This window comes from Benincasa hispida, chromosome 3, assembly GCF_027475165.1.
Source record: "Benincasa hispida cultivar pf3 chromosome 3, pf3_genome.v1.1, whole genome shotgun sequence".
In the NCBI taxonomy this organism is placed as follows: domain Eukaryota; kingdom Viridiplantae; phylum Streptophyta; class Magnoliopsida; order Cucurbitales; family Cucurbitaceae; genus Benincasa; species Benincasa hispida.
In genome coordinates this window covers 62720875-62792963 of record NC_143480.1, presented here as the reverse complement: position 1 = coordinate 62792963, position 72089 = coordinate 62720875, and the positions used below count along the sequence as shown (strand labels likewise).

At 36.5% G+C, this 72089-nt stretch overlaps 3 protein-coding genes across 3 annotated transcripts; all 3 read right to left on the bottom strand.

Annotated features, from left to right (window-relative positions):
* Window positions 1-16417: 16417 nt before the first annotated feature.
* Window positions 16418-17788, bottom strand: LOC120072908 (uncharacterized). Its single transcript, XM_090312497.1, has 2 exons — window positions 17523-17788; window positions 16418-17187 (listed from the first exon to the last, which is right to left on the bottom strand). The coding sequence occupies exons 1-2, from the start codon at window positions 17670-17672 to the stop codon at window positions 16546-16548; spliced, it is 792 nt and encodes a 263-aa protein (XP_090168623.1). The 5' UTR covers window positions 17673-17788; the 3' UTR covers window positions 16418-16545.
* Window positions 17789-40677: 22889 nt separating this feature from the next.
* Window positions 40678-45196, bottom strand: LOC120073639 (uncharacterized). Its single transcript, XM_090312008.1, has 10 exons — window positions 45048-45196; window positions 44867-44967; window positions 44045-44433; window positions 43712-43828; window positions 42066-42393; window positions 41889-41958; window positions 41292-41381; window positions 41006-41175; window positions 40801-40954; window positions 40678-40717 (listed from the first exon to the last, which is right to left on the bottom strand). Exons 1-10 carry the CDS (start codon window positions 45194-45196, stop codon window positions 40678-40680), a joined length of 1608 nt encoding a protein of 535 aa, XP_090168134.1.
* Window positions 45197-67092: 21896 nt separating this feature from the next.
* On the bottom strand, window positions 67093-68514 carry LOC120073966 (uncharacterized). The gene is made up of 2 exons (XM_039026896.2): window positions 68208-68514; window positions 67093-67862 (listed from the first exon to the last, which is right to left on the bottom strand). Exons 1-2 carry the CDS (start codon window positions 68355-68357, stop codon window positions 67221-67223), a joined length of 792 nt encoding a protein of 263 aa, XP_038882824.1. The 5' UTR covers window positions 68358-68514; the 3' UTR covers window positions 67093-67220.
* Between the last annotated feature and the right edge of the window lie 3575 nt (window positions 68515-72089).

Sequence of the window (72089 nt, the reverse complement as noted above, 5' to 3'; positions counted from 1 at the left end):
ATGAATGAAATTCGCATGGTATTGACAAGCCCCGCACCTCTTTGCGTATTCCATCGAATCTTGGATCATCCCTGGCCAGTAGTAACCCATCTTTTTCAGCTGAAACTGTAACTTTAGTTGAGACTGATGCGCGCCGCATACGCCTAAATGCGCTTCCTCCAAAGCCTTTGTTGATTCCTCTTTTCCAAGGTGAAGAAGCTTTGACTCAAATAACTCATATTTCTATTTGTTTATAACTAACATTTGTAACGGTCAGCTGGTATATCTTCATAAATACCATTGATTTCAATTTAGATTTACAAAGTTATCATCATTTTCTTAGTTTTTCTGCAAACATCAAATTTGTAAGCAATCTTCATTAAGAAAAAAGAATTCAGATCTTCTCGTGGATGTAGGCATTCTTGCCGAACCACGTAAACGTTGTGTCTCTTTCCTTTTCTCTTATCTTTCTTGTTCAATCGAGTAATTCTTTACCGCAAATCGTGCGCCAATCGTTTACATTTCAAATCACATCGAGTAACAAAATTATCGAGTCAATCGTGCATCGATTCATCACTATCGAGTAGCTCCGAGTACATTGTTTTTACCTTCGAGTTGCACCGAGTATCGTTCAAGAACCGTCGAGTACAATCGTGTATTAACTCTGTAGTCATCAAGTTGCATTGAAGATTAAATAGAGACTAGTTAGATGAAGAAGGAAATTCTGATCAAGAATCGAGTAGCAAACAATCAAGCATCGAGTTCCAAGTATCGAGGATTTGGCATAATTATTCTGAGCCATTTCTTCATCTCTCTAACGTTGATCTTGAGTATTTGGGACTTGTGAAGGGTCATTAGTCCAACATAATGCATCAGAGAAAAAGCCCTTCTAGGGAGCAACGGTATAAAACCCATTTTTAATAAATGAAGTGTGTAGCCCTCCTTCGAATCTCGATTTTATGTCGGGGGTTGTCCGGAAGCCTTCCATGCTCAAGGTAATATGAAATGGGTTGTTGCCAGTCTTCCTCATCAATTAAGCAGATTGATATCGCGTTCATTTCTTCATATGCGATCTCGATCGGAAGTATAACCCACCTCCGACAAAGCGATATACTTAGAGACACATCGCCTAGAACCGTCAAGGCAGTAGTCAAGTTCATCAAAGCGTTCGCCTTCTTATTTTCTATCCTCGGGACGTACTCCAATGTGACGCTTTCGAATTTCTCCATTAACTGTCTGGCAAAAATGAAGTAGGGCTTCAAGTCATCATGCTTCACATTATACTAGAGTAAGAGTTGATTGATTATCAACTTTGAGTCACCAAAAATCTCTATGTACGATATCCAATCTCCAAATCCATTTGAAGGCCAATTATCAAGGCTTGGTATTCGGTGACATTATTCGAGCACAATTCAGCAAGCGCAAAGCTATGAGGCAGCATGTGTTTCTCTGGTAAAATGAGGACGATGCATGCCCCTGCACCACTTCTCCGGGTCGCACCATCGAAGAACATGATCCAAGACCCTGCGATTTCTATGAAGAGAACTTCGTCATCGGGCAAGTCTTCACTTAACTTTCAATCTGATGAAATTGACCGCCAAGAAGTCAACCAACGCTTTGTTAGAGTTAGAAAACATGCAGCGAAAGAAAAATGGATCATTATGCATTCTAATTCATTAATTTTAGCTTTGAATTAAGCATGCTCCATAAACTATGAAGAGGGTTTTAAGACATACCTTTGAAGAAACACTTGAATCACGATTCCAGCTGCAAATCTTCTCCAAATCAGCTTATGAACCACCACAAGACCTTTCCTACTATCCTCTAGGTGCCTTGGATTGAGTTGTGGGACTCAAAATAAGCTTGAATTAAGGAGAGAAGGAGAGGAGAGGTTTCTGGTTTATAAACTTGTGAAGAACACTTATCCAAGATAGATTTTCAGTCAAAATTAACCCTTTTGCATGCTCAATTCTATTTAGATTCTTCAGGATATATAGTAAGATCATCATACAAGAAGAATTGTTGTATGAATTGTAGCTCATGCTTGAATTTGGCTGAGAATTGTGAAATGGATTGTGAGCAAGCTTCTTGGAAAATTAGTGGAAAAATCTAACTTTTTGGATTTTTTTCAAATTTCCAATTTTCTTTTCTTTTTTAATTCAATTTTGATTTTCAAAATCAATTTTTAGAATCATTTTTTTTTTCAAAAATGAATATTTTATTATTAATTTTACAAAATTAATTCAATAATTAATTTATCTAATAAAATTAATAATAAATAATTAATTAAACAATTTAACTAATTCTAATTAATTTAATATCAAATATTAAATTAATTTATCATCATTTCCACTATCATGAATCCCTATTCATGAATTTAATATTTAAATCATATTTAAATATTAATTGATTCTCCAATTTCGTTTAATTCCAAAATTAAATGCGTAGTTATATCACATATAATTACTAATTTCCTTAATTCTAATTTGATCGTTTCAAATCCACTTATCACGACACTCTAAGGCTAATCCATTTGTGAGCTAGTAGGGGGACCTTGTGGACCTACAGATCATGGGCTCCAATGATCCGAGATTAATTGGCTAAATATCTTTACATCGAATTAACCCTCATTCGTTAACTACTGGGTCACTCCATTAAAGTCCAGAGTTGCACTCCCCTCACTGCATATATATTGTGTCGACTCAATATAACAATGATTAATAATTTAACCCTTCACATGTTGTTCGCAATAATGGTTGGGTTAAATGACTGTTTTACCCCCGAGATTACCTTTTGTTCCTTAAGTCCCACTGATCCTCTAATGAACAATTGGTTTGTGATCTGATCATCAAACCGAGTCCCTCTCGGGCCAATGAGAGGGTGGGGCTCCTTGTTCAAGACCTGAAGTCGGCATTTAAGGGAACAACCTCTCTACTATCCCTAAAAGCGGGTAGGAGTGAATTCCATCTTGTACCCTATGTCCCCAACTATCTACGCAGTCATACCCCTGAAATGGGAGGTTTATTGAGCCGGCACTGTTGAGTCAACCCTCACCTATGCAAATCTAAGGATAATCTCGAATAAACTGAAGTTCATAGTTAGCTCAGGATTTAGATTAAGTTACTTAGATCATTGCTTTGAAATAGTCAATATTAAACAGTAAACAACGTTATAAAGTAAAATGACTTATTTCGTGGTCCGATCTTGTGCAAACTCATTGCACAAGATGCCCCCACTCTTCATGTCATTACATGTACGAATCAGGATCACTTCGTCTGTAGCACTTTACAACTCTTTGTAACAACTATAGAGTATGCCGGATCCAATAGTGTTACCAGAATAAGGCACCCAATCTTATTCATATACTATAGACCATTTTGACTATTTACTCGAACTTGATCCAATTTTATGTCTCACATAAAGTTCAAGTACTCATTTAATAGTCATGGATCTTTTAGTTTATTGGATTTATTTCTAAAACGAAATAAACAATTCATATATTCAATAACAACTTTATTGAATTTTCAAAATAAGTTTAATTGTTTACAAACCACGAGTTTTAGGACATAAAACCCAACAAACTCCCACTTAGACTAAAACTCCAGTGGTAACATATAATACTGAGTTTTTTAGTTTTACGGAGAAATACAATAAACTAGGGCATCATATACCCATGGGTATTTCTCCCACTTTCCCAAGGTTATATACGTCGTAGTCCTAGTCTTACTAGGAGATTCTCAAACACTTTAGCCGAGAGAATCGCTGTAAACATATTAGTATACAATGGATTTCTTATTAAACTATATGGGGAATGCATCTTATTTTCACAACACTTGTTTCTCAATAATAGCTAGGAAGTCATACATTCCTCCCACTACATCGAGGTACTCTCAACTCTTTGAGTAAGATGCATTTGACCTGTTTGAACAACCTTTTGTTTACAGTGTCAGTTTTTAATCAATAACTCTTTATTGATATATGCAAACTTTTATGGAAACAAATAATACATGATGATCTCATATATTTTTCCAGAAAATATGGTATTTGTCAACACAAACACTTAATTTTTGTTTACATGGAAAAATTCTTCTTTTGGCTTGTCTATAGATAGGCATGCCTTTCGAACAATATTCCAACACTTAAGGGTTCGATATTAACACTTATATCGATCTTTTTAGGTTTTTGAACTATGTAAACAACTTTTACATATCATAAATAGATTTTATGAGTTCTCTATATCTCATATGGATTTTCATGTACTAAGTGTAGAAAGTTTCTATCAAATAGTCCTAGAAATCTCAAACTTTCTATACTTATTACTTTGATCCGATCGAAGTATTTCGGTTTTATTTTACCTAATGAGTTTTGTATACTTTGAACTTTTCAAGTGTTCTAAACTTATCACTTAGGTTAAATAACTATTTGCATTTATTGATTTATAGCCGTTTTAAATATCTAAATATTTGCAAATGGTTTTTAACTAGGTTGGTTCTAAAGAAGTTGCTTTGCAATAGAACAAACATCACTTTTACTAATGAACATTTCATTTACAACAAAAAGTTTATACAATTTGTTCTTTATAACAAGACAAAATAACTTCTATTACAATAACAAAAGTAGATAAAATCATCTTCTGACAGCAACTGCAACATCTCCCACTGGTCAACTAAAGTATAGCAAGCAATCCTTAGGAACTAGTTTTCCTGTTTTGCTTTCTCTACTCTTTTCTCTGCAAGGTATTGAGGGCAGTTTCTCTTCCAGTGCTCTTCTTCGTTGTAGTGGAAAATTTTTCCTTTGTCTGCAGCATTAGCGTTGCCCCTTCTACCAGTGGGTTTTTTTCTTCCCTTTCCCCTTGTTCTTCTTGACTGGAATATTCTTACTATGTGAAGAATAAGCAATATCAAGCTTTTTGGAGGACGTTCCTCTCTTCTTAGCGGAAGTAACATTTACTTCCGGTTCCAGTCCCTTAGCTCTCATCATGGTCTAGTAAGCCTGTAGCTCATTGAGTAGAGTAGTCAAGTTATATTCTATTTTATTCATGAGCGCGTTCGTACAGAACTGCAGAAAACTCTTTGGAAGAGATTCTAGAATAAAACCAACTTGACTCTTCTCGTCAACAACAACCCCATTTACTTCTGCCACATTCAAATGGACCATCATGTCCAAGAAATCTTCTCTAACAGAGACCCCTTCTTTCATACGAAAGTTGTAAACGTATTTGATAGCATCATGCTTCAGGGAGAAAGATGGTTGTCCAAACATCCCACGGAGAGATTCTATAATCTCTTTGACAGTACCCATACTCTCGTGTTTGTTCGCCAAGACATCAGATATGTTGGCAAGAATATAGGCACGAGTTTTGTCATTAGCCCTGATCCATCTGTCGTATGCATCCCAAATATTTCGGTTTTTATTAGAGCCAGGAATAGAAGGACAAACCTCTGTTAAAATGAATTGTAGATCATCTATCACCAATATAGAATTCGTGTTTATTTTCCAGGTGGCATAATTTCCCCCCCAATAAGTTTATCAGATGCCAACAATTGTGTTAATGAACTCATCATTCTAAAAAATATAAACAAATTTTATCAGTGAATTGCATTTTAAACCCAATCAAGTTTTAGCAAAGTAATAATGTACCCAAGATTGTTTTTTCATGATACTACAACAAGATATTCTTGACTAAATAGTATCCCCAGAATAACTCATATTTCGATAGTCATTTAGCTACCGTTTTTTGTTAGAAATTACTAACACTTTAGTAATTCTGCAAGTATAACCCTCTATTTTTAGACCTCAAAAGTTGGCCCCAACGATGCTCCCGAATTGGAAAGTTAAAGTTGAAATAAACTTTAGAAATCCTATTCATTTCTGGAGTTTGAGTTGTTCTGAATCCTATGTTAAAACCCTTCGAGTGGATAGTCGTCGTTAAAACGACTAGCGAGGCCGACTTAAAGATGACAAGCAAGCGCAACATAGGAATCTCACGATCCAAACAAACAGAAGAGACCGCAAGATATGTTGACACATATCTTTTACCCACTTATTTTGAACTACTTCCCTCATTCACTTTGTTCTTGACCTCATGATAAACACTTTCCAAATAGAGGTCACTCCCAGGGTGACAGGAAGCGTTGCACGGATCTCACGATCGAAATTTTTTAGGGATGTGAGAATTTAAATATATCGTATATTTGATTTTCCATTGAACATCTTCCCCTCATTCACGTTGATATTGATTCACGCAAACACTTTCCGAATGGTTCCTCCATTGTGCCCAGATTCACCTCTTTGAGTTCGTCCACCGTGGATTAACCACCATCCTCCAGACCTAGTGGATATCTTCCACTCCCTCTTCGATCATATCATCCTCGGACTCTTTGGTGATGGTAATGTGGTGACATGAAATTTCACCATTCTTCTACTCAAAACTTCCATTTTGTGGGTTAGTGAAGACAACATCGCGCCTCTTCACCTTCAGTGAACCTTTTCTTGTGTTTAGACTAACGAAGGTCTTTCTCTTCATTCGTGAAGGGACGATACTACGAATCTCTCTGCAACTTCTTGCCTCATAAGATGATTTCTCATCTGATGGCCTTTCAATATCCTTATGGCTGAGGCGTCATCAAATTGACGCACAAGATATTGGCTCCCTCTTTCTTATGGCTATATTGGAGACGACACTTCGAGCTTTTACCTCACCGTTTATCTCACTAGAGACATATCTGCTAAAGTGTTCCTCAACGCCCTCGTTTTTAAGGTTATAAAAAATGGGTGCTCGAGGTTTTTCTTTACTTCCCTTCGAAACTGCACCTAATCTTTCGAAAGTTGATGGTCGCGTCACCACCGGAGATTGACAAACGATTTCCTCTTCTCCTTTGTAAGGCAAAGTCAACCTTCAAAAGGCTGAGTGCCGGGAGATCCAAGGGCCATGTATAGACTTTCTCTCTCTTCTTCTATCATGTTCAATCTCTCAAAGACGAAAGCGCACGCGACAGGCAATCTGATACGGTCGAAGGCTGAGGCTATTTTATCCTTGCCTTCTTTTTCTTCTATATCATCGACTTCTTTTGCAGTTATATTATTGTTGTTGACCACCTTTTCCTTCGCCCTTCTAATTATGAAAATTGGCTCTGAAGAATTATATCCAAGCCCTTTTCTAGATGCAGGTATAGTGTGCCCTTCCTGCAAAAGCTTCTTCTGGGTTGAGGAAAGCTCAGGTCGTTCATAAATGCTCAAACTCTTAAATTTAGTGTCAGTTGTGAAGTCATTGTTGGAACGTACCAATGCACAGCAGAAGTGACCAGGGTCCTTAAGCACTCTAATTCATTAATTTTGGCAGAAATAAAAGCATGCTTCAGCAGAAATAAATAGGTTTCATGACATACCTTTGAAGAACTTCCTCTAAGCTTGAATCCAGCTGCAAATCTCCTCTGAATCTTATTGTAGACCACCCCGAGATCTTCCCTACTATTCTCTTGGTGCTTTAGATTGAGTAGTGGGACTCAAAATAAGCTTGAATTAAGGGAATTTGGAGATTAACTCACAGCAGCAACCCAACGTGAAGAACACCCTTTTCTACGAATTTTTCAGAGAAATTCTATTAGTTGCATTCCCTTCAAAGCATTCCAATCTCTTCAATATATTGTAAACATTCATGCAAAGAGATTTGTGTCATAAGATGCAGCTCATGCTTGGAGTTTAATGAAGCTTGAAGTGGGTTGTTAGTGAGCTACTTGGAAGAAGACAATGGAAAAAGCCATTTTTTCATTTTGTGATTTTTTCTTCTTTTTCAATTTATCAAATATTGATTTCATAAATCAATTATTTTATTAAAATTTAAAATATTATTAATTTTACAAAATTAATTTCATAAATTAATTTTCTAAATAAATTTAATAAATAATTTTTAAACAATTTAAATAATTCTAATTAATTTAATATCAAATATTAAATTAATTTTACACAATTCCATCTTCAAATATTTAAATCATATTTAAATATTATTTCTCCAATTTCATTTAATTCTAATTTGAACACTTCAAATTAACTTATCACGCTATTTTAAAGCTAATCCATTTACGAGCTAGTAGGGGGATCCGCGGATCTACAGATCATGGGCTCAACGATCCAAGATTAATCGGCTAAACTCATTAAACCGATCTAACCCTCATTCGTTAACTAATGGGTAATTCCACTATAGCTTATAGTTGAACTCCCCTCACTGTAGATATATTATGTCCACTCGATATAAGCATGATTAGTAAGTTATCCCTTCACATGTTGCTCGTAATAATGGCTAGGTCGAATCTTTGTTTTACCCCCGAAACTACCTCTTGTTCTTTAAGCCCCACTGATTCCCTAATGAACAATTGATTTGTGATCCAATCAACAAATCGAATCTCTCTCAAGCCAATGAGAGGGTGAAGCCTCTTGTTCAAGACCCAGAACCAACACTTAAAGGGAACAACCTCTCTACTATCCTTAATTGGGTAGGAGTGAATTCCATCTTGCACCCTATGTCCCCAGCTATTCATCCGGTCTTAACCCTAAAATGGTAAGCTTATTAAGTAGAGGCAGTTGGTCTACTCTCACCGTTTGTAGATCAAAGGATAATCCCGAACAAATAGGAGTTCATAGTTAGCTAAGGATTAAGGTCATGTTACCTAGGTCATCACTTTGAAATAGTCAGTCTTAAATAGTAAACAGTGTTATAAAGTAAGAGTGACTGGTCTGATTTTGCCCAAAATTCATTTTCACAGGACACCCTCACTTCTCATGTCTCAACATGCATGAATTAGGATCACTTCGTATGTAGCACTTTACAACTCTTTGTAACAACTACAGAGTAGGCCGCAACCAATAGTGTTACTAGAATAAGACACCCAACCTTATTCATATACTATAGATCATTTTGACTATTTACTCGAACCTGATCCACTTGTATGTCTCCGCATAAAGTTTATGTACTCATGTAATAGTCAAGGGACTTTGGTTTATTGGATTTCTAAAAAAACAATATATTCAATAACAACTTTATCGATTTTTCAGAATAAGTTCTATTGTTTACTAACCACGAGTTTAGGGCATAAAACCCAACAATCATACCTCGCTTTTGTCAGCAATTTGTAAGCTTTAGGATTGAACCTGTCATTTGTTCGTGTTTCGGGCAAATTTACCTTCGTCAAGTCTCCCTTAGGTTCATTGATTTCCTGCTTCATTATCAAAATGAGCGGTGTAACGAAACTTTCTTTTAGGATTTCAATATCCTGGACCTTCAAGCCTTTTGAGCACTCCATAAAAGATAATTCACCCTTCTTGCACCTTGACAAAGGAACATAGTGCAAGATCAGAGAACTTAGAGCCTTTTCATCCTTTAAAGCTGGTGTCCTTGTAATGCTAGTGGATATTTCATTTCCTTTTGAGCTAGAGGCTTGTGCCTCATCACCTCTTTCCCTCCTTGCATCGGCCTGTGATTTTGACTAGGATTCACCTCCATCCCTTATTAACGAAGTCTCTGTGGGCATTGTCTCACCAATACTCTCATTCTTCAAATAAAATTTCGCATCTGCGAAGTGAGACTCAACTTCTGAAAATGGATTAGAACCTATTTTAACCTTCTTATCCCATCTTGATAGAACTTGAAACATTGACGCAACGTCGATGTTATCACACCATTTTCATGAATCCAAGGACATCCAAGCAGTAGTTTATAGCTTGTCTTCGAGTCTATGACATGAAACAATGCGTCGGCCTTTAGGTCACCAATAAGGAGTTCTAAGCGTATCATGCCCATCGCTCTTTGTTGGCTTGATTCCCTTGAATTACCAACTTGCTATTTGACCATTCCTTCATAAGGATGCCCAATTGTTTCATAGTCGTCTTAGTCATTATATTGACGGCTGATCCATTGTTGATGAGAATTCAACCAACTTTCTATTCTCGAATGTATCTCGAGATGTACAAAGGCCTATTCAACTTTGATCCCAACAGTAGATATTCATCTAAGAAACTTATAGACGTACAACACGAAGCATACACATGCACTGTAGAGGTTGGTACACCATATGCGTTGGATTCTAACAATGCGTCGATGAGGGTCGTCTTGGCTACTTGAGGGAGTGGCAATAGGTCATTTATGCTGAACGATGGTAAGTCTTTTGATTCTTCCATCGTTTTCGAGGAGTATCCTCTTCTTCTATCGTGCTAACAACATGACATGCAACAACCTGCCATTTTCCTCAAACCGCGACCATAGAAGTCCTCTGGAAGGAAATCTGCTAATGTCACTTGTCGCCTGGGTTGAGGGAAATCCTCATTTTCGTCCTTAACAAGCTTAGGGTTCCAAGCCTTATTTTTTCTTTTCCTTTTTTGAGTCTTGATCCTTCTTTTACAACTCTAATAGAAGCACGAATTTTCTTGGGCAGGACTCGACTTTCTCTTCTTTTGGTGCGTTACAAGAATCCAGCCTTCGTCATTGTCACTATCAATGTGTTCTTCTCTGTTTCGAAAACCTATGACTTGGATCTCTTGCTGAAACCATACAACAACAGGTTCGAGGGTCTCAAATTGGACCAAACTCTCTCTTTCATAATAACAATAATCAATGTTGGAGTGCTCGGAGTTACTGCCACCGCGACATGATTTGTTTGAGCAACCTTGTCTAGGTCTAGTTTAATCTTTCTCTCCCGAGTCAATTTTAGGATCAGCTCCTTTAGCACGAAGCATTTTTCGACCGGGCGGCTAATGACCCTGTGAGACTTGCAGTAGTTAGGATCGTCTATTGTAACGGCATAAGGTATACAATACAATGATGTGATGCAAGAATGAAATGCGAGATACAAGTCGATAAACTTGTTGACATACATTCTATCCTAAGCTACAAGTCCATGTTCTCGTACAATGTATTCTAATCTTATGCCATAAAACGCATAGATGAATGATGGTTTGAACTGCTTTATGTGATACTACTTCTAGATATGCGTTAATAATGAATGTTCTTGTAGTATGTTGTGTGTTGTCACAAGTTTCCTTGCATTGGAACCAAGTATAATTCCACCGCAAGTTTCTCGGTGTGATCCGAGGTCGAACATAGGGACTGTTTGAGGTTATTGCGTTATATTTTTTATATATGCGACCAGGGATTTTTCAATTTATCAAAGTTATGTGTACTGGTATTTAAAATGCGATAAAGTAAAGGTAAGCGATAAAAATGCGATAATAAGGTAAATTGCAGTAAAAGTAAAGTGCGATAAAATAAACCTAAGCTATGATGATACAAGATACAGGTTGCATGATACAAGATACCGAGGTTGAGACTGACTGTGAAGAATATACAAAGATCGTGTTATGCGGTGGCAAGTCTTATGTGTGAAGCAGAAAGAGAAAGGATAATTAATACAAACATCGCAAGTCGCTTAATTGCTTAAAGATATAAGTATGGTTCCACTTTTCCCTTGGCGTACACCTCTCGGTGATCGGCCGCGTTCCTACATCTCTGTGGTGAAATAGAGACGAATGTAGTGAACGCAAGGTCGCTTCCATCTCTGGAAGTACTACTAAGTTAACGCATTCTTCTAACCTTCTCTCGACAGATCAGAATGACATCTTTACTTCTGCTCTCACAGGTGAAGATGTCGTCTAGCATGCCTTAGCTAAACATATTCATCTCTTTAGCACAGATTAAGTTACTTGTTTAATTCATATTAATCACTAAGGAATTAAGAAAACTTCATGGAGAAAATGACTAATGGAGGAACGGAAATAGACAGAAAAGTGGAAATGGAAATTATCAAGACATTCAATAATACTATTTAACGTCTGATACATGATTGTAAATGAAGAGATTAAGACAATGAAGTACAATTGATGAAATAGAGTTAGAAACAAATACAAATAAGTGCCAACATCTTGGCACATATCTGGAATGGAAAATCGCTTGCCAGCATCAATGGAGTGAATAGATGGATGAGCTTCCCTCTCAAGCTTGCTCAACTGGTAGAAGGGATCTAAGCACGGAGATTCTCGGTGGGGATTTGGCAAAATTGCACTGAGACTCACCTCTTGGCTTTGTCTCTTCTTTTCTCGGATCTTCTCCAATCAGCACTTAGATCAGCTCTCTCTCAATAGCCTCGTATCAATTACCCCGTATCAAGTATATCTTTTTAGTGAATTTTGTGAGGGTATTTATAGGCAAAAAGCTTTGACTCTCTGACTTGAGGTCCCCACTGTATTGTTATGGAAATTCTGAAAATGGTGGAAGAATTATTCCTTCTGTTATGTAATCAGACCGTCAAATATGCACAATGGTTAGTTGTACACGTGTCGCAATCCTCCGCCTTTGCATTGCTCATTTGCATCTTTCGATCTTGTGTCTGTATGAGGTGTTGTTTTTATTACCGCATGCGGTTGAAGTTCAGCACTGGATCGACTGTTGCATTGTGCTGTCATTGCGTTGATCGTCTATTCATTGTTGATTGACGGGCGCAATGCGATGGAGATGCGTTGTTCAGTTTCTCTCTCTGAACCTTGATCGCAAGCGGTAACTTGGTTTCCTGCAAAATAGAATAGAAATGTCCTTTCTACCATCTTGATGGTGTTAGTGGGTGTATTTGCGATAATTTATATTTATTGTATTTCTTGGCTAATTTTCATACAATCGACGCATATTTTCTCTCTTTTGGCCGCAATATCTGAATAAGGCAGCATAAATAACTTGTATTTCTACAAGTTATCATCTATCTTTCCTGCTTGTTCTGGTCGTTTACATTTCGATAGCTGGATATTTTAATTTTCTAGCAGTTGCTCAAGCATATCTACAACATTGGAGTTAGGAAACGGATAAACTTTTTCCTACCTCTCTTTCAAAGTCAGGTGACATCTTTCGCCTCCATTGTTTTTCTTTTCAATTTTCTTCTCCTTTCCTTTTGAAGAAAACTTTAGCGGGGTCGCATTAACGACCATTGATTCCTTCACGACACCTTTCACCTTCTTCTTAGAGCCCTTTATCTCTTTCTTATCCTTCTTCATCTCAGGGATCAGGAAATCCTTTGTTCCCCTACAGGCGATGCTCAACTTTATAACATGGGTGTGAGTTGTGAATTCTTCAAACGTACGAGGCTTTATACCGTGCAAAATATAGAGAAGTCCCCAGTGCATACCTTGGGTGCACATTTCTACAGCAGACGATTCGATGAGTTGGTCTTTGCAATCCAGACTCAAAGCTCTCCATCGGTTGATGTCGTCGATGACTGGCTCCCCTTTCCATTGCTTAGCATTTGTTAGCTTCATCATACTGACAGTGCGTCTGGTGCTATAAAAACGGTTCAAGAATTCCCTTTCAAGCTACTTTCAATTGTCAATCGCCTCAAACTCTAGGTCAGTGTACCAGTGGAAAGCATTTCCTTTGAGGGTTCTGATAAACTGCTTGACTAGCAGATCTCCCCTAGTTTCCGCGTTTTCGCATGTCTCCACAAAGTGAGCAATGTGTTGCTTTGGGTTTCCTTTTTCGTCGAATTGCTGGAACTTCGAGGGTTGATATCAAGAAAGCATTCTCAAGCTGTCAATTCTCTAGGTGTACGGCTTGAAATACATAAAAGAGGTCTGAAACAAGCCTTTATACTGAGCCCTTATGGAGGTCATGATTATAGCCTATAGTTGTTGGATTGATAAAGAGGCAACAGAAACTGATTATTGGAGAAATCACATCTTGGTATGGTTCCCTTTTTTTACTTGCTGGAGGCGGATTTAGAGTTGTCAAACAAGGGATTCCCCTTGATGACAATCATGCCTTTAGGAGATTTTGTCATTTATCTCAGGATGTTGTGCGTGATGACGGAACCTTGCTTTTGCTCCTGCATCACCTCCTTTGAACGACTGCAGGTGATAGGTCCCATGTAAGAGTCGCTTGCGGAGGACGCTCTAGATGCGAATTTCTTAGATGCCATTGATTCGCTTGAATGTTGAGAGAGAAATGAGAGGTAGAGAGGTCCCACTAAACGTGCCAATTTTTTCCCGCGAGATTTCTAGACAAACTTGTTTCGTAGAGTTGAACTTGAGTTTGTTGGTGTAGATGTTGATTTGATGCATTGTGGTTCGATCTCTAACACTTGATCCCCTGATTCTCTCTCAATTAAATGTGTGTGCTTAACTCGAAGAAGTGAAGCGCATGACGTTCTTGAAGTCAAAATCTTGGAAGAGTCTTTGTGTCTTTAGGAGACTTTGTCTTCAAGGAAGTGTGCAGCTTCAAGAGTTTAAGAGTCTTCTTATTGTTAGTGAATTCTCTCTGGGCTCTCTGGAATGTAGAATTGTTGACCTCTACAAATGAAGAGCACTCCTCGATTTATAGAGTTCTCTAGTGGGCCTCATGGGCTTGGGTTTGGTTAGTCCTTGGGTCTGATTAGTTGAACTTGGGCTTGGTTGGTCCATGGGTCTATCCTTTGGGCCCAATTAGTTGGATTTGGGCTTGATTTCACATTTGGGTCAAATTCAGCCCATTTTTGGGCTTAGTTGAACTTTAACCCAAATAATAATATCAAACTGGGTCAAATTAATCTTATCTGATTCAACAGTCATGATGAAACCACGTGGCGTTATCAGAGTTTGTCTTCACTTACAGTTTGGGACACATGTCAACTGCTAATTGGTCCCAAATTTGATGATTTGGAATTTCGTCATGCATGACATGGAAATTTGTGATTGGTCCAAAATTTCTCATTCAACAGGATCTAATTAACAAATTAAGTCTCTAAATCTTCAATTTTGACTTTTTCTAAAGGTTGAAACCTAACTATTGCAGTGAACTCTATTACAACGGTTACTAAAAATGTTACAATTTAAATGTTGCAATACTATATTCGTAGCAACTTGTAAATATGACTTTAGCAAACCGTTCAATTAAATAGGTATATATATCACCAAAAGTTAAGAAACGTTATAAAAAAAATATTGCAGTACATATAAATGGCATCGGTTTAATTATGTATTGCTAAAAATCGCTGCCATTGTAAAAACCTTTGCAGTATTTGTCAATCTGTTGCAAAAAACTTGTTGCTAAACCTGTTTTCTTGTAGTGTTATATCAAACATAGGAACTAAATTCTAAATTTTAAAATCCCGTGGACTAACTTTTAACTTTATCTAAATCATAACTTCTTTTATAACTTGTAAAAAATTTAGTATGCTCTTTTATAACTTCAAACTTCTTGTTACGCTCATTAAATTATTCATGTTATTATTGTTTAATAGCCTTTTTTTTTTTTTCTTGTTTGATCTTGTAATGTTTGCGTTAAAACAAAGTTATTTTTTTTAAAACTGAACCCTTTTATAATTTTTTTTTTTTTAACATCTTTTCTTCCTATTTTGTTTAAACAGATTTTGTTTGCAAAGCCTCCAAAATTGTACTTCATGTATTTGAAAAGTTTTTTTTTAAAAAAATTAATATGTCATTTCAAAGCTTTCTAAGCTCTTTTAAAACAACTTTAACTGTTTTCTTAAAAAAATAAATAAAATAAAATAAAAGTCTCCTACCATGGAATCTAGAAAATTTGAGAATCTGATTTTCTATAATTCTTGAGACGAGGGATCATATATTTGGGAATCCGAAATATGATCTCAAGAAAAAATGAATTTAATTTTTTTTTTAGAAAAAAAATTCTCTTTGTTAAAAGGCTATTTCTATGACGGATTTGAGAAAATTGTAATATTTTCTCATATTCTCGAGGTGAGGGATTATTCCTCAATTACATCGTATCCTCATTGATGAAAGTTTATTCCACTTATCTTACAAGATCATTACTTCCAAAACACTTTGAGTAATGAGAGACAAGATAAGACATTTGTTTTTAAACATTCTTTTTCTCAAATCAATTTATTTAAGGAATAAAGCAATTCAAGATTTCAAATTTGACCATTGTTTTCTAAATAGGTATTGTGGGGTGCTAACATCTTTCTCATACACAAACACTCTCGAACTCAACTATAGTTCTTGCAGACCATTTTTTTATGTTTTTTAATTAAAAATTACTTATTTTATTTTGGTATCCAATCACACCATTAAAATGACTGGTGACGACTCTTTTTTTATTTTCTCTTAAATTGACCCTTTCGAGAACGTCGGTCGCTCCGCATCGTCTCGGGCACGTGGTGACACCCGGAGTGTGAGAGTGGCAAATGGATGGAATCATTAAAAAATGTTGGAAGAAGAGAGAGTTGGAGTGAGTTGGGGTGAGTTATGGTACGTTGGTAAAATATACCAACTCAACTCAGCTAACTCATGTTGGTGAGTCAAACACCCCAAAGAGAAAATATACATGTTCTCATTCCTCCTTTCTTTCACCTTATCTCTCTTCTCTCCCTAAACTCTAAACCCTAAATAGAACTGTACATTCTTTGAGTTTAGTTATTAGAGTTTTCAATATATGTATATTTAATTGGTGAAATGTTGTGAAACATTGTGACCCATTTATAGTTGTGTATTCACAAAAGATTTACAAAAGATTCTCATGAAAATTAAGAAAAGATGTAACAAGAGTATAGTTACAAACATACTCCATACTAAATGTCTCATTTAGTTATTATTCCCCACTTTCCCTATCTTTAAATGGATGGGAAACTTGGCCACTTTTTTCCCCTTAACCCCATCTTCATTCCAAGCCATCTCAAGTTCTTCAATCACTTCATTACTCAAAAGCTCCACTCCTAAATCCTTGGCTGTTTGATATGATGACCAAGACCTTAAATATATCAAATAGTCTTTAAATTCCATCTCTTTCTCCGCTGCAAACTTCGTCGTCGGCCCCTCTTCATCCACCGCCTCAAATGGGAAGTCAATCGTTTTATACTCTTCATCCACCAATCGGCGTGGCGCCTCCCAATACGGTCCAAAATTTGTTGTGTAGATGCGGCGGAGGATGGTGTCGATGGCATTGTTGACCTCGGGCAATGAGTAGCACCAAGCGGCAATGATGCCGTGAGGTTTCTTCAAGACCCATCGGACGTTTCGGTAGAAAGATGGGAGGTCGAACCAATGGAGGGCCTGTGCCACAGTGACTAAGTCCACAGTCCCCGGTGGTGCCACCATTTTCTCGACTTCCACGACGGACATTGTCGACGGGGTGTGGCGGTAATGAATGTTGGGAAGTTTGGCTGCAAAGTCGAGCTGTTTTGGGCTCGTATCAGTGGCGATCACAGTTGTGTAGTGTGCTGCAAGCTGGAGACGGTAGAAAATTTTGTGAAGTTGCACAAGTGCTAAAATTATGTGCAAAATCAAATTTTATGTAAGCCACATATTTGTATTAAAAAAAGGTGTGCTATGGAATGATCTTAAAATATGAAAATAAAATAAAGTAATTTTAACCATTTCAAAATCATACACAAATAAAGACATACCACTTGAAAATCCATGGATATGACACATGAAACTAATCTATGCATTACCATGAACGCTTCACTCGTTTGATGAATGGTGGAGATACTATCTTTAATTTCTCTCTCGTACATCCAAAGAAGACATATCCAATAATAATATGGGAAGGAAAAACTTACAGAGTAAGCAGCTTGGCCGGTGCCGGTGCCGACGTCCCAAACGAAGTCGTGGGCGGGCGTTTTCGAAGCGATGTATTCAAACAATTTGGGTGGATAATTGGGTCTTCCTTCTGCATATTGCTTGGCTTGTTTAATGAACAGCTTCGCCATTTCTTCTCTATAAAGTTCTCTGTTTCTGTCTGTTTGTGTGATTGAGTGTAAGATTGGTCGACCATGGCAGCCAAATTTATAGGAAGAAGGCGAATGGCTATTGCGTAGCACAGCCGTGGAGGAATTTGATTGCGGATTAGGACTTTGTATATTTCTTTTTCTCAAAACACTAGCTGTTCTTATTTGACTATTCTAATATTTTTCTTCTTTTTTTCTTCTTTTTTTCTTGGAGAGATTTCATATCACCTTCCACCTAATTTCTTTCTCAGCTCCTTTTTTTTTTTTATAAATTTAAAAATTCCATCTTATCACTGATAGCAGAACACTTTAACCAAAAAAAATGGTGTGGAAATAAATTGTCATAAGGGTATTTTGGTAAGATAAAAATTTAAAAAAATGGTGAAAATTCATTAATAAAAATAAAAATTATTTGAGAAATTTTTAAAAATATACCGTAAAGTTGAGTTCATGGAACACAATTTCTCGTGGTAGTTTTGAAACAAGTTTAAAGTTGAAATAAAACTTATGAAAATTAAGGAATATTATTAATGGTGATAGCTATTTTCATATAATTTAACATTAAAAAAATCATATATAAAACTTTGGGAGAGAATCTCTTATCCGTTCACGTGCTTACTTGAGGACAAAGACAATGTGAAAAAGAAGTTCAATTTTATTTTTTCTTTTGTTTGTTTGAGGTCACTTTCTATAGGCTCACGTGTATACGTCTTTTTTAAAAAATTAAAAATAAATAGTAAAATAATTAATTAAATTATTATTGATAAAAGAAATAATATTACATAAGATGCTAATTCTTTTTAAGGAAAAAAAAAAGCTCACATATCTAGTAAGATATTGTTTGATTATTTCATTGAATAGAAAATTATATATTTTCCATGTAGATGTTTATAATCAATGCCCAAGTATGAATTTTCTTCTCGATGAAGTTTGTTAAAAGTTAATTGATAGGGAAAGTCAATTTTGAATAATAAGTTCGAAACGTTGTCCTAGGGTGTTTTGGGCTAGTATTTGGTGGGCAGAGGTGGTATTCCGCACCACTCCTTATGTGCTTGGTTAGTTGTGAGGGACAGATTAGGTACAAGAGATTGGTTAAGGAGATGGGGCGTGTTGTCAGAGGGGGGTGTCTTCTGTGTGTGGGAGGTTTAGAGTCTCGGGATCATCTTTTTTTCGAGTGTGGTTATGGAAGAGAGGTGTGGTCTGGTGTGTTGCGACAGTTAGGTTCGTCGCATCGGGTGGCTGGTTGGGATGTCGAGTTGAGTTGGTTGGGTCGAGTGGGGTCGGGTAAAGGGGTGCGTAGTAAGTTGTTCCGTCTATTCTGGTGTGCTTCCATATACTACATCTGGTAGGAACGTAATCAATGACTGCATGGGGGTTGTCCGAGGTGGGTGTCTGCCTTGTTTCACCTTATGGTCTCTATGGTTCGTGCTCGTGTTGCTTCCTAGCGGGTTGATCTTCTTAGTCTTATTTAGCATGTTACAGTTGCTTTTCTTCTTTTTGAACTTGTTGTTGCTCTTTTTTGTTGTTGTCCCTAGTTGTGAGGTTTTGGTCTCTCTTCTCTAGTTTTCTCCCTGGTGTTTGGGGTTTTTTTTAGCATCTTACGTTTATGTTTGATTATGTTCAGGTTTTATCTTCTTGGCTTTGTTTGCTTTTGTTGCTATGTCTTTGCTTGTGCTTTGTTGCGTTGATGTCTTGATCCTGGGCTGTGGGATCCTCCTTATTGTTGTATAATAATATCATCTATTCTAAAAAAAAATAATAAGTTCGGAAATAAAAAAGAGCAAGGACAGTTTGAAATGCTTTTAAGTGAAAGAAAATGTTAAGAGGTATTTCGACATTGACATAGGTTGGATTGCAAAAACTAACTCGGTGTACATAAATAAAGAGGAATAAGAACACTTCATTGATTGAATAAAATGTCATGAATTACAATGCAATAATTATTACCAATAATTTGGGGCTTCGTTCAATTTTAATTATATATATTAAGTAAATTATTAAAGAAAAATTAATACATGAAAAAACTTGGTTTTGTTTTAAAAAGAATTATTACTTAATCAAGGTGAGCTTAGTTCAATCACAATTTGCATGACTTAGACCTTCCTCTCTAAAGATTGAAGGTTTGGTTCTTCATCCCCGTAGTTGTTGTACTAATAAAAAAGAATTATTACTTAATTTAAATATTGTTTACCAATGCATTTAAATCCAAATTTATATAAATGTTACATTACAAATCTTGTCTCTCGACTTTCAAATTAATATCTACTAGTTCTCTAAACTTTCAATTTTGTGTCCAATATTTTAGGGTCTCTTTAGATTTATTAGAGAAAAATATGTGTTCTTTAAAAAAAAATCATTTTTATTTAAACCCTTTTGATAAAAAGAAAAAAAAAACTATTTAAAAGTTTTGAAAATTATTTTGAGTGGTTGTCAAACATTTCAATTTTTCCGTAATTGCTTACTTTCGAAATTAAACACTTGAAAAGTTAATTTGTACACACCCTTCTTTAAGTATTGGACAATAATTATAAGAATCAATAATTAAATTATACATACGGTGAACTATTCAATAAGAATCACTAAGATCTTGTTTGGAGCGTTGAGTTGGTTATTATAATCTATAGTTATTATAACATATAGTTATTATAATATATGGTTACTATAGACTATCAAAGTCGGCCATCGGATGTAATCATTGAAGCTAATTGAATGTGCTTGTTGTCGAAATTGAGTGTTGGATGTGGTATACATTGGAGTTAACCGCCAAAGTGATCGTTAAAGTTGGTCGTCGGTGGGATGGAGTTATTGGAAACCTTAGAAAGAGAGAGAATTGGTTATTATTATAATAATGGAGTTGTAAATAGTTTTACGGTAGCAAAATGATGGTTAAAATATCTCTAACTCTCCATTATTTTAACACGTAATCCAAACGCTACGTGGATTATTATAACTCACTCAATCCACTCTAAGTTAGGACCAAACACACCCTAGGTAAATTATATATTCACTATTTGTATGCAATACCTTTTTCTAACTTACTTAACATGTTTGGCCATTACCGAAGAATTTGATTTTTAATTGTCCCAGTAGTTTATAAATAGTTTCTAAATGGTCTTCAAATAAAGTTAACTATTTAGTTGATACAATAGAAAATGATGTTAATTCCTAAAATATTATCGAAATCTGGCCGAAACTATATTATCTAGATTTGTCTTAAGACCAAGAGTGGAGGTAGAAAAGGAAGAAATACGGGAGGAATAATTTTTCAACTTGACTTCGAACGTTTTATGTTTCTCAATGAAAATAATGAGTTTAGTCTCTAGCTTTTAAATTTGTATCTAAAAAGTCTCTTTGTTTTAAATGTGTCTAATAGGTCAATGAAAATTTGATTTTATGGCTATTATATCACTAAACTTTAAAACCTATCTAATAGATTACCAAACTTTGAAAATATCTAATAAATCTTTAAGCTTTTACTTTTGTGATAATAATATATTTTAAATCTTTAAAAATTAATTGATATACACAAGTGCAGAAATATAATTGAATTTTATGTTTAATAGTACCATAAATTCTCAAAATTTTGTGTCTAGTATATTCTTCAATTTTAAAAATGTCTAATAGGTTAAATGTGAAAATTGAAAGACATATCAAACACAAAATTAAAAATCTATAAGAAACTTGTAATTTAACAATTATGGGAAAGGAATATCCATCAACCTTTAAGATAGTAATTTGTGTGTTATCCACTTCGCTATAGTTGAATTGACATTAATGACAACCATTTGCCATAAGGACTACATGCACATTTCCTTCTCAATTATGTTAATCAGGTAATTAAAAAGGATGGGGGATAAAATCACATTGATGGGACAGGGTACCACTTTAATTACACACCTTTCACTCATGAGAATTACGTCAATAAAATTTTGCTCATGTTTACTTTCTTGTAACTGTAATCAATCAATGATAATAAGAAATGTTGGCTCATTTAATTACTTTTGTTGTTGTTTGCTAATATTATGTTATAGTAATCAACTGTGAGCTCCAAAATAAAATTTATAATCCTCATCCATAATTTGGTTGCGGAATTGAGGATACCCATTCCAATTATGTTTGAAAGTTACATGAGACACATTAGTCTTTTTTGTGAACATTTTAAATATTTTTCAGATTTTATCGTCAAATTTCTTCAATTACCATTCCAACAGTTAAAATTGATAACGACAATCGTGACCTAAATGATCGTATATCTTTTTTGATAAGATTATAAATATCGTTTACTATTTTGTCCAACGATCACGACAATAATATAGTTTTATGTTTTTGTATCTTTTTCATATGGAGTATTTATATCAATAACTGTAATTTTTTTAAAAAAAAAAAATTGTTAATTTTTTTAATGTATTTATAGGAAGATTATGTATTCTTCTTTTGGGCTCCCTTGCATTTACAACACAATGAAGGCTAAAATATTATAAAAATAACAAAACTTAAAATTAATTGTAAATATAGTAAAATTTTCCTTCAAACACATAGGAAATGTTCAAAAAGGTCTTTGACGGCACACAAAATAATGGAGGCATGAAATTACTGATTTCAATGATAGACAATGATAGTTGTCATCTACTAGATAGTGATATAAGTCTATCATTAATTCTATTTACTTTATTTGTTTGAGGTTTATGTTTAGTGATAAACTTATTATTTTTTTCTTTTTTTTTTTACATGTACCCACCTTGATAATTTGAGGTCAGAAATATAACCAAAACCTATAGTATGTTGATAGACCCTTGGCATGTGCAAGTGTCATCCTCTATACTACGTGTCGAGTAGTATAGTAAAATAATTGTGAAACCAAGTATCGTCCTCTATGAATTAACAATTTGGTTCTACTAGCTATCAAGAAACTATCTTAATCTTATTTAGAAATTTGTAAAATGATGGCGGTTTTGTAAACATAAAAATTAAGGGACCAGTAAACAATTGATTGGGAGACTTCACTAGCTAAAAACTTCTTATTACTACAAAAATGGGCTTTAATGTCGGTTTAAAATTGACATTATAGGGGTATAATGTCAGTTAAAAAACGATCTCGAAAACCGTATTATAAAAAGTCTTTAATATCGATTGTCTTTAATGTCAGTTTTAAACCGACATTATAGATTACCAAGATTTCAATGCCAGTTATCTTCAATGTCAGTTTTCGACTCCCATTTTGACTTAAACTCTGGTGATTTCAGCAGATTTGTTAAACAATGATGCAATAGATAATTAGGGCGGAACAAGTTTTCATTTGGGTGTATGAACCATGCCCCCCATTTTTAAAACAAGCCAATGGCCAACCTAACCATTTGGTGAATTAAGATGTTAATGAATTAATTTTGAGAAAAAATAAGAATAGTATTTTCAAACCAAATTCAGTTTCTTCAAGTTCCAAATATCACAAACATCACAAAGTACTAACAAGTAACAACTATTACAAAACCTCACAAGTTCTTTCTTAAACTTCATTAAAGCCAACAATAATCATTAAAAGCGGTGGTTTTATTTTGCTCGTAGCATTTTATAAATTTTGCAAGAACTAAAAGTGGTTTTGGAGAAATTTCAAAATCACACTAAACCAAACTAATTTGTTTTCCATTTCAGTTCATCAGATCCAACCCCATTACATTTTGGACTGTCCTACAAAGTTATCTACCTAAATCTTCATGTAAATCCAATTTTTGTCTCCTAAAATTTTGAACACAAAATGAAAAGAAAAACGCATTTCCTCAATGAGATTATCAGATTCAGAGCTGGCCTATTGAAAGGATAACTTTGCTTCATTCAATTGAAAAGGGATTTAAAGTCATATAGCCACTGAATCTCACCCAAAACGACCTGAAATCTCGTTGGTTGGCGTCCAAACTCATTTAATCCTACATATTTGGAGCCATTAGAAAGTGGGTATTTCAAATCCGATGTCGAAATTCAAAGAGTAAATTTCGAAACCCACTGAATAGGAGAAAACGCTAGTGTTGGTATGCCTTGGTTCGTGGGTAGTTGCTTCACGGTTGTCAAAGGTAACGACATCATGGGATGGTCTTTGTGAACCCGTTCTTGGTTTTAGGTTTTGTCAGATGTGAAGATGGTTGCCTGTACTGCTCGCGTTGTCAGAGAAGCACCATAGTTGTCGCTCACTGGTGGTTGATGTACTGCCGCCAGTCATTGCAGGTCGTGGGTGTGTCAATCGGGCTGGAGCAACACGCAAAAGGAAGGTTTTGGTGGGGGTAACGTGAGACGAGGAGAGGGAGAGAGAGGGAGGAAGAGAGAGAGGGAAAAAGGGGAGTGAGTGGGAGACTTTCTTTTCTAAAAAAGCAAAATCTAAATTAAAAAAGAAATAAATTTGAGAGGCAAATGAAAATGAGGGTGGTGGGAAGCAAAAATTCAAGATTAAAACATTATCTTAGGATTCAAAAATTAAGGTCACCTACAATGTCGGTTTTAAATCTACATTATAGGTATGCCTATAATGTCAGTTTAAAACCGACATTAAAGATCCGTATTTTTTTTTAAGAAACCGACATTATACATCCATTTTTAGTTTTTTCAATTGATATTAAAGCCTAGATTTCTTGTAATATTAGGGTATCAACTTCATTCAACAAGTTTGTGCAATCAAAGAGCTTCCATTCAATAAATTCATACAGTTACATAAGCCTAGAAGTATTTTTTCTAGAGTACCTCTTTCGAGTTCAACTTTTTCTAACATCTAAATGTGGACTCTAGTTTCATGCAATCGAACTATTTAAACAAAACATTAAGACCCTTTGTTCTTGACCTCTAGTATTTTCCTATCACTCTCACGAACAATCCAATGCTAGCTTAACTTGCTAATTCCAGTTTTAAATCCTCTCTCTCATGCAAAATTAAAAACCTAAATTCAATAAAATGATGATAAAACATTCAATTAGTAAATGCAAACATGATAAAAAAAAAAGTATATACATTTAATTAGTTAAATTATTTAGAACAATCCACAAACATTGTTCAAATCAATCTAACCCTAGAACTGCAAATAGACTAACCACTCATAATATTCAAAACAACCAACATAATCATTTTATACATAAATCTGTAGGGGAAATACAAGAGAGAATAGAGAATTAGTTGTTGATCTCTATCTATCATCGGCATCGCATCAACACCTTCTTCATGATCCCACTGTTGGGGTTGCCTAAATCTTGTAGGGTTCTATAGTTTGTAATTGTATTGTACAAATTTTTTATTTATTTAATAAAATATGAGATATTTTATTTGACATTTAGTAGCATTAAATCCACAAACCAATAAACTAAAATCCAAGGTTATCATCCGTAGCTTAAACATGTATGTAGAGACATACAGGTGGATCATGTTTAAGTGATAACCTAAATGGTTTGTAGTAGGTGGATAAGGTTGGATACCTTATCCTGGTGATACTACGAGTGCGGCTTGCATTGTTGATGTTACCCATTTCCTCTAGAAGTCTTTTTTCCAAGTTACCTCTTTCGAGCTCAACATTTTCTAAGACCTAATTGTGGACCCTACTTTCATGCAATCAAACTATTTAAACACAACATTAAGACCCTTCGTTCTTAACCTCTAGCATTTTCTTGTCACCCTCACAAACAATCCAATGCTAGTTTAACTTGCTACTTTCAGTTTTGAATCCTCTCTCTTATGCAAAATTAAAAACCTAAATTCAATAAAATGATGATAAAACATTCCATTAGTAAATGCAAACATGATAAAAAAAAAAATAAAAATAAAAAAGGAATATGCATTTACTTAGTTAAATTATTTAGAATAATCCACAAAATCAATCTAACCCTAGAACTGCAAATAAACTAACCACTCATCATATTCAAAACAACCAACATAATCATTTTATATATAAATCTATAGGAGAAATACAAGAGAGAATAGAGAATTAGTCGCTGATCTCTATCCATCGTCGACATCGCATCAACACCTTCTTCATGATCCAACTGTTGAGATTGCTTAAATCTCGTAGGGTCCTGTAGTTTATAATTATATTGTAAAAATATTTTATTTGACATTTAGTAGAATTAAAACCACAAACCAATAAACTAACATCCAAGGTTATCAACCGTAGCTTAAACATGTATGTAGAGACATACCAATAGATCATGTTTAAGTGATAACCTAAATGGTTTGTAGTAGATGGATAAGGTCGGATACCTTATCCTAGTGACACTACAAGTACAGCTCGCATTATAGATGTTACAATTGTTGTAAAGTACTACAAATGATCTGATATTGATCATTCATGTGGAGACATGTGAGCGGGGGTATTCTATACGAAGAAGTTTGTATAAGACTGGATTATGAAATGACTAGTCTCATTATATAACGTCGTTCATAATTGAGACTTACATTTCACTTGACCTGAATCTTGAATGAGTTGCGAACTTCTGCCTATGAAGGCAGTCATTTGATTTCTATGGGTGAGAGTGACCAGATTGCCGACTCCATTTTGGGGTTTCGTCTGATTGGGGAGCTAGTAACACAGCTACATAAGACAGAATTCACTCATTCCCTAACGTCGGGGTAAGTAGATAAATTGCCCTCTTAAAGGCTGATTCCAGGGCTTGAACATTTAACGTCACACCCTCTCCTATCCCGAGAGAGGTTTGGTCATAGTTGGACTATGACTTATTGTTCATTAGATAGATTAGTGGTACTTAAGAAGTTAGATGTAACTACAGGGGTAAAACGGTAATTGTAACCTAGTTATACTTACGAGCAATTTGTGAAGGGTCATCACACTATTGATTGGTTATATCCAATTGACACAAAAATATATTTGTAGTGCAAAGAGTGCAGTTGTCGGTTTTTAGTGGAGTGTCCGCAGTTAATGGATGTTGAATAATTTAATTAAAGGGGTTTAATTAATTATTCATGTACCATTGGAGTTTCAAGTTACATGTCCATAAGATCCCTTCTGTAGCTCAAAAGGGATTTATGAAAATCTATTTTGGATTAATTTGAATTGTTCAAATTAAATGAGAGAATTAATTATATGTGATATAATTATTATATATAAAGTTTATTTGTGAGGAAATAAATATTTGAATATGATTCAAATATTAATTATGTGAATTGGATTCATATAATTAATTTAATATAAATCGGATTTATATTAAATATCATGTATTAATGAGAGAATTAAAAACTATAGGTTATACTGTATTTGAAACAATATAAAAACTATAGATTATGTGTTATATGTGATATAACATATGATTTAATATATATTATATGATAAGTTAGTTATTATATAAATATATATTAAATTTTATTATATTGATTTAATATTAAAATTTGAATTTAACTCCTTCCCCCTCTTTTCTCTTTTTTTCATACGTGATAGAGAAGTTAAGGGATAGAGTGGTATTGCTTGATCTTCTTAACAGAAGAATTAAGAAAACGATTAGGGTTCTCTCTGATTTTTTCCCTATCTCATTTCCCTCTCAAATCACAATCTCTCCCTCTCTCAAAATTCCAAGAGCTCACACAACTTCTTAAATTCTCATCCTAGAGAAAACAAAGGAAATTTTCATGGTGATGGCCATTTGGAGATTGATAGTGTTTTGTTCGTGACAATCTGGAGAAGGGAATTTTCATGAAGAAATTTGTTCTTCAAAGTTAAGGGTTTCTTGAAACCCTATATCTTTTTCTCTTTTCTTGTTCAATTGGTTGTAAATTTTAATTGAATTGCATAATTGTTTACTATAAATTGGTATTCTGTAAAATTGAAATTGTGATCAATCTTCACGTTTCCGCTCAAGACCTTCATAGGTTCCTTCACCAACTTTATTCAATCCCAACATCATGCTTTGAAACTATGAGTAGCCGCCTCTCAGCCTCTTTGGAAAAGCGCTAATTGAAATCCTCTCGATCTCCCCTCCAAAATGACAAATGACTAATTATCTAGCTAAAAACACTACCGTGGGTGTCGCTTTAAAAAAACACTCACTTGAAGTAACCGCAGTGCCACACTGCTACAAAATTTTCCAGCCTTGAGTTAACGTGCCAAGCATGGCGCCATGCGTGCCACAGCATTTGTCCATACCTTTTTCACTCATTTTCTTGTCCTAAGTCAAACTTTGACTTTCTTAAGGAGTATTTCTATTTTTTTTTTTTTTTCTCTAGTTAGCTTGTTTCGATCCAAACGCTTAATTTTGAGGTGTTTTTCAACCATGATAGAAGTATATACAAGTATTACTGATACTGTAACGCCCCACATTTTTTTTTTTAAAAAAGTTAATTTTAGTCGATTAAAATTTAATTTTGAATTTCATCTTGGTTAAGTAATTTCGATTAAGTTGGATTAGATCCTGATAAAAGTATATAGAAGTATATCATTAATAGAATTATAAGTATATGACAGATACATCTTTTTATTTATAGACTTTGATATACTATATATGATTGTTTATGTCTGATAGAACCTGACAGATGTATATAGAAGTTTATAACTGATTTTTTTTTTTTTTTGTTATTTTAACTCTATCAACTTCTATCACCAATAGACATCAAGTAACAAATAAAAATCAATCAACAATGGAAGTGATAGAATAAAGAAGTATATTAATGATAGACTTCTATCACTATCTATCAGTGATAGATTTTTATCACAACTATATCACTGATATCATAAGTGATAAACTTTTATCACTTTCTATCAGTGACTATCACTATGCTGATAGACCCTTGTAGAAGTATATAGAAGTATCACTGATAGAATTTTAAGTATATGACTAATATTTTAAATAAGTATGTCACTAATAAATCTGATAAAAGTAGAGGTGTACAAGGGTCAAATTTTCTTTAAAACTGACCAACCCGATCCGGGTTCGATTTTATATCTACATAACCCAAACCGATCTTGTTCAGATCTAGATAAGGTTGTCGATCTCACACTTCCCCTCCCAGATTACCCATCTCATCTAGAAAGAGGTGTGAATGCTAAGCATCACCTCCCCTGATGACATTTAGCATCCAACTAACCAATTCAACCTATACATGAACCTAAATAGTTACACAATGATCATTTTAGTACATTTAATTTCCATTCGACATATTCCATTTCACTACATTCCAAACACATTTCATAGCTTGCCCACCTCCTATTATATACAAACCATCGACAAAGTTTATGTATTACAAATACACTTTTTATTACTATACAACCAAATATCTACTTTTGTCCCACGTTCCCAAAACTGAAATACATATGGTTCTTGATACACAAACTATTTACAACAGGACTTCAAAACATGTAGACCTATAATGTAGTAAGAGACCCTCGACTTGTGGCAGCGGACAACTCTGCTTGAATCTAGAACTTTATCGCTACCTGGGGGAGCATAAAACATTCAAAAGAATGAGTTAAAACCCAGTGAGTGGTAATTTAATATGAACATAAGTTTTCTCTTTCTAAATCATCAATAAAGTTGGTCAAATCATTCAGTAAATCGTTGAAAAAGTATAAAAGATTTAATAACATCTCAAACTCGTGCTAGTAAAATAGTGGCATGATCATATCTCATAGAAAGCACATTATAAAGCATTTAAGAATTATAAGAAATTCACACCAACTCTGTACCCAAATACTCATTTACAACGGCAGGTTACTCTGGACAAGGAATGCCCACCCCCTCCTCCTCCTCCCCCCCGTGTAAACCAAATAACAGGGTCATACGTGCATGTAGAGCTACCTCATGGCTAAAAATAGATACACATTAAAGCCCAAGTTACTCTGGACTTCCTGGTATACTCTGGCCAAATCTAGCCCCGATAGCCCCCTAATAGCTTGGATGGTGCTATATCCACAGGTTCCTCTGGACTTCCTGGTATACTCTGGCCACGTCTGACCCCGATAGCCCCTTGATTACCTGAAGGTGCTACTGAAAAACAGTCAAGTAGCATGGGAAACTAATCATCTCTCTGGTACAAGAATTAGTAGTTTTAAATCACTTTCACAAACCAATCCACATCATTTATTCCACTATCAAGAGGTTTTCTTACAAAACCATACAAGTCACAATGTAAAATCAAGTTCCAGACTACATTTTCATAAATCTAGCTCATATCAAATAATTAGGAATTCATAAATCAAGATTCAATCTTTTTTTTTAAAATAATAATCAAGTAAAATAGATAATGTCATCACATTTCACAAATCATAGCATACAATCATACATATATATTTTTCATATCAAAATAATATAAAATAAACCACTCACAGTCACGAATACAAGTTCCTTGGCTTATAAGCCTTCTCAATCTCAACTGAAACAAATCCCAGGATTACTATACTCCAAGGTTTGACGGAGTGTAGGCGGCATGCACCGGACATCTTAGCTGCAATGTTTTGGTCTAGTTCATTTTATGTATTTTTTAATTTATTATTAATTAATTAAATTAACATAATAGTTATACTAATTTAATCGATTAATTTTTCATTAGGATGCCAAAATCGGTCCAATTTTGTTGTTTAAATTAATTAAATTATGCATTGGATGGATGTTTAAATCAATATTTGGATTCATATTACATACTGTACGTCATATAGATTCAAAAATACCCACCTTAGGATAAACAAGTACATGCATCATATGAAATATAAATGTTATATTTTATGGATGCATGATTAAATTAGCATGCTCATGCATCGTAATGTAAATGTTATATTACTGATGTATACACTAAGCATGTTCATGCATCATACTATATACTAAAATTATTATAATAAATAGTGGAATGATGTATGTAAATGCTTGTTTTTTCATGTATGATTTATATAATTGTTATATTTATCAAATGAAAATAAATTTGAATTAAGCATGACATTACCTAGATAAATATAAATTTTGTATTTAATTAATGTCATTAGATGCAAATTTATAGGTTTTAATAAATCATTAAAATATAAGAGTTAGTTTAAATGAGATAGATTAAATCTATAATCAAGAGTTCATGCAAACATATGTCCAAATTAATTTTAAATAGTTTAAAATTGATCAACCTATACTTATGTTAATTTCTAATGGGATTAGAATTAGGTTAATCTATTTAATTTGTTTTAATAGGATTAAAATGAATGTAATTAAAAGATTAAATTTATAAAATAATTGCCCATAAGAGACCTTTGTCTAAGGAAGATTATAATTAGGAGGGGTATTTAAGCTGACAGAAACGGAACACCTCCACCTGGGAACCGGCCTGGAAGGTGAATTGGGCAAATATTTTATAAGCATGTAATAAATGATTGATTTTATTACAAGAGTTTAATAAATGAAATCATGTATTATTAAATTATTCAATATAAATGTTATATTGACCATATTTAAAAGGAATTAGATAAATTCATTGGTTGGGTTTTAACTAAGTATAATTAAATCCTAAAAATATTAGAATACTTTAGTGGGAGGATATTGGTATATGTGATATATCAAATTTCAAATCTCACGTCCCCAAGAGTTCACACTGTGAGATTCATATTCGACTTGAGTCGCCCTGGGCGCGGCTTCCCTTCAGAAAATATTTGCATGGGTCAATAACAAGGTGAATGGAGAAAGTATTCATAGTAAGTGGGAGATGGATGCGTGTCAACGTATCCTTCGTTCTCCTACATTAGGTTGCACCCTGAGATTCCTATGGTCCATCTGCATGTCGTCCTGGAGTGACCATCCCTTCAGTGGGCCTGATCATAGGGGTTGGAATAACGCAAACTCCATTAATGGATAGGGTTTCTTAGGTTAATCTTCAATAGTTGTCTTTCCCTTCGATAGCCTGTTGAAGCGTACCTCTGGGATCCAAAAATGGGAGGGTCACACTTACAGGATGAATTAAATTAGTTAATAAATCATTGATCGAAACAACGTTAGCTAAACTATAGGAATAAAAGTTATTTTGGTGTTAGTGATTGGTTGAGATTGGTTCAATTCAGGGAAAGAGTAGCTGATCACCCTTCGGTAGCTGTTGCTCTAAACCTCTAAAGTATCGTTGCAAAAATGAAAATCAATAGTTTAATTAAGGTTCTACAATTACATATGTTTTTGCTAAATTGATTGGATTATTAAGTAATGGGTTATGACAAATATAACTAATATGGTCAACTGATTGTTATATGTTTCAGTATGTCTTCCATAATCATATCTTTGCTTAAAAATGAGAAATTAACCGGTGAAAACTATGTGACATGGAAATCTAACTTGAATACGATTCTGGTTATTGATAATTTGCAGTTTGTCTTGACGGAGGAATGTCCTCTAGTACCAAACATTGAATGATGCTAATGACCGTTGGACAAAGGCCAATGATAAGGCTCGAGTTTACATCTTGGCAAGTCTGTTTGACGTTCTTACCAAGAAGTATGAGGTCATGATGTCTGTAAAGGATCTCTTAATGAAGAGTTACATGAGTGCGTTCGGATCGCTCCAATTTCATAGTGACCGAAATAGACCATATACATTTAAACGCACAGTTATGCAAACAAATAGTAATTAATGGCATGCTTTGAATAATAAAAATAACAAGGGAGAGAGTTCTCATACCAGTTGAAGACGCTCTTCTAAATATGGAACTCAACACAGCGAAAGACCTTTACTCGAACAACCAACGCCCAGTAGATGCGTCGACTTCAGCAGCACGAACAACCGCAAACACACGAACGCAGAGGGGACGACACCACCAGACAAGAGCCTCAGGTATTCTTGGAGTGAGAACCCAAAGTGTGGTCTTTGGTGAGTTTAGTAGAGGTAGGAGGAAGAACCGATCGTGTAGGCGATAAGCATGTGGGAGAGAATATGAAGCTATCGCATAGAAAAATGCTTATCGCTTAGAAGAAACTACACGATCGTGTAGATTTTATTGAACGATCATTTAGAAAACAGTAGGTGATCATTTAGCAAACACGAAACACTATACGATCATTTAAGAAAGCTAACCGATTGTTTAGGACTTAGTGTGCGATCGTTTAGGTGCTAGATAGGCGATTGTTTAGGTGGGTATGCGATCGTTTAAGCATTGAGCGACTATCGTATAGGCTCTCGAGTTTAAGCGATCGATTATGTTTTCACACCAACGCAAACCTTCCGATCTTTTTTCAAACCATTCAAAATGAAACAAATTTCATTTTTATTCACCAGTTACAATAACCGACGCTGTTCCCCACTAACGCACGTCCGAGAGATATTTTAGGTTAATTATCATATAATTAATAAATATAATCATATTATATTTTTTACCCTATAGTTTGATATCACATATCTACTATAGTAATTTCTCCTCCACTTGATATAAATCATATTTATATCTAATTTCCTCCAAGATAATATATCTCATATATTTAGCCAATTATATCATATATAATTAACCAGTCCACTTATATCATATATAATCGAACTTCCTCTTGTCATTTTGAATATTTCAAATTAACCCAAACACTGATTATCTACTTTATCCAACAGGGACAACACCACCACTAAAGAGCCCCGGGTATTCTCGGACTGAAAAACCCAAAGGGTGGGCTTTGGTGAATTTGGTAGAGGAACGACGAAACACAAATCGTGTAGGTGATAAGCAAGTGAGAGGGAAGAAAACGCTATCACATAGTAGAAATTCTTATCGTTTAGGAGGAGCTACACGATCGTATAGGATTTACTAAACGATCGTTTAGGTAAGGTATACGATTGTTTAGCTAAATCGGCACACTATACGATCGTTTAGAGAAGCTAACCGATCATGTAGGCGACAGTGTGCAATCGTTTAGCTCGAGGTGGATGATCGTTTAGGTGGAGAAAAGCTATCGTATAGTCTCTCGATTTTCTTAAGCGATCGTTTAGAATTCTTCAACGTGCTCTTCCGAAATTCTTTTGACAATTTCTCTTCGGGGCTTTCGATTGAACGATTCAAAAATGAAAACAATTTTTATTTTAACTCATCGGTTACAATAACCGACGTTGCCCACAAACCCACGTCCGAACGTGAAAATTGGCTTAATTATCATATAATTAACCAATTAATTAATTAATAAATATAATCATATTATATTTTTACCCTATAGTTTGATATCACATATCTACTATAGTATTTCTCCTGTACTTGATATAAATCATATTTATATCTAATTTCCTTCAAAATAATGTATCTCACACATTTAGCCAATTATATCATATATAATTAACCAGTCCAATTATATCATATATAATCGAACTTCCTCTTGTCAATTTGAACATTTCAAATCAACTCAAATACTGGTTCTCGACTTTATCCAAGCTACCCAGGGGACCTAATGGACCTGTGGCTCGAAGCTTCAATAGTCCGTGAATAGCTGACTAAACTCTTAGCCACGAGATCCACCATCCATTAACTGTCAGGCATTCCACTAAAGATCAGCAGCTAAACTCTTCTTACCAAAGAAATATTTTTGTGTCCATCGAATATAACCAATCATGAGTACGATGACCCTTCACAGATGCTCGTAAGCACAGCTGGGCCAAATTACCATTATGCCCCTGTAGTTACATCTCACTCCTTAAGTACCACTGATTCCTCTAATGAACAATACAACATAGTCCAACTATGTATGAACATTTCTCGGGCCAAGAGAAGGTGTGTGGCGCCACATCGTTCAAGCCCCAGAATCAGCCCTTAAGGGAGCTATCTATCTACTTACACCTACCTTGGGGAATGAGTGAATTCCATCTTGTGTAGCTGAGTACCTAGCTCCCAAATTAGACAAATCCTCAAAATGGTAGGTTTGAATCGGCGAACTGGCCACTCGCACCCATACAAATCAAAGGACCGCCATCAATGGCAAGAGTTCCTAACTCACTCAGGATTGAGGTCATGTTACCTATGGGCATCCTAATGAAGTGAAGTCTCTGTCATGAACAGTGTTATATAACGAGACGTTAACACTTCATGGTCAGGTCTTATACAAACTGTTTGTATAGGACGTCTCCGCTCGCATATCCCTACACGAATGATCAGGATTAGACCATCTGTGAAAAGTGTTTTTTTCTATCGTGATTCGAGCAGGGAGTGTATTGTATAAAATACGTAGGAAAAATAAGTGCCAAGTATAAATGGTGCGTTGATACTATGATGCGTTTAAGTAGTTGTAACACGTTGATGCGTTAGAGATATGCGCACAACACTCCTATTAATGACCTTCAAGTTTTTCCTAAATCAGACCTAAGTATAAATCTAATTTAGGTTCAGAGTCAAACTCAGGGATTCAGTTAAACAAACGCAGACCTTGCATTATATCTATTGTAGGGGTTTTCCTAAATGAATGAGAGAAATGTGTTATTTACACTAAAATGTTGTGCCTGTGCAAGAAGATACAAAAGAGTTGAGTGGTGAGTGATGGATCATGCGAAAATGGAGTTGAATGTAAGTGGATGCGTCAGTCTAAGATGAGTGTACACAAACTAAAATGTGATGTGGATGAGATGGGATGATTTGCTTATCTTTTGTTCATACGTTAGACTTTATTTAACACTTCTCAATGCGTACAGCATACAAAACCTATCTCTAGGATGCATGCGTCTAACACAGAATGCAATAAACACCAGTATGTCTATCTCTAACTATACTAGGCATTCTACTTGATGCGGCTTAGTTATTCTCTCGAACAATCTAAGTTAAAAATGCTTTTACCAATTGATCAAGTTGGCTTAAGTGTTGAAATGAAATTTTGCAAAAAGTATAAATGCATTCAACATGAACAAAAAATAAACAATGGAAAAAAATGTGATGGTTTAAATATATGGATTTTATAAAGAAGAAAATTGTCTTTACAAAAGCAATATTCAATCAAGTGAAATGAAAGCGATAAATGAGATGAAGGAAACCGAGTCAAGCCGCAGAGTACAATCTCTTGTATCTCTTTGGCTAAATTTTGTTATGTATAATCACTTGTATAGGAAGAGGACGAAGTGTCTTTCTCAAGCTTGACTTCCTCCGCTCCCTGACCGGCGGTGGTGGTGGTTCTCAACCTTTCTAATCGTCTTGGCACCACAACACAGCTTAAACTATGACTATACTAATTACAGAGAGTAAGGATCTTGATAATTTCTGAACTGAATAATCTTCTACTCTGAATTCTGGAGAGACTTCATCTATTTATAGGCATTGGTCATGTCCACTTGTGAATGGGTAGCATTAAAGTCCATATCCTGGTCAGCATTAAAGTCCGTGCCTTGGTCAGCCGCCTGACTCTTGGAAGCTTTTCAGATGTTGCCTGCTGCTTGGAAGCTTTTCAGACGGCGCCTACTGTAGATGCCCATACTTGTAAGTGGTGACGTGACACAATCAGCCTGGATCAATGTACCTTCTCTGCGTTGAATTCCCTCCGACGCATGGCCCATGCATTACAACTTTTCCTGCGGCACTCGTCTAATGCGTTAATGTTAATCCTCGCATTAAAATCCTGCAATATAATGTGTTTGTGCTGCGATATTTAGTAATAAAACTTCTTTTGCATGAGTTTGCTAATGTTTGAATAAATCCATGCATTTCTTTTAAAAAATGAGCAGAATTTATCATTAAAAACCTTAGTTGTTCCAATTTAAGAGCAAAAATAACTTGTATTTCTACAAGTTATCACCACCCCCAAATTTGAACAATGTTTATCCTCAAGCATTCTAAAATAATTCATTATTATCTCCTTTGTCTTAGGTGTGCAAAGTTCGCTTCTCATCATATTCATTCATAAGCTTGAGATAAGTGTTTGGAAAGTATAACTCAGATTAACTCTTTTCTAAAAGGACTAATGTTTAGTTTCAGATGCAGCAGACCTTTTATCACCAACTCATTTCGTTTCTTAAAACATTCTCGTTTTTTCTAAACCAGCAATGCGTTAGATGCACTTTTTAAGATAAATGTCGGATAAAAAGAAAAAAAAATTATGAATTTTTACTTTACCCATGTGTTGTTCTAGATATCACACTTTTGTTTTGGCTTGCCCCCACGGGAGTCATGCGAGCATCCAACTACGGGTGAGAACCCTTCACAACTAAACTCATATCTAATATTCATGCATTTCAAGATATAATTTCTTCAGACTAGATAGAGGAGTTCTATGGGACGCATTGGTCTAGGAGACTTAACTTCATTTTGGCTTGCCCCCACGGGTGTCATGCAAGCATCCAACTATGGCTAAGTTCCTTTTCCAACTTAACTCATGCCATTTTAAGGATTTTTTTTCTTTTGAAGTAATGTCAGAGGAGTTGCATTTAACATTTTTTTCTTATTTTGTTCCCTTTTCTTTATGATGTACTCGTTGATGCGTCTTAACTCGAATTTCCCTCATCCCCAAATTTGGAGATGAGCTATACTCATCCAAAATTTAGAGACGAGCTAAATCCTCATTGCTAAAGAGAAACAAAATTTCAAAAAGGCTTTGAGAGTCCGAAAGGAGTTTAAGACTAGAAGCTTGCACGTGTTAGAAAGTAAACTTAGTCTTTTTAGAGAAGTAAAGGCCTTGTTGATTTTCCTAACACATACTCTATACTTATAAATTTCATATAGTTGATATCATTGAGGTCGGCAATGCACAAGACTTAGAAAATATCTAAAGAACAAAAATAAAGTTTCCTAAGGTCAAACGCAAGGAACAAAATGATATGAATTTCTCATTAATTTTCGTAGATTCACATGAAGTAAATAAACAAGTCAAGCAAATACAAAAGAATATCAATTAAATCAAAATACAAAAATAACATAACACCCCGAAACTCTATTGTACTAGCGCGTCATCTCTGTATTCTTCTCCAGGGTCTTCATCCATAAATCGCAGAGGGTTTCTAAGATGGGCAGGCAGTAGAGGTAGAGCAAACATTCTAACCAAGACCTAATTGATTTACTGCGTTGTATAAACGAATTGGTCTTACATTTGTCTTGTTTGCTGCCTTAGATAATCTCTTAGATTCCGATTTTGTTGCTGGAGACCTTTGATGGATGTGGCCAATGGTCTGAGCTGATTACTGATAAAAGTTTTCAACTCTTCTAAATCAGCGCAGCATCGAGGTGGGGTTGGTTCTTCTTTCTTCCAACTGGGTCTTTACAATTTGCTGCGTTGCTCGATCCTAACCCAGTTGGTTCAAAGATTATTAGAGGTGGCACGAAATTAGGAATTGGACTTGGTGGGGGCGAAGGAAGAGAATAAAGGATGTCCTGATCCATATGAGTTGGTTCTTGGTGCGTTTGTTCAGGACTCCCTTCTCGCGGGGCCAATGGTGAGTCATGGAAAGTAAGGTTGAGGATTGGTTATGCTTCTTCACCCGGAAGTTCAAGCTCAACTTCATATTCTTCATGCTCTGAAGCTTCATCGCTGTGTTCAACAATCTGGACGCGTCTTCTTTTGGAGGCGCGTTTTGATGATCAAGGCTTGGTTGCCACTTCCTTGGTGGGTAAGGCAGGTTGATGCGGCAAACCACGAAGTAGGCGCCTTACTAACTTTATATCTATCAAGCCATTGATATTTTCATGATCATCCTCCAGAGGTCTTGATGGTCTTGATCTGATCCCTTATTAATCTCCCAACGTCTAAAGGGATGCATTGCATGACGCAATAGGTAGCCAGGACGCATTCTTTTGACAATGGTTCATCATACGTTGTAGGAATGATGCTCCTTTTGATCAAGTAATACCATAAATTCGCATCTGGGGTTAAGTTCCTGGAAGCTAGCATCTTTGCTCCGTTTCTAAAAGTTTGCCACTTGCTTCCAGGTTTGGTTACCGTTCTAAACGCATCTTCCAATTGACTTGGCATTAGCTGTTCCAAGATGTGATTACCTTCCGCATCTGGATTACTATCAATGTTGAACACACCGTTTCTAGAAGTAATACCCCATCAACAAAGGTTGTGTTTTTCTCCATATCAAACTCACTATTGTAGAAGACGCAGATGAGGTTGGGCCAAATACGTGTGTGCCCAACGCAGAATTGACTCCACCCTAATGCGTTTAGTGTTTCTGTTATGTATATAGGCAGTGGGTGGCGCTCGGGAAAGAAGCCCTTTTCTACCAATATATCACTGAATTGACGCTTTCTTCCTAAGGTTTTCTTAGGTAATGCATCAGTTTCCTTGTGTTTTCCTGCCACGTGCTCTTTGGCTTCTCTTTCTAGTTCTCTCAATTCATTCTCCAATTCCCTTTGGAGAGTCCTCTTCCTTCGCTCTTGCCTTGTGGGTTGGTAGTCTTCTAAGTCCTTCTCTAATGCGTCGTGCCTTGAGCAACTCCCATGCGTTGCATCTTCAAGGCCGGATGCAGATTGCTCATCTTCTTCCTTCAATATTAACTTTCTCTTCCTTGTTGCTCTCTTTGATTTTAAAGGCCCTTCATTCGCATCGGTTTGGCGTGATTGAGACGTGTCTGGGCCAATCCTCCCATCTTCTTCTTCTCTATCTCCTTCTCTATCTTTTTCTCTATCTTCTTCTTCTAATTCTGCCTCTAGCATCATAACATATCGCTCTGCTTCGTCCAACTCGAGTGATGTATTAGGTGGGTCAGAACGGATCACTTGATTTTCCTCTTGGCCTTGATTGAGGCTCGCCAAAATAGCTCCAAATACTTCCTGCTCGTCCAGTCGAGCCAACTCAGCCAACTTTTCAGGGTTACACTCTGACGCAGGACTGTCAGAGGGGGGTATGGGTGGAGTGAATGGAGGGGTGCCCACTGGGGTATGAGGCATCCAAGGGGAGGATATGACGAAGGGCGAATGTGGTGGTTGGCTAGACGCGTCTGAGTCGACAAGGTAGATGGTTGCTAAGGGTTGGATTGAAAGTGGAGGCAGTGGACGCACGGCTAGAGATGGGGCAATGTGAAGGTAGGCTGGAAGGGGGTCATGTGTTGCACCCATCGGGGTTATATTAGGAATGAATGATGGTGGGGCAGGCTTGCTGTAGGGCTTAAAGGCAGCCGTAGATGATGGACGTAGCCTCGATTTTGCAGGTGTTTTGGGCTTCGGCATAGGGGTAGTTTTCGATTTTAGTTGAGGGATCTTGATCGAAAGAGTATTGATGGCTTTAGAGGTTTTGGAAGGGAGTTTAATGAGTGTTGTGGAGGGCTTCGACAGCCTTTGAGAGGAAGAGGAGGTTGCTTCGCTGTGTGTAGGTTTGGATTGGACAGAGGGTTTGAAGGTATTTTTAGGGCTTAGGGGAGGCGAAAGCGAAATAGACGAGGAAGAGTAAGAACTTACTGGAGAGTCGTTCCCAAAGCTCACGGTTTGGTTCTGGCCATCTGAGGCAGACGACATTGTGGCCGGAGGTAGGCTTGAGCAGATCAGAGGTTGGGGAAACGGAGAGGCTAGGGTTTTTTTTTTCTTTTTCGTTTCAGAGAGCTCGAGAGTGAAATGAGGAAGAAGAACGAAATGAACCGTTCGATCATTTTATAGGCTGAGAGAAGGTTAGTGGGCTGACGTCAGGCGGCGCCTGACGTCTGTAATAAATGTAAAGCTGAAGGGACGTCTTGGGTTCTAAGCACTCGAGTACTTTTGTATTCTCAAGCGCGTCCCGTCAACTAGGCCATGCGTTAAACTTGAGTCTAACGCGTCCGTTATTCCCAACTCGATTATACAAAAAAATTTAAAAAGAAAACAAGTAAAATTTATAATTTATAAAGGTAGAAACATAGAACAATCAATTTTGAAATCATATGCAAACAAACAAACCAACATACTCAAACGCATTATAAAATACAGAATGCAAAAATACAAGGATAGAGGAAGCGTCCGTGGAATATATGGCGATGTGAACGCAGGGATGCTTCGACGTGGGCCTCAGCTGGATTCGCGTAGTGCGAGAGATGACTTGTGACGTTCTAGTCCATCTTCAAAGTGTGGCTTTACGCTTTGGACACTTACTTTGAATGCGTTAGCGTCATCCTCTCGTATTAATTCCACTGCTCCATATGGAAAGATTGTCTTAATTATAAAGGGTCCTGACCACCCGGACTTTAACTTTCCTGTAAACAAATGCAGACATGAATTGAACAATAGAACTATTTGGCCAACAACAAGTTCTTTCTTGCTGATGCGATGGTCATGCCAACGCTTTGTCTTCTCTTTGTATAGCTTGTTTTTCTCGTACACGTTCAATCGCCACTCCTCGAGCTCATTGAGCTGAAGTTTGCGTTGAGCGCCTGCAGCGTCCAAGTTCATGTTTAGCTTCTTAACTGTCCAAAATGCCTTGTGCTCCAACTCTAAAGGTAAGTGACAAGCTTTTCCAAATACAAGAAAGTATGGAGACATACCTATAGGGGTTTTGTAAGCAGTCCTGTAGGCCCAGAGAGCTTCATCCAGCCTCTGTGCCCAATCCTTCCGCGTTGCATTGACGACTTTCTCCAGGAAAGATTTGATTTCTTGATTGGATACTTTCGCTTGACCGTTTGTTTGTGGGTGGTAGGTAGTAGTGATCTTGTGCCTAACATTATATTTTGCAAGTAATTTAGAAATGATACGATTATGAAGTGCGTACCTTCATTGCTTATCAGGGCTCTTAGCGTTCCAAATCGCGTGAAAATGTTCCTAGTAAGAAACTTGGAAACAGTGCACGCATCGTTCCTAGCACAGGCTACTGCTTCTAGCCATTTTGACACATAGTCTACTGCAAGTAGGATATACTGTTGGCTGCAGGATAAGGGAAAAGGTCCATAAAATCAATACATCAAACATCAAACAACTCAATTTCGAGAATATTGTTCAAGGGCATTGCGTCCCTTGAAGAAATATTCCCGGTGCATTGGCAGAGGTTGCAATTACAAAGAAACTCCCTTGCGTCTTTGAAGAGGGTGGGCCAGAAACATCCGCTCTGAAGGATCTTCGCAGCGGTTCTCTGCCCACCGAAATACCCTCCGTAAAGAGAGTCGTGACACTCAGCTAAGATGTGTTGTGTCTCCTCCTCCGAAACGCATCGACGCATTATGGAGTCAGGGCCTTGCTTATAGAAACAGTTCAGCCCAAAAATAAAACTTGTTGTCATGTATTAACCGTTTCTTTTGCTGAGAGTTGAAGTTCCCAGGGAATTGCTTGGTAGTTAAGTAATTGACGATGTCCGCATACCAAGGTTCCCTACCTTCAACTCTGAACAGGCTTTCATCAAGGAATGCATCCTTGATTTCACTTTCTTGATCTTACATTTCTTGATGTTCTAGGCTGGACAGGTGGTTAGCCACCTGGTTCTCGGTTCCCTTTCTGTCCTGAATATCTATATCAAATTCCTATAGTAGTAGCACCCATCTTATCAATCTCTGCTTCGCGTCCTTTTTACTCATCAGGTGGCTGAGTGCTCAGTATATATGGTGGCTGACGCACCAACTAGGTAAGATCTAAACTTTTCAATACCAAATACTACAGCCAAAATTTCTTTTTCAGTGGTGGTGTAGTGTTCCTGAGAGTCATTTAGTGTTTTAGACACGTAAGAGATGGGATGTATCAAATTTCCCTTCTTCTGCCCTAACATTGTTCCTACTGCCATATCACTCACGTCGCACATGAGAATAAAGCGCTGCATCCAGTCTGATGCTATTAGTACTGGAGCTGTCGTCAACACATACTTCAAGGTTTCAAATGCGTCAGTGCAGTCTTCATTAAAATCATAGGGCCGGTTCGCCTCTAGTAACGTGCTCAGAGGTTGTGCAATCTGAGAGAATCATCTAACAAACTGTCTATAGAAGCCAGAATGCCCTAGAAAACTTCGTAAAGTTTTAACATGTGATGGTGGTGGAAGTTTTGCTATGACATCTATTTTGGCTTCATCTACTTTAAGGCCAGCCTTAGATACTTTGTGCCCTAAGAAAATTCCTTCAGTCACCATGAAGTGACATTTCTCCCAATTCAGCACCAAGTTTATTTCCTCGCATCGAGCGAGGACGACCTACAAATTATCTAGACATGACTGGAATGAGTCTCCAAAGACTAAAAAATCATCCATGAAGACTTCAACGGTCTTTTCTAGGATGTCAGAGAAGATAGCTATCATACATCTTTGAAATGTCCCAGGTGCGTTACACAGCCCAAAAGGCATGCGTTTGAATGCAAATGTTCCAAACGGACAGGTAGATGTTATCTTCTCCTGATCTTTCGGATCTATCAAAATCTGGTTATAACTAGAGTATCCATACAGAAAGCAATAAAATTCTTTGCCTGCAAGTCTGTCAAGCATTGGATTGATGAAAGAAAGGGGGAAGTGGTCTTTTTTAGTTGCCGCGTTGATCTTCCTGTAATCCATACAGATGCACTAGCCCGTGACAATCCTTGAGGGTATGAGTTCATTATTGTTGTTGACTATCACAGTCGTTCCCCCTTTCTTGGGAACGCATTGGACTGGACTTACCCAACTACTATCGGATATAGGATAGATGACTCCCGCGTCCAACCATTTTAAAATTTCTTTCCTGACCACTTCTTTCATTATGGGGTTCAGCCTTCTTTGAGGTTTGATTGACCCGACTTCCCTTCTTCCAATCTAATCTTATGCATGCAATAAGATGGACTAATGCCACGGATATCCGCAAGCATCTAGACTTTGCACACTTGTGCTTTTTCAGCATCTGCAAGAGAGATTGCTCGTTAGGCTCTATAAGATTTGTGGAAATGATCACAAGTAAAGTGTTGTTGGTTCCAAGGAATGCGTATTTTAGGTGTCCAGGTAACTGTTTCAACTCGAGTTCTGGTGGTTCCTCAAGTGATGGACGCGTTGGTTTTGTCTGCCGCTCACTAAGACTTGGCGGCTTTTATTCTTTCAGGTTCTCTAATGCGAGGACCTCACATACATGGGTCTCTTCTTCAGGCAACTCAATACTGTTTAATTGACAATCTTCATTATCTAGGAACTTTAATGCGTTGAGCACATTAAACTTCACCTCTTGATTATCTACGCGCATAGTCAATTCGCCTTTATGCACGTCAATTAAAACTTTCCCAGTAGCTAGAAAGGGGCATCCAAGAATAATTGGTACCTCCTTATCCGCTTCATAGTCCAAGATAATAAAGTCTGCTGGGAATATGAAGTTGTCAACCTTCACCAGAACGTCTTCAATCCTTCCTTTTGGGTACTTAATTGTTCTGTCAGTGAGCTAAAGAGTAACAAAAGTAGGCTGTGCTTCACCAATCCCCAATTTCTTAAAAATTGAAAGTGGCATGAGATTAATGCTAGCTCCCAGATCGTACAATGCATGACCCATATCCAATCCTTCTATCGAGCAAGAAACAATGAAGCTCCTAAGGTCCTTCTGCTTCTTTGGTAGATTGTTGCTTAATAACGCGTTGCACTCATGCGTTAGCGCGATTACTTCCTTCTTACTGACTCTTCTTTTCTTCGTCAAAATGTCCTTAAAAAATTTAACATATGTTGGCATCTGCTCTAAGGCCTCTATAAGTGGAATGTTGATATGCAACTGCCTTAGGAGCTCAAGAAAGCGCTTGAATTGTTGTTCATCATTCTTCTTCATCAGACGCTTAGGGAATGGTGCATTCAGCGGCACCTCAAGCTTTCCCGCGTTACACGTATTGGGTTCTAAATGGCTTGTAGTCTCCGGCATTCTTTCTTCTTGATCCATTGAACGTGTGACGCGTTCTTTCAAAGGACTGCTGCTTCTTGGATTCATTCTTCTTTCTTCAAGAGCTTTTCCACTTCGCAACGTCACCGCGTAACATTGCTTCTTCCCATTGTTGTTCCCAGCTGTTTTAGTATTGCTAGATAGAACTCCAGGCTACCTGCTTTTCAACTCGTTTGCTATTTGGCCTACCTGGATTTCCAGGTTTCTGATAGACGATGCCTGGCTTTTCAGCAGCGCGTCATTCTAGGCTATGTATTCCTTCAATAGGTTCTCAAGCGAAGATCCTGAGCTCGACGTCTGTCCTCCTTTATTAAAGGGTTGTTGATGTGGTTGATGCGTTTGTTGAAATGCAGGCGACGGTTCATTCCTTTGTTGTTGGTTCGACCTTAGGTGGTGCTCCTGATGATTTCCTCCTGTCCAAGAAAAATTTGGATGGTTTCTCCATCCAGGATTATATGTATTGGAAAATGGGTTGTTTTTTATGAAGCATACTAACTGCGGATTTTGTGGACATTCAACATAGGAGTGAGGATCTCCACAGCCCACACAACTAACCATGGGTTGCCCGAACGCTTCTACCTGATTCACCTTCTACTGATTTGAGGCGTTTCCTAGCGTTATGTTCTACAAAAGGCTGGTCATCGTAGCCACTTGAGCTGAAAGTGTAATTAATTCATTGGCATCGATAGAATTAACGTTCTGATATCTCTTCTTCCTGTCAGTTCTTCCATCATACATATCGTCCACCCATTCCATGTTGTGTTTAGCAATGCGGTCTAATATCTCTTTAGCCTCAGTGTAAGATTTGTCCATAAGTCTACCAGTCGTTGCTGTGTCTGCTGCCATCTGCGATGCTCTATTCAATCCTCCATAGAACGTCTCCATTTGGATAGTTAGAGGTAGTCCATTTGAACGTCTCCATTTTTTACCAATCCCTTAAAATGCTCCCATGCAGCGCTTAAGGTCTCGGCTTCTTCTTGTTCAAAGTTCATAATCTCTCGACGCCTCCTCGCGTTGGTGGTAGGTAGGAAATATTTTTGCATAAATTTTTCCACCAACTTCTTCCAGGTGGTGATTTCACCAGGCTCTACTGAGCTCACCCATTGTTTTACGTCATCACGCAAAGAATAGGGGAACAAAGACAGCCTGATCGCCTCTGACGTAATTCCAGGAATCACAAATGAATTACACGTTTCCAGGAAATGCTTCACGTGGGAATGAGGATCTTCACCACGACCACCCCCAAATTGTCCAATAGTCTGGAGCATTTGGAGCATAACAGATTTCATGTCGAACCTGGTTCCATTCGGCATTGGGTATATGATTCCTGGAGAGAAATCATACAATACAGGGGACGCATACTCCCTCATTGGACGTGTGCTGCTGTTCGCCATCAGGATTGGATTCTGTGCAGCATGAGCTAGTTGCTGATTTGCTTATTCTTCTGCCATTGCCCGTTGCTTGTTCTGTTGTCTGAGAAATTGCTGCCTCAACCTTCGACGACGATTAGATCGATTTCTACGTTGGAAGGTCCTTTCAATCTCGGGGTCGTATCTGAGTTCAAGAGTACTCTCTTTACTCATAAACATTCACAAGCTTAGGCTTAGCTTGTAATACTCTCTCAACCGAAGTGTTCCTACAACAGATACAAATGAAATTTCTGGTTAGTATTGTTTCTGAATCCCTGGCAACGGCGCTAAAAACTTGTTCGTTGGTATCGTGATTCGAGCAGGGAGTGTATTGTATAAAATAAGTTGGAAAAATAAGTGCCAAGTATAAATGATGCGTTGATGCTGTGATGCGTTTAAGTAGTTGTAACGCGTTGATGCGTTAGAGATATGCACACGACACTCCTATTAATGACGTTCAAGTTTTTCCTAAACCAGACCTAAGTATAAATCTAATTTAGGTTCCTAGTAAGTCCAGGGTCGAACTAGTTAAATAAACGCAGACCTTGCGTTGTATCTATTGTAGGGGTTTTCATAAATGAATGAGAGAAATGTGTTATTTACACTAAAATGTTGTGCCTGTGCAAGAAGATACAAAAGACTTGAGTGGTGAGTGATGGATCATGCGAAAATGGAGTTGAATGTAAGTGGATGCGTTGGTCTAAGATGAGTGTACACAAACCAGAATGTGATGTGGATGAGATGGGATGATTTGCTTATCTTTTTTTCATGCGTTAGACTTTATTCAACACTTCTCAATGCGAACAACATACAAAACCTATCTCTAGGATGCATGCGTCTAACATATAATGCAATAAACACCAGTAAGTCTATCTCTAGCTGTACTAGGCGTTCTACTTGATGCGGCTTAGTTATTCTCTCGAACAATCTAAGTTAAAAATGCTTTTACCAATTGTTCAAGTTGGCTTAAGCGTTGGAATGAAAATTTGCATAAAGTATAAATGCATTCAATATGAACAAAAAATAAACAATGGCAAAAAATGCGATGGATCAAATATATGAATTTTATAAAGAAGCAAATTGTCTTTACAAAAGAAATATTCAATCAAGTGAAATGAAAGCGATAAATGAGATGAAGGAAACCGAGTCAAGCCGCAGAGTACAATCTCTTGTATCTCTTTGGCTCAATTATGTTGTGTACAATCACTTGTATAGGAAGAGGACGAAGTGTCTTTCTTAAGCTTGACTTCCTCTGCTCCGTGACCGGCGGTGGTGGTGGTTCTCAACCTTTCTGATCGTCTTGGCACCACAGCATAGCTTAAACTATGACTACACTAATTACAGAGAGTAAGGATCTTGATAATTTCTGAACTGAATAATCTTCTACTCTTAATTATGGAGGGACTTCATCTATTTATAGGCATTGGTCATGTCCACTTGGTGAATGGGTAGCATTAAAGTCCATATCCTGGTCAGCATTAAAGTACATGCCCTGGTCAGCCGCCTGACTCTCGGAAGCTTTTCAGACGCCGCCTGCTACTTGGAAGCTTTTCATACACCACCTACTGTAGGTGCCCATACTTGTAAGTGGTGATGTGACACAATCAGCCTGGATCAATGTATCTTCTCTGCGTTGAATTCCCTCCAACGCATGGCCCATGCATTACAACTTTTCCTGTGGCACTCGTCTAATGCGTTAGTGTTAATCCTCGCATTGAAATCCTACAATACAATGCGTTAGTGCCACGATATTTAGTAATAAAACTTCTTTTGCATGAGTTTGCTAATGTTTGAATAAATCCATGCGTTTCTTCTAAAAAATGAGGAGAATTTATCATTAAAAACCTTAATTGTTCCAACTTAAGAGTAAAAATAACTTGTATTTCTACAAGTTATCAACAAGTCACAATAGTTGTGACCATTCCACAAAGCGGGCTGCATCTGTAGCGTTATCAAGATAAGGTTTCCCTTCTATATCCATATACTACAAGCCATTTTGGTTATCACTCAAGACATGATCCACTTGTATGTCACCACATACATGCTTGAGTCACATACAGATAACCAGGGATTTTAAGTTTATTGGTTTGTGGTAAAGCAAACAAAACAAGTAACTGAGTAAATATACAACGTTAACTGGCACAAAAAGTGAGGGGTTACACTTACGCGAAATAGTTAAAGGTTAACGATTCTGGACCGAAAAATGGTGGCTGTTAGGTTTAGTTCCAAGAGTTTGTTCTGCCTAATGGTTGAGAATTTGCCATCCCAGCAAAGGGGCAACGGATCACCCCACTAGTGGCATTTGTCCTGCCTCACTGGACATCATTGCAAAATAGAAGTCTATAACTTAGGGTACTTGAAACTGTTTTGCAAAACTAATTGGTTTAGAAGTGGTTAAGAAAATTCTAATAAAGATTTGTTCATATTTTCAGCAACATTTTCAAAATGGCAACAGCCACGTTAGCATTGATAAGCGCCAAAAAACTTACTGGCGATAATTTCGCAACATGGAAACATATGATCAAGACGATCTTGATCATCGAGGATCTCATGTTCGCTCTCACGAAGGCCTATCCTCCTATTGCAGCTCCGAATGCCGCTCGAAATATTCAAGAGGCATATGAGCGATAGATAAGGGCGAATGAGAAGGTCCGAGCCTACATCTTGGCAAGTCTTTCTGAATTCTTGGCCAAGAAACATGAGCCTATGGTCTTAGCGCGTGAGATCATGGAGTCCCTATGGGGGATGTTTGGACAACCGTTTGAACAGCTTATTCATGAGGCTCTTAAATACATATTTGACTCCAAAATGGAAGAAGGCACCTCTGTTCGTGAACATGTGCTAAACATGATGGTCCACTTTAATGTGGCGGAGTTGAATGGGTCTACCATCGACGAGGGCAACCAGGTTAGCATAATCCTACATTCTTTGCCGGAGAGCTTCCTGCACTTTGTTAGCAATGTGATTCTTAACAAAGTGAAATATAACCTTACAACTCTCCTCGATGAGTTGCAGACATACCAATCTTTACTGAAAAGTAAAGAGAGGCAGAAAGGTGAGGCAAATATTGCTTCATCCTCCAGGACGTTCCATAGAGGTTCAACCTTAGGAACGAAGTCTGCACCTTCTACTTCTAACTCTGCAAAGAGGAAGAAGAAGAAAACTGGTAAGGATAAAAGGAAGGCACCTACTAACCCACTGCCTGTCGCCCCAAGGAGGCATCCAAAGGTTGCTAAGGGAAAGTGTTTCCACTGCAACCAAGATGGACACTGGAAGAGGAACTGTCCTCGATATCTGAAAGAGAAGAAAGCAGCCAAGGTTGATAAAGGTAAATGTGATTTACTTGTGCTTGAAACTTGTTTAGTGGAGAATGATGATTCTGCCTGGATAATTGATTCAGCCGCCACTAATCATGTTTGTTCTTCTTTTTAGGGGATTAGATCTTGGCGACAGCTAGAGGCTGGTGAGATGACGATGCGAGTAGGCACCGGGCACGTCGTCTTAGTTGTGGCAATGGGAGGACTCCAGTTAGCTTTAATTAATAGGTTTCTTATTTTAAATGATGTATACGTTGTTCCTGAACTAAAAATGAACCTTATTTCTGTAAAGTGTTTATTGCAATGTAAATATACTATCTCGTTTAATGTGAATAAAGCATTTATTCATACAGATGGTGTTTTTATTTGCACAGCAAGTTTGGAATCGAATTTATATGTGCTAATGTCGTTAGCCAATAATTCCCTCCATAATACTGAATTGTTCAGAACTATTGTAACTAAATCAAAACATCGACGAATTTCTCTAAAAGAAAATGCCTAACTTTGGCATCTACGTTTAGGGCACATCAATCTCAATAGGATTGAGAGATTGGTGAAGAATAGACTTCTAAGTGAGTTAGAAGAAAATTCTTTGCCAGTGTGCGAATCTTTCCTTGAGGGTAAGATGACTAAACGACCTTTTACTGGAAAAGGTTATAGAGCCAAGGAGCCTCTTGAGTTAGTAAATTCTAACCTTTGTGGTCCTACGAATTTGCGAGCTCGACGTGGCTATGAGTATTTTATCAGTTTTACTGATGATTATTCCAGGTACGGGTATGTTTATCTTATGCAATAAAAGACCTTTGAAAAGTTCAAAGAGTTCAAGGTTGAAGTTGAAAACGCATTAGATAGACAGATTAAAACACTTCGATTGGATCGAGGTGAAGAGTTTTTGGACTTGGTATTCCAGGACTATTTGATAGAACATGGAATCGTTTTCCAACTCTCAGCATCGGGTACGCCTCAGTAGAATGGTGTAGCGGAGAGGAGAAATAGGATCTTGTTAGACATGGTTCGCTCGATGATGAGTTATGCTTCCTTACAGGACTCGTTTTAGGGTTTTGTAGTGGAGACTGCGGTATATATACTTAATTGTGTTCCCTCCAAGAGTGTTACAAGAACACCTCTTGAGTTGTGGAACGGGCGTAAAGCTAGTTTATGTGACTTCCGCATTTGGGGTTGTCCTGCACATGTGCTTGAGGCTAATCCCAAGAAGTTGGAACCACGGTCGAGGTTATGCCTCTTTGTAGGCTACCTCAAAGGTACACGAGGGAGTTATTTTTATGATCCCATGGAAAATAGAGTGTTTGTTTCAACAAATGCTATTTTCCTGGAGGTGGATCATATAAGAGAGCACAGTCTACAAAGCAAAGTCGTGTTGTATGAGTTTTCCAATGAAACTACTGAAACTTCAATTAAAGTTGTTGAAGAGCCTACTACATCAGCAAGAATTGTTGATGAGAGTTTATCTAGTAGGTCAGTTCCACCTCAAGAGTTGAGGGAACCTCGACGTAGTAGGAGGGTTGTGAACCCACCCGTTCGCTATCTGGGTTTCATAGAAATCCTTGCTATGGTAGCAGCGACGTTGAGGATTCGTTGTCTTATAAGAAGGCAATGAAGGATGTTGACCGGAATGGAAACGTTGATGAAACTTGTGTTTACAAGAAGATCATCAACGCTTCGGTAGTCTTCTTAGTATTGTATGTAGACAATATCCTACTCGTTGGGAATGATGTAGGTCTACTAACTGCAGTTAAGATCTAGCTAGTAACCCAATTCCATATGAAAGATTTGGGAGAGGCTCAGTTTGTTCTAGGTATACAAATCTTTCGAGATCGTAAGAACAAAGTGCTAGCACTGTCTCAGGCATCATACATTGACAAGTTGTTGCTCAAGTACTCGATGCAGGACTCCAGGAGGGGCCTACTGCTGTTTAGGCATGGAGTCACTTTATCTAAGGAAATGTGTTCTAAGACGCCTGAAGAGGTTGAGGAGATAAGACGGATCAGTCTAACCCAACCATTTTAATGTTGCTGACTCATTTACGAAGGCTCTCATGGCTATAGTGTTTGAGGGTCACCTACGGAGCATGGGTTTACACGATTGCTCGCGATTGAACTAGGGCAAGTGGGAGATTTTCTTGTACTGGGCTTTGATGCCCTAGTTTATTCTTTCGTACTAGTTTTCTGTACACCCCACTTCGTTTTAGGATAAGTGGGAGATTGTTGGGGTTGATGCCCTAAAGTCTTGTGTCCTGTAGTTTGTAAAAAATTTGTACGAACGCTTGTGTTGTTAATATATGATATTTACTTCATATCTTGTATATTTGCTCAGTTACTTATTTTGTTTGCTTTACCACAAACCAATAAACATCAAATCCCTTGTTATCTGTATGTGACTCAAGCATGTATGTGGTGAAATACAAGTAGATCATGTCTTGAGTGATAACCAAAATGGTCTGTAGTATATGGATATAGGAGGAAATCCTTATCCTGGTAATGCTATGGATGTGGTCCACTTTGTGGAATGGTCACAAGTGTTATGACTTGTCACAGATGGTCTAATCCTGATCATTCGTATTGGGGACATGCAAGCGGGGGCGTCCTATACAAAGAGCTTGTATAAGACCTCACCACGAAGTGTTAACGTCTCGTTATATAACACTGTTCATGATAGAGACTTCACTTCATTAGGATGACCATAGGTAACATGACCTCAATCCTGAGTGAGTTGTGAACTCCTGCCATTGAGGGCGGTTCTTTGATTTGTATGAGTGCGAGTGGTCAGTTTGCCGATTCAAATCTACCATTTTGGGGATTCGTCTGATTTGGGAGCTGGGAAGTCAGCTACACAAGATGGAATTCACTCTTTCCCCGAGGCAAGGGTAAGTAGATAGATAGCTCCCTTAAGGGCTGATTCTGGGGGTTTAACGATGTGGCGCCACACACCTTCTCTTGGCCCGAGAGGTGTTCACACATAGTGGACTATGTTGTACCATTCATTAGAGGAATCAGTGGTACTTAAGGAGTGAGATGTAACTGCAAGGGGCATAACGGTAATTTGGCCCAGTTGTACTTACGCGCATCTATGAAGGATCATCGTACTTATGATTGGTTATATCCGATGGACACAAAAATATATCTGTGGTAAAAAAAGTTCAGCTGTTGGTCTTTAATAGAATGTCTGACAGTTAACGGATGGTAGATCTCGTGGCTAAATAGTTTAGCAGCTATTCACGGACCATTGGAGCTTCAAGCCACAGGTCCATTAGGTCGCCTGGGTAGCTTGGATAAAGTCGAGAACCAATATTTGGGTTGATTTGAAATGTTCAAATTGACAAGAGGAAGTTCGATTATATATGATATAATTGGACTGGTTAATTATATATGATACAATTGGTTAAATGTATGAGATACATTATTTTGGAGGAATTTAGATATAAATATGATTTATATCAAGTAGAGGAAAAAATACTATAGTAGATATGTGATATCAAACTATAGGATAAAAATATAATATGATTATATTTATTAATTAATTAATTGTTTAATTATATGATAATTAAGCCAATTTTCACGTTCGAACGTGGGTTAGTGGGCAACGTCAGTTATTGTAACCGATTAGTTAAAATGAAAATTGTTTTCATTTTTGAATCGTTCAATCAAAAGCCCCGAAGAGAAATTGTCAAAAGAATTTTGGAAGAGCACGTTGGAGAATTCTAAGCGATCGCTTAAGAAAATCGAGAGACTATACGATAGCTCTTCTCCGCCTAAACGACCGTCCACCTCGCGCTAAACGATCGCACACTGTCGCCTACACGATCAAATAGCTTCTCTAAACGATCGTATGTGTGCCGATTTAGCTAAACAATCGTATACCTTTACCTAAATGATCGTTTAGTAAATCCTAGACGATCGTGTCGCTCCTTCTAAGCGATAAGCATTTCTGCTATGCAATAGCATTTTCTTCCCTCCCACTTGCTTATCGCCTACACGATTTTTGTTTCCTCCTTCCTCTCCTAAATTCACCAAATCACACGCTTTGGGTTTTCACTCCGAGAATACCCAGGGCTCTTTAGTGGTAGTGTAGTCCCCGTTGCAGTCGTGAGTTCGCGTTGTTCGTGCTGCTGCAGTTGACGTTTCCGTCGGGCATTGGTAGATCACTTGGAGGGTTCTGCTGCATTGGAGTTTCGAAGATTAAAGATTATCTTCAACTGGTATGGAACTCTGTCCCTTTGTTAATTTGTTGTTCGTAGCATGCTGTTAATTAGATTTGTTTGCATAATTGTATGTGTTGAATGTATATATTTGTATTTCGGTCACGGTGAGATCGGAGCGATCCAAACACGCTCATGAAACTCTCGGTATGAGATCCTTCACAAACCTCTTTAGGTTATCACTTAAGGCATGATCTACTTGTATATCTCATATACATGCTTAAGCTTTCATACAATAACTATGGAGCTTTGTTTATTGGATATGAGTAAATGCCAAATAAAATAACTCTTATTTTATTCATAACAATGTGTACAGTTGAGAAACTATGAGACTCTAGGAGAATTAGGACACCAATCCCAACAATCCACCCTTTATCTCACTTGAGACATATCTGCTAAAGTGTTCCTCAACGCCCTCGCGCTTAAGGTGATAAAAAATTGGTGCTCGATGTTTTTCTTTGCTTTCCTGAAAAAGCTTAGACATATGTGCTAAGGTATAGCGTGCCCTTTCTGTAAAAGCTTCTTCTGGATTGAGGAAAGCTCAGGTCGCTAAAAAATGCTTAAACTCTTAAATTCAGTATGAGTTGTGAAGTCATACCCCACTTTTGTTAGCAACTTGTAAGCTTTAGGATTGAACCTATCCTTTGTTTGTGTTTCAGGAAAATTTTCCTTCGTCAAGTCTCCCTTAGGTTCATTGATTTCCTCTTCATTATCGGAATGAGTGGTGTAATGAAACTTTCTTTTAGGATTTCAATATCCCCGACTTTCAAGCCTTTTGAGCATTCTATAAAAGATGATTCACCCTTCTTGCACCATGACAAAGGAACATAGCACAAGATCGAAGGACTTAGAGCCTTTTCATCCTTTCAGTGTCCTTATAATGTTGGTGGATATTTCATTTTCGTTTGAGCCAGAGGCTTGTGCCTTATCACCTCTTTCCCTCCTTGCATCGGCCTGTGATTTTGACTAGGATTCACCTCCATCCCTTATTAACGGAGTCTCTACGGTCATTGTCTCACCAACACTCTCACTCTTCAAATAAAAGTGAGACTCAGCTTCTGAAAATGAATTAGAATCTATATCCTTCTTAATCCCATCTTGATAAAACCTGAAATATTGATGCAGCGTCGACGTTATCACACCATTTCCATGAATCCAAGGATATCCAAGCAGTAATTTATAGCTGGTCTTTGAGTCTATGACATGAAACAATGCGTCGGGCTTTAGGTCACCAATGAGGATTCTAAGCGTATCATGCTCATCGCTCTATGGCTGCTTTGATTCCCTTGAATTACCAGCTTGCTATTTGACCATTACTTCATAAGGATGCCCAATTGTTTCATAGTTGTCTTAGTCATTATATTGACGGTTGTTCCATTGTTGATGAGAATTCGACCAACTCTCCGTTCTTAAATGTATCTCGAGACCTACAAAGGCCTATTCAACTTTGACCCCAACAGTAGATCTTCATCTCAGAAACCTATAGACGTACAACACAAAGCATACACACGCATTGTAGAGATTGGTACACCATATGCGTCGGATTCTAACAATGCATCGATGAGGGTCGTAATAGGTCATTTATGCTGAATGATGGTAAGTCTTTTGGTTCTTCCATCGTTTTCGAGAAGTATCCTCTTCTTCTGTCGTCCTGACAGCATGACATGCAACAACTTGGTGTTTTCCTCAAACCGCGACCATAAAAGTCTTCCGAAAGGAAATCTGCTTATGTCACTTGTCGTCTGGGTTGAGGGAATGTTGTGGAAAAATGCTGATGTGTATGATTGATGATGTTCTATGCTCGAAATGATGCGATACTACTGCTAGATATGTGTTAATTATGGATGTTCACGTAGTATGCCATGCGTTGTCACAAGTTTCCTTACGATGGAACCAAGTGTAATTCCACCGCAAGTTTCTCGGTGTGATTCGAGGTCGAACACAGGGACTGTTTTAGGTTATTGCAGTATGTTCGTGATATATGCGACCAGGTTTTCAATCTTTAAAAGTGTGGTTTGTACAAGTAAATAAATTGCGGTAAAATAAAGTAAACAGTAAAAATGCGATAGTACAATGAAATACAATAAACCTAAGCTATCTACAAGATACAAGCTCATGATACAAGACGTTGGGGTCAAGGCTGGCTGCGAAGGTTATGAAAAAACGTGGAATGCGATGGAAAGTCTTGTGAACAGAATAGAAAGAGAAAGATAAATAATATAAACAACGCAAGTTCTCAATTGCGTTGAAGCTAAAAACACTGTTCCGCTCTTCTCTTGGCGTACACCTTTTCAGTGATCGGCCACACTCCCACATGTCTGTGGTGAAACAGAGAATAACGTAATGAACGCAAGGTTACTTCCCTTCTGGAAGTACTACTCGCTTTAGTTAACGCATTCTTCTAACCCTCTCTCGATATATCAGAATGGCATCTTCACTTCTGCTCTCACAGGTGAAGATGTTGTCTAGCATGCCTTAGCTAAACGCATTTTATACCTTTAACACAGATTAAGTACTTGTTTGATTCATATTAACTATCAGGGGATTAAAAAGACATCATGGAGAAAATGATTAATGGAAGAACGAAAATAGACAGATAATGGTATATGAAAGCTATCAAAACATTTAATATGTCTACTAAGCGTTCGATACATGGTGTGTGAATGAGGAGATAAAGAGACAATGAAATACAACAATGAAAGAGACAGAACAGATACAAACAAGTGCCAATGTCTTGGCATTGATTCGATGGAGATTTGCTTGCCGAATAGGGCGGATCTGATGGTAAGAAAAGCTTCCCTCTCAGGCTTGCTCCATCGGTAGCAGGTTTCTATACACAGAGCTTAGGATCGGGTATTCGGCAGATTATATCTGAGACTCACCCCTCGGCTTGTCTCGTCTTCTTCCCGGATCTCTTCACCTAAGCACTCAGCTCAACCTTTTCTCTCAACACTTTTGCAGCAATTAACCCCGTATCAAGTAACATATTTTTCTTTGAATTTGATGTGGTATTTATAGATGAAGATTTTTTACTCCGGCCTTGTGGTCCCCACTTGTTGTTATGGAAATTTTGAAGATGGAAGGATATTATTCCTTTTGTTATGCAATCATACCGTCAATTCTGCACAACCGTTAGGCGTACACGTGTCACAATCCTCCGCTTTTGTGTTGCTCAGCTGCATCTTTCGATCATGAGTTCGCATGCGATGTTGTTTTTATTACCGCATGCGGTTGAAAGTTAGCTCTGGATCGAATGTCGCATTGCGTCATCATTGCGGTAATCGTCTCTTCATTGTTGATTGACAGGCACAATGTGACAGAGATGCGTTGATCAGCTTTTTATGAGCCTTGAGTGCAAGCGGTGACTTGGTTTCTTGAAAAACAGAGTAAAACTCGACTTGTTTTCCATCCTTATGGTGTTAGTGGGTGTAATTGAGATCATTTATAATTATTGTATTCTAAGCTAATTTTCATACAATCGGCGCATATTCACTAACTTTTGGCCGCAATATCTAGATAAGGTCGCATAAATAACTTATATTTCTACAAGTTATCAGGGAAGTCCTCATCTTCCTCCTTAACAAGCTTGGGCTTCCGAACCTTCTTTTTTCCCTTACTTTTCTAAGTCTTGCTCCTTCTCTTGCAAATCTGATAGGATTGCGACTCTTTTTGGGCAGGACTTGACTTTCTCTTCTTTCGATGCATTACAAGAATCTAGCCTTCATCATTGTCACTATCAATGTGTTCTTCTCTGTTTCAAAAATCTATGACTTGGATCTCTTGCTGAAACCATACAACCACAGGTTCGAGGGTCTCAAACTGGACCAAACTCTCTCTTTCATCATAACAATAATCAATGTTGGAGCACTCGGATTTACTGCCATCGCGGCATGATTTGTTTGAGCAACCTTGTTCAGGTCTAGTTCAATCTTCCTCTCCCGAGCCAATCTTGTGATCAGCTCCTTTAGCACGAAGCATTTTTCGACCGGGTAGCTAACGACCCGATGATACTTGCAGTAGTTAGGATCGTCTATCTTTCCTACTTGTTTTAGTCGTTTACATTCCGATAGTTGGATAAGTTGCTTTTCTAGTAGTTGCTCAAGCACATCTGCAACATCGAAATCAGGAAACGGATAGACTTTTTCCTACCTCTTCTTCAAAGTAAAGCGACATTTTTCGCCTCCATCGTCTTTCTTTTCAATTTTCCTCTCCTTTTCTTTCGAAGAAAACTTCAGCATGGTCATATTAACGACCATTGATTCCTTCACAGCACCTTTCACAATCTTTTTAGTGCCCTTTATCTATTTCTTATCCTTCTTCATCTCACGGATCAGGAAATTCTTTGTTCCCCTATAGGCGATGCTCAACTTCATATCATGGGTGCGAGTGGCGAATTCTTCAAACGTACAGGGCTTTATATAGTGCAGAATATAGAGAAGTCCCTAGTTCATACCTTGGGTGCACATTTCTACAGCAAATAGTTCGATGAGTTGGTCTTTGTAGTCCAGACTCAAAGCTCTCCATCGGTTGATGTAGTCAATGACTGGCTCTCCTTTTTTTTGTTTGGCGTTTGTCAGCTCCATCATGCTGACAATGCATCTGGTGCTGTAAAAACGGTTCAAGAATTCCCTTTCAAGCTGTTTTCAGCTGTCGATCGCCTTAGACTCTAGGTCTGTGTACTAGTGGAAAAAGTTTCCTTTGAGGGTTCTGACAAACAGCTTGACTAGCATATCTCCCCTGGTTCCCGTATTCTCGCATGTCTCCATAAAGTGAGCAATGTGTTGCTTTGGGTTGCCCTTTTGGTCAAATTGCTGGAACTTCGAGGGTTGATATCAAGCAAGCATTCTCAAGCTGTCAATTTGCTCGGTGTATGACTTGGAATACATAAAAGAGGTCTGAGATGGGCCTCCATACTGAGCCCTTATGGAGGTCATGATCATATCCTATAGTTGTTGGACCGATAAAGAGGCAACAGAAGTTGATTATTGCAACTGATTTTCCTGCAACATGGTCTTACCTTTGTCATTTTCTTTGACAGCAGGAGTTTGGCTTGATTCAGTAGCTTCTCGAGACTCCATCTATTCTCTTAAGGTAACGATCTCATGATCTCGCTTCTCAACGGCCTTAATCAAAAAATTTATCTTCCTTTCCATTTCTACCATAGTCGCCTCTGTTGTTACGTCCACCATCATGACAGAAATCACATCTTAGTGTGGTTCCCTTTTTTACCTGCTGGAGGTGGATTTAGAGTTTTCAAACAAGGTATTCTCCTTGATGACAATATTGCCTTTAGGAGATTTTTTCATTTGTCTCAAGATGTTGTGCACGATGACGGAACCTTGCTTTTACTCCTACATCACCTCCTTTGAACGACTACGGGTGACAGGTCCCATGTAAGAGTCACTTGTAGAGGATGCTCTAGATGCGACTTTCCTAGATGCCATTGATTTTCTTGAATATTGAGAGAGAAATGAAAGGTAGAGAGGTCCCATTGAACGTGCCAATTTGTTCGTGACAGATTTCCAGAGAAACTTGTTGCGTGGAGTTGAACTTGAGTTTGTGTTGGTGTAGATGTTGATTTCATGCATTGTGGTTCGATCTCTAACACTTGACCCCCTGATTCTCTCTCAATTAAATGTGCGTGCTTAACTTGAAGAAGCGAAGTGCATGATGTTCTTGAAGTCAAAGTCTTGGAAGAGTCTTTGTGTCTTCAGAAGACTTGTGTCTTCAAGGAAGTGTGCAGCTTCAAAAGTCTAGGAGTCTTCATGTTGTTAGTGAATTCTCCCTGGGCTCTCTTAAATGTAGAATTCTTGACCTCCACAAATGAAGAGAGCTTCTCTATTTATTGAGTTCTTTAGTGGGCCTCATGGGCTTGGGCTTGGTTGGTCCATGGGTTTGTCTTTTGGGCCCAATTAGTTGAATTTGGGCTTGATTTGACATTTAGGTCAAATTCAGCCCATTTTTGGGCTTAGTTGGACTTTAACCCAAATAATGATATCAAAATGGGTTAAATTAATCTTATCTAATTCAACGGTCATAATGAAACCACGTGATGTCATCAGGTCCCAAATTTGATGATTTGGAATTTCGTCATGAATGACGTGGCAATTTATGATTGGTCTAAAATTTCTCATTCAACAGGGTCTAATTAACAAATTAAGTCTCTAAATCTTCAATTTTGACTTTTTCTAAAGGTTAAAACCTAACTATTCCAATGAACTCTATTACAATGATTACTAGTTACAATTTAAATGTTGCAATACTATATTCGTAGCAACTTGTAAATATGAATTTAGCAAAGCGTTCAATTAAATAGGTATATATATCGGACCTTTAATATTAATATGGTTGTTTTCAAAACTTATTAGAGAAATATTGTTGTTTTGAAACTTATTAGAGAAATATTGTTGTTTTGGGAGTTCAAGGCTAGAAGTCGAGGGTTGAGGATTCGATTAAGGTAGAGGTCGAACGTTGAGAACTCGACAGACAAAGAAAAATTTGGAAACAATATGTATATTAGGGTTGTCGAAGGTTGAAGTTTCGACATACATAAATCTCGCTAATTTTGTGATGAGGATCTTGCTCTAGAAGGAAATCTCGCTATAGGTTGTCGAAGGTTGAAGTTTCGACATACATAAGTCGAAACTTCAACCCTCGACAAGGAGATAAGTTGGTGAAGGATCTTGCTCATAATCGTCTTCACTTTATTTATTTTCCATAGAAATATATATATATATATACATGACCAATGAGAAAAAAAAGCTAATAATCATTAATGAAAAAATAACAACAATAACAGATTTTTGTTAGAACTAATAACTATAATTGAGTAAGTTTGATGAAAATGCATATATTAAAATTGATTATAATTGAAGAAGTTTGAAAAAATATGGTCAACCTTGATTTTATTATCAAGTAAATTAAAAAAAGGTGTGAGGTCCTATCACCATGCTACCCCTGCTCTGATTCCTCTGCGCGATTCCCTGCATGCATTGACCGACTGCAGCATGCTCCCTCTGCCTGCCACTAATCCGATTCCCCTCTGCCATAGCCTTAATGCCCCTCTGCCATAGCCTTAATGCCTCTTCAACCATAGCCTTAATACCTCTTCGACCACCCCAAACCCGTGGACACTCGACCTACATCTTTTTAAGCCCCCATGCTCTTCATTTTTGCTCACTCATTCCCTCGATAGCTCACTGCCCTTGATTTTGCTCACTCCTCTCCCCTTGATTTGTTCACTGCCCCTTCATAGCTCACTGCCCCCTCACTGCCTTCGAAAATAAGCCTTCGAAATCATCTTCCTCTCCTCTCATTTCCATTTTCATTTCTCTGCTTGTATTTCGTTTAATACAAATTATTCTCACATAACTATATTGGCTCGTTACTCTACTAAATTTTTATTTTTTAAGAATAATTATAAATTTTGTTTTTGTTCTTATATTATTATTTTTTTATAGATTCTATTTTTTTTTAATTTTTTGTAGTTGTTGTTAGATAACAAATAACAGGAAAAAATGGTGAACGTTGTCACTTTGAAGAAAAAAAGAGAACTACCGTCGAATCTGTGAGTTGAACATATGATATTTGAAATGTTTAGTTTATTCTTATGATATTTGATTTATTTAGTATTAACTTTGATGTTTATAATGTTAAAATGTTTAGTTTATTGTTATGTTTAAGAAGTTGATATTTATAGTTTAATATAAAATTATTGTGATAGTTAACAAGTTTAGTATAGTTTCAAAAGTTTAATATAGTTTGAAAATTTTAGTTTATTCATATGAAAATTATTGTTGTTATGTTTATTGTGATAAGTTGATATTTTCTAGTATTAACTTTGAAAATATAGTTTAATTTTAATTTAAAAAGTTTAATTTGTTGTTATTTTTAAAAATAGTTATAAAAAGTTTAATTTATTGTTATGTTTAAAAATAGTTATAAAAAGTTTAATTTATTGTTATGTTTAAAAAGTTGATGTTCATAAAACTTAAAAAGTTTATGTTTATAAACTAAAAAATTTAATATTTTTTAATATACTTCTTATAAAAAGTATAATACAAAAAATTGATGTTTGTTTTTTTTTTTTTTAGAAAATGGCAGGCAAATGCTTGGGATTTTTGTTGTTTACAAATGGTAATATGATTGATGGTATTGATGGAGTTGAGTATGACCAACCACCAAGTGGGAGTTTTACCATAAATGTGAACAGTGGAATTGTATTTGAACAATTCATTGAAATGGTTGGGATGTTACTTAGTGTAGATATGGGAGCAAATCAGATATAAATAATATATAGACATCCTAATCTAGAACCATCAGGATCAATAAGGTTTATGTCATTCCCTATTTCGAATGCACAAGTTATGAACTTGATGTTCTCAATGGCAATGCCAGTGCCAAATCTAGTGCATTTGTATGTAAATGTAAATAGGATAGGGGTGGATCCTGATACATCATTTAACCAGTTTGAAGATCCAACTCAATGTATCAATCCTGATCCGGAGTCAGTTGCATCGCCATGTGATAATGAAGATATGGCGGCTAACAACCTGTACAGAGACTTCAGAACAAAAACGATGACGAATTTGAAGAGTTGGATTTCGATGGTCGTGAACATGAGATGCTTTCAGATACATTCAATGATTTGGATATGAATGTACTGGATAGCATTCGGGAACATGACCCAATTGTAGCTCCTGTGGATGTTGACAATACTCAATTGTATAAAGGGATGATTTGTCAAGACAAGGAAATGCTACAACACGCGGTCAAATATTTTGCAATAAAGTGTCATGCACCATATGAGGTTGTTGAATCTACACCGACGATTTGGACAATTCAGTATAAGAAGTGGGAGGAAGGTTGCAAGTGGAGACTTCGTGCAATAAAGAAAAAATCGCATGGCTTGTTCGAGATCACTAAGTATGAGGAGCAGCATACATGTTTTTATTCAGAACTAAGTCAAAGTCACGTGCAATTGGATTCATCAATGATTGCACTGGAGTTCTGTGACGCCGTAAGAGAAAAACCATCTATCAGTATGGCACAACTGCAGTCTAACATCAAATCAAAGTTTGGATATCATGTTCCTTACCATAGGGTATGGGAGGGAAAAAGAAAAGCGTTGCTAAAGTGTTCGGTGATTGGGATGAGTCTTACAAATTGTTGCCTAGGTGGTTATTTATGGTTACTAAGACGGGCTTTAGATAGTTAGGGATTGAAAAATAAATAATTTTGTATTATATATTCATTTTATTGTATATTCAATTTTTTTATAATAATTTATTGTATATTCAATTCATTTATTATAATTTATTGTATATTCAATTTTTTTATAATAATTTACTGTATATTCAATTTTTTTATTGTAATCAATAAAGTTTTAGATTATTCTTTACCCTCACACTTCCTGAGTGTTCGCCTTACTTGATAATAAAATCAAGGTTGACCATATTTTTTCAGACTTATTCCATTATAGTTAATTTATATATGCACTTTCATTAAATTACTCGACCGAAATCTCATTTCAGTATATATATATATTAATTATAATAATAATTTCTAGTAAAAAAGTAAGACAATTATGAAGAAAATGAGGATCTCGCTCATGAGCAGATCTCACTCATGAGCGAGATCCTTTTATTTTTATTGTATATTCAATTTTTTATTATAGTTGTGTACATTATTCTTTTAATTAAGTTGTACATTATTCTTTTAATTAAGTTGTACATTATTCTTCTAATTAAGTTGTACATTATTCTTTTAATTAAGTTGTACATTATTCTTCTAATTGAGAAACAAATATTTTTTTAATTGAGAAATAAATATTTTTTTTTCAGATCATGGCTTTAAACCCAGGACCTGTTGATCCTGATGTTTTGTACGACCAGTCCATTCATCGATCATCTGTTGTATGGCGAGATCGTACTACTGGAGAAATATCTTGCAGGCGTCGAGAGGCAGTTCTCCAATGCACTATCCGCTCCACCCTCGAATACTACCGCTACTGCGCACATCTGGATTCTATGGGGCCAGATTAGGATTTATTCAGTTGGACTGGCATCTGATCACAGCCTTGGTCGAGAGATGGAGGCCCGAGACGCATACATTCCATATGTCTGTTGGAGAGTGCACTATCACTCTACAAGACATAGAAGTGTTGTTGGGGTTACCTGTTGATGGTGAGCCGGTCACCGGAGTGATGTACGATGACTGGTTAGAAGTTTGTCAACTGTACCTCGGTGCGACCCCACCTGCCGACAAGATTAAAGGATCGAGGTTAAGTTTAATATGGTTAGGAACACAATTTGTGAGCTCACAGATGATGCAGACGAGGAAACCGTCATAAGATATGCGCGAGCATATATACTACAAATGATGGGTGGAAGTCTGTTTTCAGATAAATCAAGTCATTTTGTTCACTTGATGTTCCTGCCACTGTTAGCTAACCTCCATGATGCGGGGCGGTATTCGTGGGGTGGAGCATGCTTGGCATGGTTGTATAGACAACTATGCAAAGCAACAAGACCTGAGGTTCGAGAGATAGTTGGGCCTCTCATACTTTTGCAACTATGGGCTTGGGAGCGATTTCCAACAATGGCTCCACAGCTACAACATGTTAATGACGCTCAGTTAGTTGGACGAGCCTACGGTTCTCGGTATGTTGTTTTAATTCAATTTAATTTTTATATCACTGATCTAGTTAATTTAAATTCTAAATTATCAATTTAAAAATTTAGGTGGAGAGACAAATTTTGTGTGACTAGGACAGCCACACATGTAGTCAGCCAGTATAGATACATGTTTGATCTGCTTCAACCTGAACAGGTACATTACACTAAACCTAATTGATTATTTTATACACATTTTTATTGTATTTGTCTTTAATATTCTCTAATATAATATTTTGTGTTTCAGGTTATTTGGGAGCCGTACAAAATTATTATGCATACTTTGCCTAATTTTTGTACGAATGGTCAAAACATATGGCGGACGATGAGTCCTCTCATATGTTTTCACATTGGTGAGTGGCATCTTCCTAACAGGGTGATGAGACAATTCGGTTTTCAGCAGGATGTCCCATCGCCTTGTAATACTGAACCCGTACTGCATGATATTGATCTAAGGACTGGAGATTGGTCCGAAAAAGTTGCACATTTGGTAGTGCGATGGCACTATCGTGCAAGGTTTATTGCAGTGGGGGTTTCTCTTGAACAGTTTGACACAGATGTCACTCCAGAATATATTCATTGGTATAATAATATCACAAGGCGCTACGTCACTCGTCCGGGAGCAGCTGTGGGTCATCTGGTAAATGAATGAATATTATCTAATTATTTTTAATTTAAATTTATTTTAAATATTGTCTAATTGTTTTATAATTCACAGAGATCGAACAAAAGTAGACTCCATGAGGTTGCGAATGATCCGAACCAGGTTCTTGCTATATGTAGTGACAACCAAAGCTATATGGAGAAAATTCATTATATGTACGATATATCTATTGTTCCTCCACTAGCTCCTAGACGTAGAGGACCTGTTTGGGAATAGGATGAGTTTGTTGAGGTTGCACATAATGTGGAAGAGTTGCCACCTATGATGCAGACGCAAAGTCAAACTGATTATGTTAGTCCGATGATGATGATGCTAGCATTTGGTTCAGGACATTATGACTCAGAGGCTGGTTCTTCGTCTTCATACGTGCATGGACATGGTTGGGGTCGTGGAGAGCATAATGAATATTTATATTATGAAGCGCCTGCAAAGATACCAGAGCAACATCAAGAAGAACCCGATCAACCTCAAGTTCGAAGTCGACAACGACAACCAGCTCGAAATCGACGACGTCTGCCTTGTGGGACACATTGATTTTTGTAATTATTTATATATAAATGAGATATTTAATTTACATTTTTTTTATTTTTATGAGATATTATTTTTTTTTTAATTTATTCTTTTTAGAGTTTCAATAAAATAATAAAATATTTTTAGAAATTGCTTTTATAAAATGGAAAATTAAAAAAAAAAAAAAAAGAAAAAGAAAGAAAGAAAGAAGCAGGTGGAATGTGTAATAATTAAAAAAGAAAAAAAAAAAAAAGAAAATTTGTACGGATGACCTTAATTGAAGTGTACTCTCGCTTCGCTTTCAAAATTTCGCTCTCTCTCAAAATAATAATATTTCACCTCTCTGAAAAAGCAAAAGGGCAAGGTCGAGGTTTCAAAATTCGACCTACCTTGGTCGAATTTTGAACCCTCGAGTTATTAAAAAAACAATATTTTTACAAACAGTTTGAAAACAACAATATTTTCCTAAATAGTTTTTAAAAGAACAATATCCTTTTATTTTTTCTATATATATCACCAAAAGTTAAGAAACATTATAAAAAAAATATTGCAATACATATAAATGGCATCAGTTTAAGTATGTATTGCTAAAAATCGCTGCCATTGTAAAAGCCTTTGCAGTATTTGTCAAATTGTTGCAAAAAACTTCTTGCTAAACCCGTTTTCTTGTAGTGTTATATCAATATAAGAACTAAATTCTAAATTTTAAAATCATGTGGACTAACTTTATCTAAACCATAACTTCTTTTATAATTTGTAAAGAATTTAGCAAGTTCTTTTATAACTTCTTGTTACGCTCATTAAATTATTCTTATTATTATTGTCTTTTTTTTCCTTGTTTGATCATGTAATGCTTGCGTTAAAGCAAAGTTACTTCTTTAAAAATTATACCTTTATATATATATATATATATATATATACATCTTTTCTTCCTATTTTGTATAAACAGATTTTATTTGCAAAGTCTCCAAAATTGTACTTCATGTATTTGAAAAGTCTATTTTTTTAAAAAAAAATAATAATAATATGTCATTGCAAAGCTTTCTAAGCTTTTTTTTAAACAACTTTAACTGTTTTCTTAAAAAAAATAAAATTTTGAAAAAAATACCATGGAATCTATAAAATTTGAGAATCCAATTTTCTAGAATTCCTGAGATGAAAGATCATATCTTTGGGAGTCCGAGATATGATCCCAAGAAAAAATGAATTTAATTCATTTAAAAAAAACTTTTTCTATGTTAAAAGGCTATTTCTATGACGGATTTGAAGAAATTTTAATATTTTCTCATATTCTCGAGGTGAGGGATTATTCCTCAATTACATTGTAGCCTAATTGATGGAAGTTTATTCCACTTATCTTACAAGATCATTACTTCCAAAACACTTGAGTAATGAGGGACAAGATAAGACATCTCTTTTCAAACATTCTTTTTCTCAAATCAATTTATTTAAGGAATAAAGCAATTCAAGATTTCAAATTTGGCCATTGTTTTCTAAACAGGTGTTGTAGGGTGCTAACATCTTTTTCATTCACAAACACTCCCGAACTCAACTGTAGTTTTTGCATATCATTTTTTATGTTTTTTTAATTAAAAATTACTTATTTTATTTTGGTGTCCAATTACACTGTAAAAATGACTAGTGACGAATCTTTTTTATTTTCTCTTAAATTGACACTTTCGAGGGCGTAGGCCGCTCCGCATCGTCTTGGGCACATGGCGACACCCCAAGTGTGAGAGTGGCGGATGGGTGGAGTCATTAAAAACGTTGGAAGAAGGAGAATTGGGGTGAGTTGGTAAAATATACCAACTCAACTCAGCTAACTCATGTTGGTGAGTCAAACACCCCAAAGAGAAAATATACATGTTCTCATTCCTCCTTTCTTTCACCTTATCTCTCTTCTCTCCCTAAACTCTAAACCCTAAATAGAACTGAACATTCTTTGAGTTTAGTTATTAGAGTTTTCAATATATGTATATTTAATTGGTGAAATGTTGTGAAACATTGTGACCCATTTATAGTTGTGTATTCACAAAAGATTTACAAAAGATTCTCATGAAAATTAAGAAAAGATGTAACAAGAGTATAGTTACAAACATACTCCATACTAAATGTCTCATTTAGTTATTATTCCCCACTTTCCCTATCTTTAAATGGATGGGAAACTTGGCCACTTTTTTCCCCTTAACCCCATCTTCATTCCAAGCCATCTCAAGTTCTTCAATCACTTCATTACTCAAAAGCTCCACTCCTAAATCCTTGGCTGTTTGATATGATGACCAAGACCTTAAATATATCAAATAGTCTTTAAACTCCATTTCTTTCTCCGTTGCAAACTTCGTCGTCGGCCCCTCTTCATCCACCGCCTCAAATGGGAAGTCAATCGTTTTATACTCTTCATCCACAAATCGGCATGGCGCCTCCCAATACGGTCCAAAATTTGTTGTGTAGATTCGGCGGAGGATGGTGTCGATGGCATTGTTGACCTCGGGCAATGAGTAGCACCAAGCGGCAATGATGCCGTGAGGTTTTTTCAAGACCCATCGGACGTTTCGGTAGAAAGATGGGAGGTCGAACCAATGGAGGGCCTGTGCCACAGTGACTAAGTCCACAGTCCCTGGTGGTGCCACCATTTTCTCGACTTCCACGATGGACATTGTCGACGGGGTGTGGCGGTAATGAATGTTGGGAAGTTTGGCTGCAAAGTCGAGCTGTTTTGGGCTCGTATCAGTGGCGATCACAGTTGTGTAGTGTGCTGCAAGCTGGAGACGGTAGAAATTTTGTGAAGTTGCACAAGTGCTAAAATTATGTGCAATATTAAATTTCATGTAAGCCACGTATTTGTATTAAAAAAAAAAAAAAAAAGTGTGCGATGGAATGATCTTAAAACATGAAAATAAAGTAATTTTAACCATTTCAAAATCATTCACAAATACATAATAAAGTCATACCACTTGGAAACCCATTGACATGACACATGAAACTAATCCATGTATTACCATAAACGTTTCACTCATTTGACGTACAGTGAAGATACTATCTTTAAATTCTCTCTCGTACATCTAAACAAGACATGGCCAATTATAATATGGGAAGGAAAAACTTACCGAGTAAGCAGCTTGGCCGGTGCCGGTGCCGACGTCCCAAACGAGGTCGTGGATGAGCGTTTTCGAAGCGATGTATTCAAACAATTTGGGGGGATAATTGGGTCTTCCTTCTGCATATTGCTTGGCTTGTTTAATGAACAGCTTCGCCATTTCTTCTCTATAAAGTTCTCTGTTTCTCTCTGTTTGTGTGATTGAGTGTAAGATTGGTCGACCATGGCAGCCAAATTTATAGGAAGAAGGCGAATGGTTGTTGCGTAGCACAGCAGTGGAGGAATTTGATTGCGGATTAGGTCTTTGTATATTTATTTTTCTCAAAACACTAGCTGTTATTATTTGACTATTCTAATATTTTTCTTCTTTTTTTCTTGGAGAGGTTTCAAATCACCTTCCACCTAATTTCTTTCTCACTTTTTTTTAAAGGTAAGAATTTCATATTTTTAGACGTCATTTGGTAACCATTTTCAAGCAAATGAGTTGAATTTTTAGTTAAATTCTAAAAAAAAAAACTTATTAAAAAGAATTTTTCTTAGTTTTCAAAACTTGGATTGGGTTTTTAGAGATAAAATATATAGTTTGTGAATCTTCTTATCTTGTAAAGAAAATTAACAAGTGGTTAATTCGTATGCAAAATCAAGTTATTATTTCATCTGTAAGTCCCGAAAGTAGAAGGAAGATTAGAGTATTAATAAGCATCTTATTATTGTTTTTTTAACAACATTGGGGGTGTAAGGATTCATATCTCTAATCTCTTGGTCAATAATGTACCTTCTAACCACAGTATATATATATATATATCGTGACAATACGTAAACGAAAAATAGACCTCACATGAGGGTACGTTGATAGTGAGAGGCAAAAAGAATTGGAGGTTTTTAATCACGTTCAAAATGGTCCTAATTAGAGGGAGAAACATATTTGGGATACATAAATGTTTGTCAAAGAGTTAGGGAAACCTTATATTATGAGATAAAAAAGTCATGCACGGGCAAAAGTTAACCTTTTTTACCATGAAAAAAACAAACACTAGAAAAGTCGAAGGAAAAAGGAGTTCTTTAGAGATTGAATCTCTGACCTCAAAGTTATCGTATATACTTGATGTCAGTTAAATAAAAAATAAGTTAAAAGGAGGCTTATGTGAGAGAAATATATTTATGAGAGAAAAGTAGTTGATTAAGAGTGGCATATGAAGCACAGACACAGATACGGCTACACGATACGGATATGATCGGATACGGCAATTCGTCAATTTATAAAAAAAAAAAAACTAAGATACGGATACGTCTAAGCATGCGTCATTTTTTATATATTTTTTTAATATATATATTTCTAAAAAACGAGGATACTGATACGTTGAAAATACATTTTTTTCTTTAGAAAATCTAGGATATAGATAAATTTAGCATACAAGTTAATAACAATATCACAAAATAGAATACAAACACTGAAATACAATACAAAAAAAGCAACATCTAAGATGTTGAAGTACAATAGTTAATAAAATGCAATAGAAAAGTGACTCATATTGCAAAGAATAAGAAGAAGATTAGACAGAGAAGTATGAAGATAAACGAAAAACTTATTGTTGAAAATATCCAAATAGTTTATATTTTGGGGGACTTTATGGGGATTCAAATGTGAAGATGGAGATTAGATGATTCTAATCTAGGGTTTGGTCTGTTATTATTATTTTTATTCTTTTAGTTTTGGACTCGAGTAGTGAGCTTTTTAAATAGGTTGCCTAATTTTAGATTGGGAAAGATTAGATGAGTTACTTGTCTTTTTTCTTAAAAAAATACGCATAGAAATAGATACGTCAAATCACGTGTCAAATACTGAAAAGTATCTGAAAGTATAAATACATCAAATCGCGTGTATCTGGAAAGTATCTGAAAGTATCGATATCCGATACGTGTCTGATACTGATTCTTTACCTCACATGAAGTATCTGTACTTCATAGAGAGTGGCACATGGAAGCTAATAAAAAACAAAGAAAAGGATGCACTAAAAAAAGGAAGATTTATTTTTATCATTGAATGTAAGGAACCTATCAAGAAACTCCAGCAACTTGAAATTCAAAAGAGAAAAAGGGAGGAAAAAAAAAAGAACAATCATCCCAAGTTCAATTGTTTAGGTCAATTGATATCCATATTATTTTGGATAGTTGCAAATATAGCAATCAGACTTAAGGTATTAACAGATATAACATAATGCAATAATTTATAAATATAACAAAATTTATATCCAATTTTTAGTTATTCGTGATAGGCCATATCCCTAATGAGAATATCCCTAATAAGAATATCCCTAATAAGAATCCATCAGCGATAGAGTTTACCACTGATAGCAGAATACTTTAACAAAAAAAAAAAATGGTGTGAAAATAAATTGTCATAAGGATATTTTGGTAAGATAAAAATTTAAAAAAAAATGGTGAAAATCCATTAATAAAAATTAAACTTATTTGAGAAATTTTTAAAAATATACCGTAAAGTTGAGTTCATGGAACACAATTTCTCGTAGTAGTTTTGAAACAAGTTTAAAGTTGAAATAAAACTTATGAAAATTAAGGAATATTATCAATGGTGATAGCTATTTTCATATATTAGATTTTTTTTTTAAATAATATTTTTTTAATATATAATGACAAAAATAGGGTAGGAGGGAAAGTATTCCTAAAAATAGGTTTTTAAATTGTATACTGGGTACACGATTACACCTTAATCGTGTATCTGATACACGATTAATACTAAATCGTGTACCAAGTACACAAGTTCCTGTCCATCTGGCAAGCGCAGTCTGTCGTTGCAGTCATATAGGATTGACTGAGGTAATCGTGTACCCGGTACACGATTACCTTAAGTCGTGTACCCGGTACACAACTTCCTCCTCCATTAAATCCCGCCGCAACCCTTCTTCTTCCTCATCCGACCTTCTGCCTTCTCCGTCCAATTTCAAGCTTTCTGCCTTCTTTTATTGCATTTCTCCGTCCAAAATTCTGAAATCTTCCTTATTTTGCTTCTATCTTGTGCATCCAAACGCCTTCATTTATTCATCCATCTAAAATTGTTCGAAATCGTCCTCCATTTGTCCGTCCGTCCAAAATCATCCGAACGCTTCTGTGGTAAAATTCTTTCTCTAATTGTTTTCCAATATATAATCTTCCTATATATATCATTTTGTTTGTATTTGGGCTGAACTTAATGTGTAGTTTATGGATCCATGATTTATTTGTTGGGTTGAATCTAGAAATATATGTATATATTTGTCTATTTGTTAGGCTAATTTTGTCTAATATAGTTTATGAACTTAGAAATTAGATTTTGTTGGGCTATTGTTCTGGATGATTATGTTTGTTTATTTGTTGGGCTATTTTTTTTTATGATTAATTCATTGGATGATTATGTATTTGTTAGGTTGAATGGAGAAATATATGTATATGTTTATAAAAATGAAGATTGGTTCATATATATATATATATATATATATATATATATATATATGTATATGTATATATATTATTTTGTTTGCATTTGGGCTAAATTAAATGTATGATTCATGGATATATTAGTTTTTTGCATTTGGGTTGAATTACCTCCCGATGTTGACAACATCAGCATACGTAGGTATGCACGAACATACATCCTGCAGCTTATTGGAGGATTTTTATTTGCTGACAAGTCAAATACTCTAGTGCATCTCATGTTCCTCCCACTATTGTTGAGCACGATGGTACGTATTCGTGGGGTGGTGCATGTCTTGCATGGTTGCATAGAGAACTTTGTCAGGCTTCCAATGCACAAGCGTTGGAAATAACGGGCCCATTAATACTACTAAGTATGGGCTTATGATCAATTTCCAATTATAGCACCACAAGTCCAGCA

Bases quoted from the DNA above. Each gene is read 5' to 3' on its own strand.
- LOC120072908 (XM_090312497.1), bottom strand. From the start codon at position 17,672: ATGGCGAAGCTGTTCATTAAACAAGCCAAGCAATATGCAGAAGGAAGA. The intron at 17,188-17,522 runs GTAAGTTTTTCC...TACCGTCTCCAG, and splicing joins CCGGCCAAGCTGCTTACTCT to CTTGCAGCACACTACACAAC.
- LOC120073639 (XM_090312008.1), bottom strand. From the start codon at position 45,196: ATGGAGACGTTCTATGGAGGATTGAATAGAGCATCGCAGATGGCAGCA. The intron at 41,176-41,291 runs GTTTCTTACTAG...ATATAATGTTAG, and splicing joins GATGCGTGCACTGTTTCCAA to GCACAAGATCACTACTACCT. The intron at 40,718-40,800 runs GCATGACCATCG...ATTTGTTTACAG, and splicing joins AAAGAGAAGACAAAGCGTTG to GAAAGTTAAAGTCCGGGTGG.
- LOC120073966 (XM_039026896.2), bottom strand. From the start codon at position 68,357: ATGGCGAAGCTGTTCATTAAACAAGCCAAGCAATATGCAGAAGGAAGA. The intron at 67,863-68,207 runs GTAAGTTTTTCC...TACCGTCTCCAG, and splicing joins CCGGCCAAGCTGCTTACTCG to CTTGCAGCACACTACACAAC.